At 32.4% G+C, this 72,089-nt stretch overlaps 5 protein-coding genes and 2 pseudogenes across 6 annotated transcripts; 6 read left to right on the top strand and 1 right to left on the bottom strand.

Annotated features, from left to right (window-relative positions):
* Window positions 1–10,997: 10,997 nt before the first annotated feature.
* LOC18588881 (uncharacterized) lies at window positions 10,998–12,033 on the top strand. The gene has a single exon (XM_018128214.2). The coding sequence runs from the start codon at window positions 11,116–11,118 to the stop codon at window positions 11,734–11,736; it is 621 nt and encodes a 206-aa protein (XP_017983703.1). The 5' UTR covers window positions 10,998–11,115; the 3' UTR covers window positions 11,737–12,033.
* An 8,066-nt stretch (window positions 12,034–20,099) lies between these two features.
* On the top strand, window positions 20,100–24,905 carry LOC18588879 (protein NUCLEAR FUSION DEFECTIVE 4-like). The gene is made up of 3 exons (XM_007013576.3): window positions 20,100–20,644; window positions 22,657–23,567; window positions 24,162–24,905. Exons 1-3 carry the CDS (start codon window positions 20,321–20,323, stop codon window positions 24,646–24,648), a joined length of 1,722 nt encoding a protein of 573 aa, XP_007013638.1. The 5' UTR covers window positions 20,100–20,320; the 3' UTR covers window positions 24,649–24,905.
* A 993-nt stretch (window positions 24,906–25,898) lies between these two features.
* Window positions 25,899–27,106, bottom strand: LOC18588878 (uncharacterized). Its single transcript, XM_018126413.2, has one exon. The coding sequence runs from the start codon at window positions 27,023–27,025 to the stop codon at window positions 26,279–26,281; it is 747 nt and encodes a 248-aa protein (XP_017981902.1). The 5' UTR covers window positions 27,026–27,106; the 3' UTR covers window positions 25,899–26,278.
* A 9,228-nt stretch (window positions 27,107–36,334) lies between these two features.
* LOC18588877 (oxoglutarate-dependent flavonoid 7-O-demethylase 1-like) lies at window positions 36,335–39,560 on the top strand. The gene is made up of 4 exons (XM_007013574.3): window positions 36,335–36,697; window positions 37,092–37,339; window positions 38,093–38,417; window positions 39,077–39,560. Exons 1-4 carry the CDS (start codon window positions 36,443–36,445, stop codon window positions 39,317–39,319), a joined length of 1,071 nt encoding a protein of 356 aa, XP_007013636.3. The 5' UTR covers window positions 36,335–36,442; the 3' UTR covers window positions 39,320–39,560.
* Window positions 39,561–50,984: 11,424 nt separating this feature from the next.
* Window positions 50,985–52,624, top strand: LOC18588876 (oxoglutarate-dependent flavonoid 7-O-demethylase 1-like; annotated as a pseudogene). The gene is made up of 3 exons (XR_016028512.1): window positions 50,985–51,308; window positions 51,561–51,808; window positions 52,063–52,624. The product of XR_016028512.1 is annotated as an oxoglutarate-dependent flavonoid 7-O-demethylase 1-like (transcript).
* On the top strand, window positions 52,295–52,751 carry LOC148760676 (oxoglutarate-dependent flavonoid 7-O-demethylase 1 pseudogene; annotated as a pseudogene).
* A 1,965-nt stretch (window positions 52,752–54,716) lies between these two features.
* On the top strand, window positions 54,717–58,057 carry LOC18588875 (calcium uptake protein, mitochondrial-like). Its single transcript, XM_088810150.1, has 7 exons — window positions 54,717–55,110; window positions 55,224–55,291; window positions 55,813–56,036; window positions 56,200–56,388; window positions 56,903–57,170; window positions 57,407–57,703; window positions 57,845–58,057. The coding sequence occupies exons 1-7, from the start codon at window positions 54,717–54,719 to the stop codon at window positions 58,055–58,057; spliced, it is 1,653 nt and encodes a 550-aa protein (XP_088666276.1).
* The last annotated feature ends 14,032 nt before the right edge of the window (window positions 58,058–72,089 follow it).

The following is a 72,089-nucleotide window of genomic DNA, read 5'->3' as shown; positions in this document are numbered from 1 at the left end:
CGGTCATACTATTCGCTCTAAAAGACTATAACCCTGTCTTCTCGCAACAGTTTGATCTTCTGTAACGATTCCAGGCAATTTGTAGGCTTCAAAACCAAAAATGAAATATTAAATTGGAATTCAGCTTGGAAGGGCATGAATATGAAGATGTAAGAAAGGAACCCATAACCGCCCTTGGTAGGGTTGGAACTCAAATGTCAATGGGAGTGGACCACCATATGAATTTTATGAGTTCTTTATAATAGCTGGAAATTGGAATAAAAGTCTCTCTCCGTCATTGTCATGCATTTTGCAGTCACCGTTGGATAGACCCCGTTATTTCCAGCTGATTCCATACACTGAAAAAGTAAACTAATGGTTTGTTGTATGACTGTTACACGTAAAAACAAAACGTGTGTTAGCGGATAAATTGGTAATTTTATTTTATAATTAGGAGAAAGAGAATTCAAATTTACTTTTTAAGTAAGAAATTATGTATGAATTAATAAACCAAATATTTAAATACGAATAAACTGGTATTTCACTTAACAAATTCTCTTTTAGATACCCAACCCATAACAAGATCTCTGTTCATAACCCAAAAAACCATAAGGTCATGCCGTTAGAAATATATGAAAGCAAAAGGTTTTAAAGGTCACTTAAACAGGCTTTCAAAGCTATAAAACCCCCCATATTCTCCTACCCTCCATTAGTTTGCCACACAGAAAAGAGAAATCGACCTCTTAGCTCCCCTCTTTCCGGTTGAAGTTTTGAACCACTCCCATGGCCTCCAAAAATGCATCATCATCAAGCTCCAAGTCACCGACGTCCCGTACATGCCTATGTTCCCCTACCACACACCCAGGATCCTTCAGGTGCAACCTGCACAGGAATTTCAACAAGCCACCCGGTCGGACAAGGGTGGTTCGCGTCTCACCAAATCACTGGGAATTAGCTGTCATAGCCAAAGCAAATTCCATCAAGGCGATTCTGCTCCAAATAATTAAGCCATCCAGCCATGACATGCAAAGGAGGAGGAATTTCCAGCCTAAGCCTTCCAGGTTTTGTTTATTGAATGGCAACAGAAACGGGTTTGGGGTTGCAGTTACCTGATCATATATTGGCGGTTTTGTAGCAAGAATCTGCCCCTTGGTGTCTTTTTCTTTTCTTTTTTTTCACTTCTTTGATAGGTTTAGAAACTTTACCTTGAAGTTACATGTACATATACGAGGGGTTTGTATGTATATAAAGGCTTATAAGTACAGTGAAAAGCAGTGGAAAATTGAGGTTTTCCATCTCTAGTTTAGCATTTTCTACCATGTTCATGGTACTATATTATTCTGCCAAAGTTTTAAAAAAACCAGTGGCAGAGTGACATAAGATTGGAGTGTGATTCATTAATTTATTTTTTGTTACATGTATGTGGTGTTTCAGACTTGATATTTGAGTTTGATTCATTCCCTTTAATTGTTGTTTATCTCTTTGACTTTTAATAAATGAAAAAATAATGGATTGGAAAGGATAGCAGTTTGCATGATCTGGAAACAAAGAATCTTTTTATTTTATATGCAGAAGATTGATAGCTAAAATTATTCAATATCAAGATTAGATAAATGTAATTGGGATGTCTTAATTACTTTAGATTCAACGTTTATGCAAAATATTTAATTTGAGATGTAACCTTTTAAGAGAACACACCTACATATGAAATTCAATGTATCAATAAGACAACATAGTAAGTAGTTAGCGAAATACTACACAACCAATGAATACTTAAATTTATTTGATGAATTACCATCCACACACAGATCGATGCCAACTCAAAATAAAGAACTCTTTTGTGCATTATAAAAGAATGAAAATGTATTGTTTTTCCTTTTTCCATCATGTTTGATTACAATAAAAACAACTGGAAACCTTATAACTAAAGACAAGATCAATCTATATATGTTCAAGTCCTTTAGCAATACTTAATCTTTATTCTTAATAAATCTATTATGAAATCTTGATTCTGAATTTGATGTGGAATAAGCATATACTCTATTGTAATTTCAAAGCATAAGGAAGTGGCATTGTGGCATAAGTATGGGGTTCTCCAACCAGGTAAGAAATCTTGTGGTTCAAGGAGTCAAAAACAAAGCTTGACGTTTGACCGGCAGAATAATGAAAGCATCAAAACGGTTGGCCTTTCTTCCAAACTTGTGGGCTTCCACACCATGTGGAGAAAGGAATAATACAAACCAACAGCTCTTTGTGTTTGAATGTGAAATTTTCAAAGCAGTTACTACTTGTCCAAGGCAACTAATTTCATACCTTTAGGCCAAAGGACCACAAAGCAAGTGGGAGGCCATGGAGCCATTTGCGTGGAAGCACAACCATCCTGCCATATACAAACAAAACACAAGTCATTGCACAAGGAGTTGATATTGTAGGCATTTAGACCATTCCGCTTTAGGTTTTCCTTTTACTTTTTTTAAAGTTTTGGGGATATTTAACTTCTATTATTAATTTATTTATATTGTTGTCTTCATTTTCCAAGTTCTCTTTCTCAATCGAAGAATATATAGTTTTCATGGAAATTTCCCACTTCTTCTAGTCCAATCTAATAATGAAAAATGGAAGGCTTCAGAAGAATCCAAAACTAAAAGGGGTGCTAATATATATATTAACTTTCTCAAAATATCAATATTTTTAATCTTGATTTTTGGATCCATTAAAAAGGGTAATTAATTAGGGAAGTAAGAGTATCGTTATTCTAATATTCTGGCCTCCCAAACTTATTACTCTCTCCTCTAATCCTACAATTACCGTTTGAGAAACTATTTAGTGATGCCGGAGCAAATAAATAAAGGAAATGATCGAGCTTTGAAGTTACGAAAATCAATTTATTCAAATAGCGACACCTTACAAAAAAAATTTTAATTTATAAAGTCAAGTCATATATTCAACGTCTCACTATTTTTTTTCAATTTAATTTAATTAAGTCATTTTCATTCATGTGCGAACAGTTCTTGTAAGTGATGAAAGCCAGAAGCGGAAACAGGTTCATTTTGGTGAAATTAAAAATAAACAAATGAATGATGTAATGGAAGACAATCAAAGGTTGTACCCCCAAATAAAGTTTATTACCAAAGACATCTTAACCAATAAAAATTTCCAACTTAATTAATTTTGTTGATTATAATAGTAATAGCAATAGTAATAGTCTGTGACATAAGAATCTTCCAATTTAGTATACTCTAAACGCGTTTGGCTTAAAATTCTGGTATTTGGAGCAGAATTGAGAGGGAAAGACAATTAAACTAGGAGGAAAAAAGAAGGAGAGAGAGAGTTTGAAATGGTTGACCCAATCTTTTCTTGGCTTTTGGTGTGCATTGAAAGATGTAAAATTGTTAATTGAGATCTTTCTTGAGCGTAGAGGAAATGTGTCCAATGTGGGTGGCTACCTAGTGGTTACTGTGGCCTCATTGGCTCGTGTTGGCCCTTTCCACAACACTTTCTTTAGTTTTTTTTTTATTATTTCATTTGCATCTTCACTCTATTTAATTTTCCTGGGTCAAGGTCATATGCTGCAGCTGCCCAGAGCCTCTCTTTCTATTTCTATTTCAAGCTTTACCAACTACGTTGACATGAAATTGCAGGAAGTGGAGCCCTTTTGTGTCCTAATTCAAACATAGTAATTCGTGAGGTTATATATTAAGTTAAACTCTTCATGTTACTCTTTCTTCTTTCTGTTTTAGAAAAGAAAAAGGAGAATTAAAACTGGTAAAATAGTCATTTGTAATTCCCAACACAAAAATAAAATGTTCCGTAAACTTTTCAATCAAACATATTTTTTTCACATTTTTATGTTAGCTTTGAAAGGTGTGGAAAGAAATGTACCATTTAAATGTCAATTCATCAACAGCACCAATTAAATGGGGGAAACAAAATGAAGGTTACTTTTACAAAACCATTTTAAAAAATAAAACAAATGAAGAAGACCATTTCAATTTTAGGATCTTTCTACATCCATTTCTCTAGATGCAGAAAGAAACTGAAAATGAAAAAGAAAAAGAAAAGTAATTGACTCTTTCATGTTGATTTAACTTTTAATAAATAATTTCATTACATTGCAATCAATTTTCTTATTCAATACAGATATTAAGAGTCTCACACCTGTCGATTTGCTTGGTCTAAATGGAAACAGTGCAACAAAAAATAGGGGTAAACAAAAAATAAACCTAAAAGAGTAAAAAGCCATGAAATATTTATCTTTATATGTAATAATGGAGCCTGTATCACCATCCATAGAGGCCCCCACGGCAAGGGGATGCTTTTTCTCGGATCCTAGCTTGCAATTTCCTTCATCTTTACTCAAGGATGTCCAATTATATCTATGCATTAAGTAGAGCCAAATTTTCGTTTACATAGATACATATAATCCTGAAGTTGCATTTCTTTTTAGGACCTTTCATTTCTTCCTTGACAATTCTTTTTAGGCAGTAATTAAAGTAAGGAAGATACGTACTAAACTATGATTTATCCAATTTCGATGGTCTTACAACAAATCTCAACGTCTCTCCAATTGAAAGAAGAGTTTGTATTAAAAGAAATGATACATTAGTCACATGTACCTTTTTGTTAAGTTACAATTATTGTAAAAGCAATCTATTTTTGTCTAAATCTGAAAATTCGAATTTTTGTATCTTAATCATATTGATACGATTAATACATGAAACACGATAAAATTAAATACAAACATGATTATCTAAACCATATACATAGATATATTTAATAACCGCATAACATATTCATATACGTATTTCAGATGTTAACATAAATTATTATTTATGTCGTATTTATGTTTAGTTTTATCGTGTTTTGTGTCTTAATCATATCGACGATAAAACTAAATATGAACACGATATAAATAATTATTTGTGTTAACATCTGAAACACGTATATGAATATATTTAATAACCGTATAACACGATATAATACAACTAACACATTTATTAAATGTGTCAAGATTTTTTATATGACACACCACAATAATGAATAAACATGCCACAAGATTTTTTATACATGTTAAAATTATGTTAATCATTTAATTGTGTTTATTAATATAAACAAGATTAAATGATTAACATAATTTTTTTCTAACATGATTAACATGTTTAACAAGATTAACTTAAAATATTTATAATTAAATATAATTTTATTATTCAAATTTAAAATCAATAATTATAAAACAATTATAACAAAATAATAATAAGATCAAAGATAATAAAATTTGACATAAATAACATATATAAAATTTATTATCATACTAATAAAATCCATCATTAACATTAAAATGTGTCACTTATAAATATTTAAATACGATAATACGATTAATTAAATATATTTTAAATATGTTAACTGTGTCTAATATGTTTAAGACATAAAACAAGATAAAATTAAATCCAAACTTATTTAACTTCGTATCTTCTCATGTCATGTTACTATATCGTGTTTAAAATTGTTAAATCTACTTTTGCTGTTTCATCTTGTAGCTCAACTTTTCTTCAATTCTGGAACAAGTCTCTTCTATTTTAATAAATGTGAGATTGATGTTGCAATTTATAAAAAGCAAAATGATGAAGAGGCCAAAAATATAATAGTTCCAATAGTTCAAATATGACACAAAATTTTTATTTTAAAATTTTATATTATATTGACATACATGTTAATGTCATTATTTTTGTATTTTCTCTTTAATCTCAAATCATTTTGTTAATTTTTTTGGTTTTTTTTCTCTACAAAAAATTAATTTTGGAACAGATTCATCTTCCTCCACCATTGATCTTGAAAAAAAAAATCTTAAATTTTATATTGTGGAAAATAAAAAGAAAGAGATTGGATATAAATTTGGGATTTTTCCAACAATCTTTTCTTAGGATAGAAGAGGATTCATATCTTCTCTCCACCAAGAAAAAGTAATGATTAGATCATTAAGTTCAATTATTTAAAGTAACAAATGCAAACATTGGGTCATCTTGCAACAAGATAAGAAGAGAAAAAAATCTTACAAATAGATCCCACAATAATGGTGGATTCTCATTCCTTGAACCAGAAGATTGACGCTACGCAGTAATTGCCAAAAGAGTTTGCTAAATTTTTTTTTATACCAATCCAAGTTGTTTAGATGTTAATCATGTTGGAAACACTTATCATTCCATTTTTAAATCATTATATATTACTATTATTTTAAACATGAAGTGACAAGCAATGGCTAGACAATAGAGGAATAGTATAATGATAAAATAATCTTTGAATTATAAATAAATGCTCTCTTAACCTCTTAACTTTTTTATTTGAAGCAATTAAGTTATTGTACTATTATTTTTTCACTGACAGGATAATTACATATAAATAAATAAAATTTAAAAATCAAATGGATTAATTTCCGATGAAACAATAAGTTTTGATCACAAAGACGTAAAAATTTACCATAAGTAACAGACATTCACTTTCTGTAATAGCATAATTGTTTTTTATCTAATCAAATTACTAAAAAAGTATAGGCTTAATTGATCTAAGTAAAAAGGTATGGGCTTAATTAAGTAAGGAATTTTGTATAATTTGAGGATTTATTTTATCATTATACCATAGAACACTGATGTTAATTTTAAATTGTTGCTTATGATTCACTGAAATATAAAAATGTGGCTAACGTCTAGATTAAGTCGTGCAGCCACTGTTTTTCCTTTTCTTTTTGGGAATGAATATGCATAATTATTGCTTAGGGGAAACAAGATAATAGTGACACATTTGGTCAGTCTTTGTAATAAACAGACAGGCTTCCCTGTAACATACAGAGAACCTAACGTTAATGATTGACCCTCTGAGGTTAACATGATGCACATTTTTTGGACATGAAATCTCCCTTGGACCTTCCTTCTACTTCTTTGAATTAACTTAGGTTGGCAACTAGCACTAGCAGGCCCCTCTCTTTGCCTTGTCAATCGTATGATATAAAGACAGAGAGAAAATTCCAATATTAAATCTTATTTGTTATCTTACGGTTCACCAATGGAATAGCAGCGAGCAGGACTTTTCTTGAACATTACCTCTGTTTTCTGTTTACTTATTCACAACTGAACGATGATTATATAACTCGTCTTGGGTTTTTGCAGTTAAGAAGTTGGGATCCAAAAAATATAACTAATTCTCTCTACAAAAATGGAATTAAAATACATATACTTTTTTTAATGAGTTGTATTAGCAGTTTGCAACCTAAAACTTGAAATGGCTCGCCAACAGCTCGGGATAACGTAGTCGATCAGATATTTACTCCAAAAAAATGGCATATATGACAAATGCACGATATTTTTAGTTGATTATGTTTGCTAAATTAATTAATTAATTACTATAATAATAATAATAATAATAATAATGAAGGAGACCAAACTAAATAAAATGTTATAATTATTCTATGCTTTCCAAAAATTATTGATTATTTGTTGTGTGGCTTGCAACATTTGGTCTTGGTTTGGGGCAACCACAAAAAAAAGACATGGCAATCTCTTGTCATTTAATAATTTATTTCTTTGTCTTGAATTAGATTTCTCTTTAAATCATATCTCCTACTTTCGTTTGTTTTATATATTTATACTTTGATACTATGGAGCACAACCAGAGCTTTTAAAAAGGAAAATAGAAAAGAAAACTAGGGAAAAACAACAATTTTGTGGTAAGTTTGTCTAAAAAACAATAACACATGAATTAGTTAGAAAACTTCAAGGACAATATCAAAATACTGTACTTACGACCTTTTCCATTTGAATAAACTCATGTGTTCTAATTAATTAATTAATTAATTACGAATTGGTTAAAGAAGAAAAAGACCTTTCTAAAGAAGCAACACTTGCCGCCACAATAACAATGAAATATTCGTAAACTCAAACAGTGTGCCGAACACGTTTTCGCATGCCCAAGAATTTATTATACATATATAACAACTAGAATTATTTTAAAATTGAATTACTTTGACACGACTTTGTCAAGCCACCCCTGCTGCTTTCCACATGGCGCTACGTGTCATTCAATGTAGTTTTGCGGAAGTGTTGAGAATCTTCTGAGTAGGAAACGAATCAAATGATTGAAAAAGCTTCAAAATACCTTAATTCGGCTTTGGGAAAGTGCTTTCGGTGTGTGTAAGCGGACCGGGGGGGCTTGACTGCCTTTGCTTTTCTACATTCATGAACATAACAATCTAAGACCATGTGTCAGTATATATTTCACTTAAAATGTGTGACTGTGTGCCACAGTTTGAGAGGTTGCTATCTCTCCGCCTCTGAATTGTTATCTCCTAACATTGGCTCAACACCATACCTTAGGATTTGGTCTCTTTTTGCAACTCTTTTGGGCCAACAAAAATGTAAAAATATAATAGTCTCCCTTGCTTCTTTTTCACCAACCCACATTCATCTTTTTACAACCTTTATTACCAAACTTTAATTGATTTAAGTAATATATATTATAAAGGAGAATTAACTTAGTATATAGGTCATATATGTAAAAGAGTTGTATGCATATGGTCTGTATAGACAGTCACGCACAAAACAATTACTTGCACAATAAATAAGTTTAATTTTTAAGATATTTATTTTTATGTCGTTTATTTTACTTGTATTTTAAAAAAGTCTAAAATTATAATTTTTTTATTTAATTTATTTGTATTACAAATGAGTTTAGCATGAATTATTTCTATAAAATAGTTTTTCATGTTTTATTGTAAAATTTAATAGAATTTTTTTGAGATATTTTATTTTTTATATTAAAAAATAATTAAATTCTATCGAAATAACAGAAGATTAAGAGTGGTTAAAGTGTATATAGTTTTATTGTATCACTATAATATGTGTAGTATAAAAGAAAATAAGAATATTAGTAAATGTTTAAAAATATAAAACGGATTTAAATTTTGAAATGTCCCAAAAAAAAGTTATTTGAAGGGAATCCTACTACGCTTAATTCAATTGAACAAACCTCATTAATTTAAATTGTATTGTCTGGAAGCAAAACAGTACTTAATATTCATAAAAAATTGAAATACTACTCAATTTTATTCTTTATCTTTTATGAGTACTTAATATTGTTTTGATTTTAAAAAATTAAGCCTCGTCGTTATTTCCATCAGAGTTGAAGAAAACCTCATCATTTGTAGTAATTTTCAATTTATACTCGAGTGCAATTAGGTAAACATCAAGTTATGTACAGGTTAATCAACTAGTATCAAAGATACCATCATGTAATGTTTTTACATTATCATTGTCAAATATAAAGTATTGATAAAAAAATAATTTCTCATCAATTAAATGTATAACATGATAAACACATAAATATAATAAAAATTACTTTATATATTAATAATTTATACCCAAATTTGGACAAGGAAGAAATGAAAGTAAGAAATTAAGAAAAAGAGAAAATAGAAAAAAGAAAAGAAAAGGAAAGAAGAGAGAAGCGAGAGGAGAGGAAGATGAAGGGCAATGTGCAGCCATCATAATCAAAGACATCATCATCCAATTTCCAACATCATGTCGATGCAATTTTACCAATAGAAAATAAAAAAGAGGGGCTACAGGGCATGGGGGTGAATGGAATGTTAAAAGGGTCGTGTCATAAAGCTGGACTCCATACGTGGCAGCAAAGCTTGTGAGTGTTCCCCAAAGCTGTCAGTTTAACGGATCTATCTTGTCCTTTTCTGTGTAAATATATATTTTTTCTACTCTAAATTGTATCTAGGAGAAGTGGCAGAAGAGTGAGAGAGAGTGAAGAAGCAGAGCCCATAGCTTTTTCCCAAATCCGTTGGTTGGTTATTTGGTTTGGTGGATTCACAACCAAAAACCATGTCCCTTAACCGGCATTAACTAACCACAACCCAACCCCAACCCCCATCCTGTGGTTAGGTCCGACGTCTTCAACGCTGCTGCCACGCTCTTGTGTCACGCTCTTCTGTCACTTTTGCACTTGTATCCTTACACTTTCTCTTTCTTATTTATTTCTCATTTCACGCGCCTCTCTCCATTGCCTTTTCCTTTTCTTTTTTTCTAAAGAAGTAATTGAATCTCTTTATTATTTTGGTTACATTTTGGATTCTTCTTATGTTGGAAGAAAATTCAACTTTGATTCACTTAAACCATGGTCATAGTCCACTTTTTCAAAATTCTTAAAATTCAACACAAATTACTAGTGATTAATTTTTTTTTTCAATTAGAAAGTTAAACAGCTCATCTTTTTTTTTAAAAAAAAAATAGTTGAACAATTCTAAAATTCATTTATGAGTTATGACTTATGGGAATAAATTTGAGATTTTTACTTTTATTTATCTAGCTTCTAGTATACTCAAAATCATTTTATTAATTCATCCATTTCCCATATATAAGAATATGTATAAATTGCCTATAAACTGATTTAATCATAATTAATTAATTGGGTTAGGAGGCTTGAATTTGAACATTTATGTCATTTTATTATCAATACTTCATTGGTCCATTCATTTGAATGCCTTTTAATTCACCTTTGAATGTAGAAAATTACTTGATTGAATCACAATTAATGATACCACCTGTAATATGTTTTTACGTCATGACTTCTCTGGATAAATAGAAAATTACTGTTGAAGATATTTTATATATATATTTTTTTATAGAATAACTTGTACTCATAGCAAATTAAATATTTTTGGCCATTTCAGTTTCTGAAATATCTTTATGCACTAAAAAGTTTCCCCACCTCCTTTGATGTTGGCTCTAATTTACCGAAAGAAAAATACAAATACCATAAAGATAAACAATGGGACAATAAGAAAACATCATTGACGTTCACAGCCGCAAATAATAATAGCGACGACGGCATGAAAAATTAATAAGCAAAACTTTAGGGGCACAACCGCAAATCCCCGGAACTAAATATTCCTGATTTGAAAATATCGCGAAAATTCCAAGCCCCTAACCCCCTCCCCTCATCCTATAAATACATGGCTCGAGTGAAGCTAGGTTTGCCGAACTAAACAGCCAAACACGGCTTTTTAGAAATTGAATAAAAAAAAATTCTCTTATTTCTTCCTCTCCACACTTTCTCTCTCTTTGGCAACAGCGTAAAAAAATGGCGGTATCCTCTAGAAGATCGAGCGGTCCGGTTCTACGATCCCTCTCCCCCTCCGGCCGCTTCAGTTCTCACTACGCTTCACAATCTCCATCTTCTTCTTCTTCAGCTTTCGCTTATTCGAGTTCTAGTTTCTCTTCACGCTCCTCAACTTTCTTTAACCAGCATAGATCTATCTCTCCGCCACGTGTCAATCTCTACAACCACTCTCAGTCGGCGTCGTCCGTGAGATTTTCACTTGATAACCGTCCGATCTCGCCGAACAGGTCCATCACGACCGTCCGTAGAAACACCGAGGCGTTGAAGAATTTACAGAGCAAACAACCGAAGCGAACTTGCATGTGTTCCCCAACCACGCATCCGGGATCGTTCCGTTGCAGTCTTCATAAGGGCTTCAATAGCTCGCATGCGGTGACAAGTTACGCGCCGAGTAACAGGCTCAACGCGCGTAGATCTGCGATGACGAACTCGCTGGTCAGAATCGGAGGAGTAGAAGGTGATCTTGTTAAGAGGGCTTTGTCGGCTTTGATCAGACCTTCCTCTCACCAGCAGCGTCGCCGCGCCGCGTTCCAGCCGAGGCCTAGCCGGCTCTCCTTGATGTCAAAAGCGGAGGATTTGTGAAGATTATCTTTTGCGGTATGTGAAATCTTTTAACGCTTTTTGGTTAAGTCTCCGAGATTTTCCGGTGATTGGAGATCGAGGCTTCGGAGTAACGCCCCGGACGGTGGCGGTGAAGTCAGATTACGCGAAGAGGTTGGAGATCTGAGCGAAGGATTCGGGACGGATATGGTTTTTAGTGTACTCCGGGTGACCGAAACCGTAAAATCTGAGGAACAAATTATCATATACTTTGTTGGTGTAAATACACGCATATTTGCAGGCAATGGCAAATTTGAGGGCTTTTGGACACACAGAAAACACTTTTAAATCTCTTAGAAAAAAACTAATCTAATCTAATCTAAACTAACTCTAATCTAAAAATCTCGAGCCAGATCTCAGCTTTGATTGGTTTAAAATTTGGTTTTGTCTTTGAACACCATTCCATTCCAGCGCACTTCTTTTTCCTTTTCGTAATGCGTTTGGCTTCCCGTTTCCCACTTCAGCCGTTTTAGCCGTTCGTATGGTTTTTTCTCCCTTTGGTTCGTCCCGTTCATCGTTTTCGTATGTCCTGTATTCGTTATTTTCTCTCATTTTTCATCTTCTTTTCCTCCTCTTTATTTTTTTAAAAAACCCTTCTGATTTTCGTTATCTTTTTCCTTTAATTTTTTTAATTGTTTTACTTTACAGTTTATAATTTACAGTTTCATTCTCAATTTTCTTCTTTCTTATCTTGCAGGTATTGGAATTGAACAACTTGTGGGCGGAATTTTCATAACTGGATTTTACTTGGGAGGCACGCAGGCAGAATTAAAATGAATTGGACCTGGAAGATACCCTTTGCGTTGGAGAAGAACAAGAAAGGAAATACGAATGATGAGCTTGAGTCCCTTGGACCCTTATCTAAATTTGATGGAAATTAAGGGAACGTGAAAATGTTAATCATATTAATTGAAATTAAAATGATACTTAAATTAGAAAAAAGAAAGACAGAGGGAGGAAATGATAATATGATCAAGGAAGTAAGTAAAATAGAAATATCTAAATTTAAATGAAGGAATATTTGAAAGGGAGAGTTTACAAAAGTCACTTGACAAGAAATGAAGGAAAAATAGTATGGTTTAAGTATGCTGGAAAATGCTTGAATTTGCAAGTGTCCCTTGGGAGTTGCGAAGGGAGCATAATTACTCTAAGCCCAGGGGTAATAAAAGATTTGATTAGGGTCCTCGATTAAGAAATGAAATTTTGATATCAGCTGTATGGTTGAGAAATATCAGATAACTTGGTTTTCACGCAGACAGAAAGAGGGAAATCCTAATTTCATAATTGAAACTACAAGGAATCCAGCAAGCATTATATTATTAGGCCTCTCTTTTAGGGGCTTTCCCTTAACCACCAAGCTTCAATTATGCCTTTGTCTTGTTTCTTAAAACCCAAGAGACCCCAATTATTTTTCTTCAAATATAGAAAAATGAAATGACAACCATGAGATTATGGCATCCCAATTAAAATTTGTGCATTTGGTGATCAAATCATGACTTTTCCTTATTTTAAAAAAAAAAAACAAATTTGCTTTGTGTCAATCATATTCATACCCCACAAAAGGTTCCTAAATCCCATCAATCATCAACCCATCAGAGAAAATAAAAAGTAAATACTCTTCACACTGTCATTTACAGTGTATATTAATTAATATATTAAACTCCACCACCAAAATCTTATGACAGTCATTTAATTTCCCAAAGTTGGGTCTCTTATGGTTCGGCAAACTCCAAAGATGGATTAAAAAAAATATATACTATGGAATTGGAAACAACATTGGCAAAGAAGGAAAGGGTTTCAAGGAATCGGCTCTTACCTTTAACCAAAGAAAAGAGGTCCCCACTCTCCTCATCGACATTGGCATCACAGTCCCTGGAAAGATAAGGTTTATGAAAGCGAAAGATGTTGATGTAGGGAAGCGAGAAGCTTAGCGCCATTCCTGGGTTTTGTCTTTGTAATTGTCATTGTCATTACTCTCCACTCCACCACTTGAGAATAGAGAGGGTCAAACCTAAACTGGATTCCATTTGCCCACTCTCTCTTGTCTTCAATGCCCAAGATAATACATCTACCTCTCTTTTTTTTTTTTTTTTTTTAAAGTCAATTCTCTATGGAGTTTATCATATCTTAAAGTCTTAAACAAATCATAAAGTCTATTGTTGATTAAGGAAAATCCATAACAAGTTTTCAAACCTAAAATTGATGTTTTTGTTTCCCATGTAAACTTTATCTTATTTCAATTGTAATAGTCGTTTAATCGTTAAATTAGCCTTATCAACACAAAAAAAAGAGAGGGTAATTTAGGTGCTGTTTGGCATCTCTTTCGTTTCCTATTTTCTGTTTTCATTACATAAAGCTTTTTTTTTTTTTGAAAACAAAAACTAAATTTTCAAAATTATTGGAAGAAAGAATTTCTTACTTCCATTATTTTCATAAACAATAATTCTGTCTCTGACACTGTTCATCATAAGTACGTGAATAGAATCCAATTGTCAAAAGTAATATTCATATAGATTTCTTAAAATAAAACTTATAAATACGTTTCAAATAATATTAACTGCAATATAAAATATTATTAAACCAAACAATATTTAATTAAATATTAGATAATTCATAATCAACAAGTAGTTATGCTATAATATTAAAAGGGTAAAGCTATATAAAATAATGACTATAAATTAATTAAAATATAATTTATTTATTATTTTGTTCTTTCTTATTCATAATTAAAGATTTAAATAATAGAAAAAAATTATATAATAATTTAATAAAATAATTACTATTATGTAATTAATACTATGAATTAACGTTTTATATACCGATAGTGTTTAATATTTAATCATTTAAATTTTTATATTTATATTATTTAGTATTTTATATAATTATAAAACTAAGATTATATTGATATTAAAAATATCCTTAAATAACAACATTCTAAAATATTATTAAAAATAATAGAAAATTGTTTGAATATTATTATTTAAATAAAATTTTTTTTATATATTAATTACATTGTTATATAAATTTTAATTCTTAAAATTTTATTTCGTGTATTGAATTTATTATATTTGCTAAAATTTGAAGTTTTTCTATCTTACATGTAACGACATTACTTTTACCATACACATGTTTTATATTTATGTACATTTAGAAACCAAAAATTTTTTAATATAGAAAACAGGAACTTTGATTAAAATATATAAAAATCAAAATCAGTAACTGTTTACTTTATAATTCAATCTCCTTTTACTGAAAAATAAATATTTACTTTTTTTCTAAAAATAACATTTAATTTATGTATTCATTTTTTTTAAAAAAATTTCAGATACAGATAGGTGTAAATGTTGTTGAAATGAATTGATATTTTTGTGTTTTTATAAAATTGAAACAGTGGAAAGTGCATCTCATTTATTGGTATCGTAGATGTGCATAAAATTAGTAGCAACAATTAGGAAAAGAGAAAAGAAAAAGAAGAAAAACCGTATTAAATAGGGAAAAAAACAGAGAGAAGAAACCAACCCTGCCTTTTTCTCTTTAACCCAAATGGGTCCCGGGAACTGAAAGCTTTCAAATCACGAAAGGTTGGGAAACGCGGGGCAGCCCACATGAAAACCAAAGTTGATAAATTGGGTTATAGCTGTGACGGGCGGCAACAAGCATATGGGGTAATGGGACCATATCATATCTACTTTGCAAAGCAAATATTTCAAAGTGACGTCAATTTTATTTTAGCAACATTATCTTTGGCCAGCTGGGACAAGGTCCACATTACCTGTCAGATTCTCACCCAAAGCCAAAAAGAGAGATCAAACTTCCCTGTGATGTAAGCACGTTATCACCCAAATGTTTCCCTTCCTCTTAGTGGGAATCTACTCATCATAACATAACATTGGAAGTGTGTGCCTTGGGCTTGGTCAGATACCTTGGAGATCGGATTCAGGAAAACAATGGCAAGTTCTTGCGCTCATGTGTTAAATTTTTTAGGTGTAGTTTACCAGCTTCAGGTGGGCTCTCACCGGTGTCAGTTAAATTCTGGCAAGTGTTTTGTCATTCTATTTTGAGGGTCACGACATTGACAACCCCCATGTGCATGAACCAGCCACGTGGGATGTTTGATGATGATGATGATAATTTGATTCGGTTTGTTTGTTCCTTTGCTGGAGAGGATAAGGATGGATGGATGAAGTCTCCAAGCTATTAAATTTTCTATGCAATTGTTGTGGCATTGTTCATTGTTCTTGCAAAACAATAACGTCTGAGTTGGCCAGTGGAGTTAAAGTAGTCAGCAATCTTTGTCTCCTTGTGGAGAAATTGGGTTTTTTAGGGTATACCTCTGTTTTCATTTGTTTTAAACTTCTTATCCGATGTGTGAATTATTAGATAAAAAGTGAAGTTGTTCATTTCAGATGACGTTGAAACCTACAAAAAATATTTAAAAGATAGTCCGCTACGCTCTTGCTTTATAGATATTCCTTCAATGGGCCTACTAAGACAAAAATTTACTACAACTGTTTCTATTCCTCTCTCAAAACTAGAAGCGGCGAGAGGGTGATGCCATGGCTCGTTATTGCAAACGGATAAAGTTGCCAGCCTTTCGTGGTGGTACCACTCCAAGACAAGAACCAGATGATTTGCCCATGTTGGGCCTCTTTTGTCTCATGCATTTTCGTTTCTTCTTTTTCCTCTCATTGAATTTTTGGTCTTGTTATCTGCCTAATCTCAAATATGTTAGGTGGCCAAGGTGATTGCGTGTGTGGATTGGTATATATTAGAATTTTGAGTGCACGTAGTTTGTGTGAGCAGGAGCAACTCACATTTTCGACGGCTCCATGGCATTATATTATAGATATATACTCTATATGCAGCTATAATGTTTGTAATAGTTTGTTGTTCAGATTATGTTGCCAAGAGGTTGTACTTGTTTTGGGTCCATAATTCACAACTTTGGTTAAGCCCACAGCAGACACAGTTTTGAACATTTAGGTCATTTGGTGCATTCAAAGTTTTCGTGATTGATTCCTTCTCCTTACCCTGAAAACTGGAACCTTGATCTTTTGATTTGGTGGTAATAAATTAGTACTGTCAACATAAGTGATTCTAGGATATAGTTAGCCCCACGAATATTATCACAACAGAAAATAGAGTCAGAGACGAAAAAGGAGCTTGGATTCAACAAAAGTATATATGGATTGCGTTGTAGCATCTTTCAGGGCAACAAGATATACCCTGCGATCATCAATTACGCCATCAAATTTAAGTTTTCTAACTCTCTACTAAACGGCAAGCTCCAGAGTGCGAACCATCTTTTAATCTTTAAAGTTTAGCTTGCACACATCGAACAAAATACCCCATTCCTCATGAAACGATTAAGCCCATCTCCGGACCTCATCTTTAGTTAAACTAATAGCCTTGCTACGCCAAGATTTCCTAAGGTAGACCATCAATAAGTTTTTCAAGTTTAAGCCCAACTCAAGGAAGGTGGACTTGATTTGATTTGGGAGAGTATATAAATGCTTAGAGGAGGGAAGCAGGATTCGCAGTTATATGGAAATATTGAACAACTTTATAAAGAGTTTCCTTGACCAAAGCACAGAAGAATCAAAGGAAAGAAAAGTGTCTAAGGCTTCTATTCTTCTCTTTAAGGAAAGGTTCTAGCGAGCGTGACCCAAAGGAGTTTCTTTAAGAAAGTCTTAGAATGAATGGCCTTTCTTTTTCTTTTTCTTTAAGAAAGTTTTAGAGTGGCCATTCTTGTTCTTTAAGAAATCTTTAGGGGCAAGCTGTCCTCTCATCTACCTGTAAGATTCTTAAACATACGTACTTTTATGGGCTTCTTCTATCAGAATAAAATCTATCTCCTTGTAATTGGGACCTCATCGAAATGAAGCCCAATGACAGTGAACTGAACTTGGCCTCTACTTTCCAGTGGAGGGGTTGATATCTGCTTTGTTATCACCTCAGACAATCTAAAGAAACTTTAGAAAAAGTTTATTTAGTTCTTTTTTCTCGTAGATTAGATTGTTATATGTTATAATTTTTTAATAAATTATCCTCATATCTTTATTTTAACAGTAAGCCTACATTATCAGTATTTGAAATTCACCAGTTTTGAGAAAAATAAGGTACAATATATACTGTCTTTGAGATAAACGCAAACATATTGTACATTACTTTGCACCATTTTCTTTTAATTCATGTACTAAATTAAATATTTTTATATAATTCGGTTATATTTTTGTAATTAACTTATTTCTAATATTATTGAAAAAAATTTTGATTTCCTCAATGGGTGATAGGAACACTTAGAATAAGCCAATCAAGGAGCAATGCAAGATGTGCTGACATGGTGAGTAAAAAACAATCAAGAATATAAAAAAGAAAAAGCAAAGGAATAGGACAGCAGAATCGATGAACTGCAGAAATGGGGGGGAATGGAGCTGCAGCCTTGAGGCAAGCACCATTTTTTGTTTTCCATGTTCAAATTGATGAAGGGGACTGAAAACACTGATCCGTAATGGGCTACACACAAAAGATGGGCTTTATTGTTAGGTCCATTTCCTATCTATTCTTTTGCTATATCACATTATCTGCACGAGTCTATGTATGTAAACTAAAATATTAAAGAAAAAAAAGTTTTTTTTTTAAATAAATGACAAGTGCAATTAATGAAAATAATAATTGTAATTTATCTTTATTTGTATAATACTCTAATCATTAATACTATTATAAATTAACATAAATGTTACCATTTTTTTAGCAAACAGAAAGGAAATTAACGCTCACTAAAATGATATCTACGTCCTAATGATAGTTGTTTAGTGCTCTATAATTTAGTTAGCAATATTGAACGAAAGAGAATACTAATTTTCAGATTGGAAAAAAAAGAAAAGAAAAAGTGACTGGCATTAATGGATGGCTATGGCTTACCCGTAATGATTAGGGGCTGAAAATTCCCAACAAGGCAACAACGTTGGCAGATTTACGGCCCCATTCCCAACTTTGTTGCTTAGCCTTCGGCATTCGACCCAACCAGTTGGAGCATCGAGGGACATGCAGTGGGGGGACTTGGAGCTGCCTGACCCTCCCATTATTAATCCACAAGGAATGGCATGCCATGTTTGAGCTGAATAACTTGTGTTTTTTTCTCAATTAATACTGGGGACTGGGAGGATACTGATAACTTGTCTTTACACATTCCTTGGCAGATTTGAGGGCTTAAAATCCTCATCTACACTACCACTACAAACCACAAAATTAAGGGAAGCCAACCCAGACTTTCCTGTAAAATCACCTGTTTGTAAAGACAATTTTCTGTCTACATTCCGAAGGACAAATTTCAAGCTATGTTTTTTAATGTACAAAGATGCCATTGTCCTGAGAATTATTGGCGTTAGTGATGATTTTAAGGCTAAGATTCAGCAATGTAAAATACAAGGAACTTGGTTAATCTTCAGTATTGCCCACTTGCTGCTCTATCAATGGTTGACTGTGCAATTTTATTTTTAATTCAAAGTTACCCCATCAACCATTACTTCCCATCATCCACACCTAAACCTTTTGGAAGAACTATCTTGGTTGTTTCCGATGTTGTGCCTATTAAGATAAGATATTCAGATAAGTAACGTAACCCGCAGTCGAATATGTTGGATTCAAGGCTTTGAAGCATTGCAGAAGCAACTGAAATATGGCTTCAAGTTGCAACCGGAAGAACACGCTTCTTTCCTTTCATTTCACGCTACAAAAGCAGCATCAAAACTAAGCTCCAAGCACAGTCCAACCTTCGGCGTTGTCATATCCAAACCTTTGCCTCAAAATTCGTAGGCCTCGTACTCATAAAATGTGTTAGGACATGGCCCAGAGGCAACAACACCATCAAATGATTCACAGTCACCTGATTGATCTGATCTCGATTTGTGCACACTCTTGAATCTTACAGAGAGAGGCTCCACCAAAATCCTTTGTGTCACAAGGGGAAGTATCATGTGACCAAAGAGTGTCACATGTGGGACAGGTACCTTTGTTAAAGGCGGAGGAGGTTACTCCCTTGTCAGTTTACAAAACATTGCCAGCAAGACATATTTCCTCATCCCTCTACTTTAATTTTAAAATATGTCAATTTAAAAATTTTTATTTATAATTTTTTTTTTCAATTGCAAATCAAATAATCTAAGCTTCATGTTAATGTATGATGTCAATTGATTGACAAGCAATTGCTTACATAAAAAAGTATGATAAAAATTTCGTTTTCTTCAGTGTGTCGTTTTTTTCTTGTGGAAATTGATGCTGATGGAAACCACTAGACAGACATCCCGTTTCTTAAAATGGACACCTTTGATTCCTGACTGGGAGAAAGGAAAAGGGGAAAAAAAAAAAGGACCCAAGCTCCAGCTGACATGGAAATATAACATAAAACACAGCTGCGAAGTTGTCAAAACGCCATGTCATCACGTTCTCAGACAAGACCTTAACCCTTCCCCTACTTTCCTTCAAAAGAAGGTCTGGCCTTCTTAAAGCTGACTTCTTCTCAAGACAAAGAACCCACAAAATCTCTGGACTTTCCAACCCATCAATGGTGAACCTGAAGGCAGGGACCAGGCCACCATGGCTTGGTCTTGGGGCTGCCGTTTGGGTGCAGATAGCATCTGGGAATGCATACAACTTCCCTCTGTATTCCCATTCCTTGAAATCTGTTCTAGGTTTTAACCAACGTCAGCTTACTATGCTTGGTGTTGCTAATGATATTGGTGAAAATGTTGGACTTCTCCCCGGAATTGCTTGTAACAGGTTCCCACCTTGGATTGTTCTCATGATTGGTGCTTTTGCTTGCTTTTTGGGGTATGGTGTTCTTTGGCTCGCTGTAAGCCGCACTGTTCTCTATATGCCTTATTGGTTGGTGAGTTTATGGTTACTGAGTTTTAAATATTTGTTCTTTGACTTTGATTGCTTCATAATTTGTGTACTCGGTTCTTGTAGTGATAGATTCTTTCTTGTTCTCTTGAGTGATTGGATTGGTTCTGATCAAGATTAAATCTTTATTCATCTACGCTTTTTCAGCTGGATTTTAATGCATACCTGTTATAATGTCTTAGATCAGATTATTGATTTGTATGTTTTTACACATTAATGTTGTCTGTAAATTAAACTTACTTATGAAGTTAATCATCTGTTTCATTTTATATTTTTGTTGATTCAATTATGTCCTTTTCTGGACTTTCAAAAATATAATACTGTTCATAAATTTGGCTTTTATATATATTTTTTTACCTGTACTAGTAGTAATTCTCTGCTGAAATGATTGGTACAAATTGGTATTGTTGCTTTGAAATATTAGGAAATTTCTTGTTTTCACCCTATTGAAACATTGCGATTATAGTAATTCCATGATGAAAGTTGAGCTTTATCTGGCATTGCTTGATTGTTTTAACTACTTGGAAATTTCGTTGAAGCTTGTTCAAAGTGATGGATTGATACATAGGAGAAGTGGACAATAGCATAAAGATCAAAGGTGATTTCCTAAAATTTTGTTACATTAAGAGAGACAGTAAAGCAAGTTATGACAATGGGGTGAAGGACTGAGGAGATTTTTGGCTGACCAATTATTGAAAAATTCTAATTACAGCAAACTGCAGGCCTCTTAGTTACATTATAGCCCACCTCCCCTGCAAAGCTTAGGTAAAAAACTAATATCTAATGGGTTTTACATGTGGACCTAGAATGGAAGTGCTTGCTCCATACGGATTAGTGAGAATTGCATAAAGGCTCAAGTGTGAAGAAGGCATGGGTGAAGGAATAATAAAAGGTAGTGGGAGAAATTAGAATGACTTCTACCCTTATATCAAGTTAAAGGGATAGTTAGCTGACTAATCATCCTAAAAGTTTAAATAGTATGCGATGGACATATTTGATTCTCGGTATCATTATTACTAGTACTTGCATATATTTGAGCATCTTTGATAGTTGGAATCATTTTGCCATGCTAACTAGTGACTTTATCATCTCATATGCTGCAAAAAAAACTCGATTTAATCCACCCAGGTATTTAGGGTTTACCCAGAAACTTTTCACTTGTTTCTTAGGCTTGTAAAATCAACACTTGTGATGAGCTGCTTATGGTTACATTCACTAAGCTAACTTCATCTGAAGTGATATTTATCCTATGAATTTGCTTTCTATTCATCCATTAGTTTTATACTTATGCATTGATTGTCTTGTCATTCTTTAGTTCAGTACAAGAATGTGGACTGCTATAGCTGGGGTTCTAGACCTTCCAGTCCGAGACTATTTGCCCTATTTTTATCCTAGAATTGTCTAGGGCAACTCAAAATACGCTTGAACACAACCTACTGCGTGCAATTGAAAACATCAAATAAAATGCCATTTTAAGTTGTATATTTTTAATTTAAGTGACATCTATTGAAAAAGATTAACTACTATGTTTGGCTTCTGAGCTGCCGAAGTATTGGCTGACATGAATTTGACTTGAATTTCTATTCAAGGCATTGAACAAAACTCATATTTGATACTTATCAATTCAAATAAGAGTAGGCAATTAGTCTGCCTGAGTAGTTTACAGAGTAGCATGCTGACACCTACACATGCAACTAAAAGAATATGATTAGGGTTTAAAAATTCATTCTTTAGCTGGTTTAGTTGTTACAGTTCCCTTTAATCTTTTTATTTAAGATTAAATTTTTTTTTCAAGAAGACCATCTTAGAACAGGGTATGTACTTTGTTAGTTTGTTTATCAGTACAGTTGTGTGCACAAATATAGCATTTTGGCGATGTCTATGGATATATAAAAGTTCAAGATTAGGTTTATATGTTCTGCTATCTCTTGGGAATTTCTGTAAGATGACTAATCTATAGCCTAATGATGACTAATCTATTTTTCTGTGGTTTTGCAGTTATGGATTGCACTTTGTGTAGCTACTAATAGTAGTGCTTGGTTGAGCACTGCAGTGCTTGTCACCAATATGAGAAATTTCCCTGTCAGTCGAGGCACTGTTGCTGGTATTCTCAAGGGTTATGCTGGGCTTAGTGCTGCAGTATTTACAGAAATTTACAGCACCTTACTTCAAAAATCCTCTTCTAAGCTTTTGATGTTTCTTTCGTTTGGTGTTCCTATTCTCTGCTTTGTTATGATGTACTTTGTTAGGGCATGTACTCCAGCTTCAGGTGAAGACGCTGCGGAGCATGGCCATTTTCGTTTTATCCAAGCAGCTAGTGTGGTCCTTGGCTTGTATGTTTTATCGACCACAATATTGGATCATATGCTGCATTTTAGTGCTGAAATTTCCTCTGTGATTGTTGCTGTAATGGTTGTCCTTCTAATGGCTCCTCTTGCAATTCCTGTAAAGATGACTATAAATCCCACAAGGATTAACAAACCAGTGATACCTGACCAACCAGTTGCATCTTCAGATGAAATGCTTCAAGGGGAAGGCAATGCAGACAAAACAGAACCACTGTTGAAGCCATCTGAATCAGCAACATACCTGGGAAGCTTTCGTGAAGGTGACGAGGCATCAGAGGTGGCAATGCTTCTTGCTGTGGGTGAGGGGGCAGTTAAGAAGAAGAGGAGGCCTAAAAGGGGGGAGGATTTCAGATTTAGTGAAGCTATAATCAAAGCTGATTTCTGGCTTCTTTTCTTGGTTTATTTTTTTGGTGTTGGTTCTGGTGTGACTGTACTCAACAATCTTGCCCAGATAGGGATTGCACAAGGTGTGCAGAACACGACAATATTGTTGTCTCTTTTCAGTTTTTGCAACTTTGTTGGCCGTCTTGGTGGGGGTACTGTTTCGGAACATTTTGTCAGGTCAGTAACATCCAAGGAAGGTGAAAATTTTTGTGATGCATAAGCATTCATTAATGCATATGGTTTAGAGATTTGACTAGTCTATACCAGATACTTGGCTTCTAGGAAGCAAACTCTCTGAGCATAAAGTAAATTAACATGCAGACTTAACTTTAAAACAGAGGCATAAGTGTGCTGAATAAATCAGTTTGTTCTAGAATTTTCTCTATTCATCTGCTATTCTAGCTACTACATTGGAAATAAGCACTTCATTTGTCACTTCACTGCTAAATAAATATGGGGGGCTCACAGAAACAGATTTCACTTATTTTTAAGAGATTTATTTTGAAAATTCTTCTTGATATGATTGAATTGCATCTTTAAGCAGACTACAAAGATATATAGTTCATATTCTTTCAAGAGTTTGTGGTAAACATGATAATTGATGCCAAAAGTCATTTCGGGAATCTTTTTTCTGCACATGCTTGTAACGTTAACCATTAGTGTATGTCGGTTAGTTATATTATATAAGTTCTAAAGTAGCATTCTTTATCTACATATTCTTATTTTCCTACAGTGGTCTGCCACATCACGTGAATTTTCCGTTGTTTGCAGGTCAAAAACAGTTCCGCGCACTATTTGGATGACATGCACTCAAATTGTCATGGTTGTTACATACCTTCTGTTTGCATCAGCTATTGATGGCACCTTATATGCTGCAACTGCATTACTTGGGATATGCTATGGTGTTCAATTCTCCATCATGATCCCCACTGTCTCTGAGCTTTTTGGTTTGAAGCATTTTGGTATATTTTACAATTTCATGTCACTAGGAAATCCGCTTGGAGCATTCCTCTTCTCAGGGCTTCTAGCAGGATATATATATGATACAGAAGCTGCAAAGCAGTATGGACTTAACCTGGTCAATTCAAGTGTTTCATGCGTTGGTCCAAACTGCTTTAGGCTCACTTTCCTGGTTCTTGCTGGCGTCTCTGGTGTGGGCTCAATAGCAAGCATTATCCTAACTAAGAGGATATGGCCTGTTTACCAGATGCTGTATGGTGGGGGTTCTTTTAGGCTGCCCCAAACTTCAAATCACTGAGATGGTTGGGATGGAGTGTGGAAGTTTTAGATCATTTCAGAGTCTTATTTTTGGGAGCACATCTTAGACTAGGTTTATGTACTCTATCATTAAACTTGTAGTTGATGAACTCTAATCAAAGGGGGCCATGTGTTTGGATGCCTGTACACACATCCAAACTTTAATTTTGCACACAGTCCTCGTCATAACTTTAAAATCCATCTACAATTACATTGATGAATAGTTGATAACTTGATATACGAGTGTATTTTAATAAATGATTTTGCAAGTTGTCTGTAACATGATCATGGAGCAGCTAATTCAAGCTGGATATGTAAAGGCAGTCATTAAATACTTTTAAATACAATTAGATAAAATCTCCTCCAACTTGGGTTGTTATGTAGGTTCATAAAAGTTATTGTTCATTATCATCACTGAATTCTAACCCTTGGAGCTGATGCTTTTAATTCTCAGTGACTGTCGCAGAAATCAAAAGATTTCATACACCATAGCTGTCAAGGTGACAGTTCCTAAAAAGTCTGCCCTTCACCTAGTGCAAAAGGCAAATACCCTGAATTCTTTTCAATAGGCTTTACAGCTTGTGCCAAGAATGACAAAAAACTCTGAATCCTTGCAAAACAAGCAAGGTGTAACCCTTAATTTTGCTATTGCTTTTGATCTTGTGCATTTACCAGGCCGGCAGGTGCGGCCCTCTGTTTAAAGCAACAGAAAGTTAGATACCTTTGGTATTGCAGACGAGAATTTAAAGAAAGTAGATGCCGTTGAGTTACAATATTTAGTTAAATTTAATAAAAGAGATCGGTATTCATTGGAGCTTTGAAGACACTAGCAGGCAGGTGTTAAAGAATTCGACTAAGCCATGTCGACCACATTGCAATGGAAGATGAAAATAGCTGTACTGCTTTATAGTGGCTATAAATCTTGTTTCCTACTTATGAAGCTGCTAGTTAATGTCTACACCCCAAAACATTACTCTCAAGCAGCGTACGTTGTGAAGACACCGTAGCGATCACTTTAGATTAGCTAGTTAAAGGAAACCATCCTTTCTATCACTTTAGATCAAGCAAAACCTGTCCCTGATTAATCTTCATTTTCAGACTATAGCGCGCTGAGCATATGAGCTGATGGAACTAAGATAGTCAGTTCAGCAATAGGGTCCCAAGCAATTGGAAATTAAGTTTGGTCTTTTCTCTAACAATTTCTCCTTTTCATTCAACACAAAAGATGCATACATGAACAAGGCAAGAAAGTTCCAGGAAAGCTCGCAGCACACATTCTATAGAATATGGTTTTCAGTACAAGGCATGAAAGTTTGCCGGTATGTAGGATCTTAAACTCAAAGAGCTCCTAACAAACCATAAATCTTAAAGCATATACTATAATTCTTGAAAATTTAGATACATGAACTCAGAAAGAATATAAACCATGGCATGCGTGTTGATGATAGAAAAACTGTCCAACACTATCTGAAGATGCTAATATTGTGGCATCCTAACCTTATATCAAATTCACATGCATAAAAAGCAATTTTCACCAGACAATATAAGGCTTGTCTCACTGATTGGAATAAAACATTTCAATAAACCAATCTCACCTTTCCAGACAAAACTAAGAAAGACATATGGACAAGTCAAGTGGGTTTCATGTCCTGAAACAGGGTTGCCCATAATGTTTGATCGCCATAGTCCCCACCTGCCTTTTCCTTGTTGTAGTCAGCATGAACCTTCGGGCTTGGGGGTCTTACATAATTAAGAGGTCCAGACAGTTTTGGACTCCTATTTGTGAGCATCAACCTCTCTTGCGCCATAGCAATATCAACAGGACCAGATGTTATGGGGCTCCTATAATTAAACACCAACTTCTCCTGCATTTTTCTATCAAGAGGCCCTGATAATTTTAAGCTCCTAGGAGGGACCAGCAACTTGTCTTGTGCTCTGTAATCCAGGGGACCAGATTTTGCTACCTTCCTGGTTCTCAGCACAGGCTGCTCTATCCTCAGCTCCTTCTCACTCTTGCACTTCCTTGTCAATGCTCCTCTCCACTGATCTCTATAACGAACCGGCTCCGGCAGTGGCTTAATCGCGCTATTCTCATGATGAACCAACTTGTTAACATACTTGTTGAAGCACTTTCTTGTTTTGTTGATTGCCAAAATGAGCTTGGACAGGCTATTAGGGGATTCTCCAATTTCCTTCCTAGCAGCCTTGAGAATCTCCAGCCTATGCTTGGCGACTGATATGCCCATGCTCTGAAGAAACTCATGGTTGAAGTATGCCAAGTCCTCCTTTTGGAGCTCATTGCGAGAAAAGGCAAGGCCATACTCATAGATAAGTGAGGGCTCAAGGGCACTTTTCGACAACCAAGAGTACCAGTCCATGGCTGGTGCTTGGCTTATGCCATAGGATGCTCAAAAAAATGGAGCTTTGTAGTGTTATAAGACGGTTGCATGTGAGTGTGTGTGGTCCTAGGGGGTATATGTAACAAGTAGATAAGAAGGTGAAAAGTAAGTAAATGTGGTGGGTGTGTATCTCGCTCATCTCTCTCTCTCTCTCTGTCTGCTCTAATTGAAATTTGGATGGTAGTTGAAATCGAGAGGGACACCAAGCGAAATTGTGGAATGTGACCATAGGAACTTACCCACCTTGTATTTTTATTGTAAGCTTTCCCGTGGGCATTATCATCAACTTTTGTCCTTTTTTTGGTTGCACTACGGGTGCATGTGCTAGTCCATGGCTGTCTGATTTCAGCAATATCTTCAAAAAGAGAAAAGAAAAGGAAGAGTATATCACTTCGGATTTAGGCTTCCAATAGTTTGGATTTTAGTATATGGTTGGCGATAACTCATCTTATCACCCTCATCACGATATGTAAATTTCATTATTATTTGGTAAGTATATACAAGGATATTCGTTTTGAGTCTCAACATTTAGGATTGTCTTGAAAACCTTGTCGAAAAAAGTATGCTACCTACGGCATATTGGTGTTAAGACTATGGCATTGGCTAAAGGGATTAGTGTGGGATGACTTTTCCCCCTTTTGCCATGAAGATGGTAGGGAATGGCTGCTTAAATATGGCCCATAACTATCCATCAACCGCTCTCTGTTAGAAATTAATCTTTGCTATAGCCTATAGCTACCTAATTAGCCTCATTACACTGGTCTGCTTTCGGAAGATCCGTTCCTTCATAATAACTTTAGGCTAAGTAGGGTTTAAATACTCAAAGATATATATTACCATTTTAAGAATTAACCTTTCCTAGCTCAGAACATATTAAAATCTGAAGGGATAAGTTTTTATTTTTTATTGTTTTTGTACTAAGATGGATTCTGTTCCGCAACCTAACGTCTTGAAAGTTCTGGGGTTAGTGGTACCATTCCATAACTTGACTTCAAGTTAGAGGGTGAAAATGAACTGTTAACTACCATTAGTATAAAGCTTAAAAGCTGGAAGGCCGAAGAAAAATGGTGGCATTGAAACGTATTAATTTCTATAACCTACTAAAAAATGCTGTGCCATTAATCATCATATAAAAGTCACAAGAGTGTCACAGTGATCTATATATTTCTCTCTGTATTTGTGGGAAAACATTATGGTAAGTGGGCAGGTATATATGAACTTGGTGAAAGGGCCGAAAAGTCAAAGAATGAGGTTTGAAAATGGAGGCCTTGTGCATATGGAAACCTCACTGGCATTTGTATATACATCAATCCATCAAATCAAAGCCTGGATATTTTGGTTGAAGTCATTTTTTTTTTTGCAGTCATTTGACCGTGTTGCTATCATAAATTCATAATCAGGCAGGTAAGAAGGCACTATTCATAATCAGGATCACAAGGAACTAAAAATGTATAGGGTGGGTAAAGCATATCAGATTTTATGCCTCTATCTTTGTTTTATTATTAACTTTGTAGTGTGCTTTGGGTGCACTGAATCATACTAAAATGTGAAAAGCTAAAGTCATGTGACTTTTTTCCAACATTTCCATGTTCAATTTGGTCTATCCTTATGTAGATGTCAAAATGCATTGGATTCAGCAATGTGAGTGCTCTTCAATGGCCTGTCTTTTTGTGGGAAAGGAAAGTTCGTGCGGACTGCGGAAAGCTGGAAATAGGGAAGCAAAGGAAATTCACCAGGCATTTAAATATAGCATGTATGTTTCCCTTGGCTTTAACACCATTATCTAGAAAATTGCGAAGGATCTGATCACTATTTTCTTTCTCCCTTTTCTGTAGCATCAAAGTCTAAATCTTGTTAACTGAAAGCAAGGTAGTCAAACAAATAAAACAAGAATCCTTTTAATATGGTAATTAGAGAAATAGTCTATAATCTATATGCTATTGGAGGAGCCAAAAGCCATGCAAATCTGATAATATATTATCATAAAAACAAAAAAAAAAAAAAGCCAAAGGTATGCCACTGAACCAATTATCTGACTTAGTATTGTCAAAGTGGTGCCATGCTTTTAAGGGAGATGCATTATTTTGATTTGAGATTGTAAGATCAGTCAATATGTTGAGGATTTAGATATACCTAACATGATCTTGGGAAACTATATGCAACCTGTTTTGTTTTCGTAGGAAAGAGGCATATCTAACTCATTTATGGCTTAACTGTTATCTTTGAATTTAGATAAATTCTTTTCCACACGTACCTTCTTCTAATTCCAAGTTGCAATCTTTACTGAGTCCACCAAAGCGGTTTAAATGCAATCGTAATTATTATAAATTATGTTTCATGTTCATGCATGCTTATTAACTGGTTTCGGATGAGCTGAAGGATATAAGTTTATTTAATAAGCAGCAGTGAAATTTACTCTGATAAATAAATAAAATTTATTTGATAGTGAAGTGAAATGTACTTTTAATTTTGGAATATCTCTTTTAATTGGATTAAATTAATTTCTTTATTAGATGAACAATCAATCATCCAGTATAAGTCAAATGAAAAAAAAAATAAAGAAAAACAATTCATCATTTAACTCATACTATAAAGATATAAGTCATATAATTTTCATCTTATTTATCATATATTCCACAGAAAGTGTATCGTGGATTTTTAAATATAAAAGAAACTCTTTCATTTTATCAACTGTTTTTAAACTGAATGTCTCTTAAAAAATTTTACAAAAATTCTTCGTTTTATGCTTTTATGACTTTATCTTATAAGTTTTTAATTTAGATGCTCAACTTGAGTTTCATCTTGCACAAAATATATTAAAGTCTTCTAATGTATCGATTTCTAATGCAATCAATACTTTTCTTTTTCATTCTTATTTTTTGTCCATAGATTCCTTCTTCAAGCTCTTTCCTATTGTCGTAATGCGCGGGTCCGGGAACCCATCTGCCAGACGTCGGCGAAAATAAATCGGTTTAGGAGTCGCCACCAATCTTTTTTTTATCTAGGTGTGATTGGTCACCTATTAACCAGATTCTAATCGATGAAGTCCTAAATTAATTTTAGATCCATCGAAAGAACGAGAACTAATCCACGTTTTTTAGAGATGGATTCGGGAGTGCGGTTACGCACGGAGAAGGGTTAGCACCTCCGTGACGCCCGTTCCACGAACGGTACCATTTAATCTTAAGTTATCCTATTATAGCCTATTTTTGATTTATTCCCTACTTATTAATTAAATTTTTATTAAACTGATTGCCTGAATCTTTTATTTGGTTTTACGTATACACGTGATGCAAACGTAAAATGATGTCATAACTCGTTTATTTTAAATAATGGGATCGGTGATCTTTTATTGAAAAATTATTCGAAGATTATCCCAACGCTTTGATGAAGTTTCGAAATTCTCCTCACCTAGAGATATCCCCGGAAGAACTCGTCTCTACAAGCTCTTCGGGGAAATCCCATCATCGGAATTCCCGCACCATTTGCAAGATAAATGTGGCGTGCTATGACAGGATAAAATGCTGATGTCTACATGCACGCGTTTATTGAATTAAGTGGTTCATAATTCACTCAACTATGTATTTAATAATTTATTATTTTGTTTATATGTTTATTATTATCTATTTTTTTTCATGGATTATTTATTTATTTTTATATATTTTTGCTTTCTACTTAAATCCATATCCTTTAATTAACATTTTTTTATTAATATTTTACTTGATTATATAGCTTATCAAATAATTAATTAATTTATTTTCTTTAACGATTAAATTAACTTTATTTAGTAATATTTATTTAAACTAATTAACTAATATAAGTTCAAATACAATATTATGTAAATCTATTATTTTTTAATATATATCTCATTTTTTAACAACGATTATTTAACTTAACGGGTATTAGAGTTTAGAGTTCGGACTTATCCCAACGCTTCGGTGAAAATCTGTCTCGAACTTCGCACCCAAAAAACATCCACCCGAAAGAGGCAACTCTTTGCCATTTTTAAAGCAGAATTCTATTATTGGATTAACTCAAATTAACCACTTGATTTTTTTAATACTTTAATTTAATATTATATTGTACATTCTATATATTTCTAAATACCTAGAACATTTTATTTTCTCTTGCCTTTACAACTAATTATAATTTATTCTCATTTTTTAGACCCATTTCTATTATTTATTAATTATTTTATACATATTAAAAAAAACTAAGTACTTTCTAATCTTCCATTTAATTAATTAATAATTTTTTTGCCTTGTTCATTCTCCTATTTTTTGTTATATGTTTATATATATATATTTATACATGCATATCTATTAATTTACTACATCTACTATCTATTGTATTAAAGATTTTCATTTTTAACTTTCATATATTTTATCTTTCATATGCATAAATTTCAAACAACACAAAAAATAATAAAACTATTATAACACTTAAACAAGAAATTAAATAACTACTTTCAATAACTCAAGCCCAAACCATTATTTAATGAATAAGTCCAATACCTATTGGGTTGTAACTAACCCACTGCTCCAAATGAGTTCAAGCTCCACTGGGCTTCAAAGGTCTCCTCCAATTCGGTTTGAGCCCAAAGGGCCTGCTGCAATTGTTTTTTTGGTTTGAGCTTGAATAGTCCAAGTATGCCTTAGCCCAAGGAGGAAATCAAGCTTGCTGCAACAGCCCACTTAATCCTCTTCAATGTGCATCGTTTTTGGCTTCCAAAATTGCTTCAAAATGACGCCGTTTTGGTCTTTTATACCTAGGTATAAAAGCTTCTTTTCTTTTCTCTCTCTTCACTTTCCTCTCTTGCCGCCACTCTTTCTATCTTCTCCTTAAGCTTTTCTTTTTTTCTTCCTCTTTCTTCCTCTCTCTCCCAGCCGTAACACTCCCATCGCCGACGCCTCTCTTTCCTTCCCTACGCCGACTTCTCACCTCTCTCCCTCTTCGTCCTCTTCCTTTTTTTTTTGCTCTATTTTTTGTGTTTGATTGTGACTTTTTTTTTGGGTTAATTGTTGTGTTTTTTTTTTGTTTCAATTTTTTTATGGCTTTTTTTTTGCAGGAGATGAATCGGATCCCTTTGCTTTGCTCTCTCCCCTTCTTTAAAAATAGAGTTGTCCAAAAATCTAGACAATCCGGTAATGGGGTTCTGGCACTAAAGAGTTAGTAGCCAGAGCCCCGTTACTCATGGTGGTTGGGGAAGGGATGGCTGGGCATACGCCCAGCCATACCTCTCTTCTTTTTTTTTTTGTTTTTTTTATTTTTTTATTATTTTATTATTTATTTTATTATTATATATATTTTAGAGGTGTCTACACCTATATCAACGTGATTGTCTTGAATTTTTTTTTTGCATTTTAGTAGCATTAATCTAGTTGTTTTTTTCTCTCAATCAGAAGCAATTTTATTAAGTATCTAAATGATACAAAGTCTGATGAATATGAAAAGATCAGAACAGAACAGCGAAGTAGCACCCCATATAGACACAGATTGAGAAGAAAGCACCCTGTAACGACATAGCACCTTCTATAACAGCATCAATAGCAGCATCAGGTACCCCATACCATCGACATCCAGTTGAATATCTGGGTTCAAAGAGGACCCTATCACCCATAAGCCCCTTAGATTCTGCTGGAAAAAACAAAGGGCCTGGGCTTGAGAGATCCACCTCTGCTTCATCAGAATTAAATTTTGGGTGGGCTGTTCCTGATGGGCCTATATCACTTACCAAATCGGAGAGCTTTTAATAAAAAAATGTGCATTAATTAATATCATAGGATTAACAATAATATACCATAGGAAAATAATAAATTAGTGACACATACTTTTTTTTCTGAAAATCTCAGTGATACATACAAGTAAATAATTTTACCATTTTTATGAAATAATTCATTCATAAGTTATTAACGAAAACAATTAGTTAATCAAAAATAATAATAGAGTAAAAATTAATCAATTATATTAAACCCAAAAACCTAATTTCATAATTAATGAAATTATGAGCCATAATTTTCATACCAAAAATCAATCCAAATCACTTATAAATGTAATTAGGAGTCACAAGTTTCATACCAAAAATAATTACATATTTATTGTTACTTATTGTCTATTTAATGTTATTTTTATCATTTCATTAAAAAGAAGTTTCAATGAAGAAAGTATTTGTGATTAGTGATTATTTTTAGCAAAATATCAAAATTAAAAAAAATTACATTTAACTTATTTGGCTGTTTGTGTAAAGATTTTATGTTTTGATCAGTTTTATGAAGATTATATGTTACTTCTAATCATAAATAACGTAAATTATAGATATCGAGATATAATATGAATACATGAATTTGGTAGAAAGAAAAACACAAGAAAACAAGAAACACAAATCTAAAACTGGTTTACATCCTAAATTCCTAGAATGGTTCCGTGCAGGTGAAAAGATGAAATTCTTTAATCAGGAAAAACCTCTCTTTTATATTTGTTGGCCACCATGTATCCTTAGTGGACAGAGAAGTTATTAAACTTAACTAGTTATGTAAATCTAATAATTATTTAAACTCTTTAATAGTTCAGTAGACTAAAAATTCTAGTTTTATATAGCTAAATTTAAATTTTATTAAGAATATTTAACTTTATTTAAGAGTTCAAGTTTAATAAGAAAATAGATAAATAAAAGTAGTCTATAATTAACTTAATAACAAAGCTATATATTAATTAAGGAAAGTTTATTTTAATAAGGAAACAAAAAAAGTAATAAATATTAAATTTAATAAGAATTTAAGGATAAATTATCAAAGGTTTATATGTCCTTTACTATTTACATTTTTGGAGTTGGTGCTTTCATATATAGTAATTATCTAAGATCTTTTCTCAAATTTCTGGCTTTTCTTACTTCAGCCAAGGGGAAGTGACTTTTTTAAAATAGAACAAAAATCATTTTAGAACATATCAAAAAGAAGAAAAATAAATATGAGGAAAGGTGTATTAGATTGTAGATAAAATCTAATCCAATGTGAAAAATGAAAAACTCTCATAGATGGAAGTTGACAAGTCTTATTTGGTCCAAATGAACATGCGCTTATTAATTAATAATTAAAATTGGCCTTCCCTACCCAAGGGTTAGCATTCAATCAAAAATACCAATAAATAGGGCTTCCCTGCCGCATGGTACACTCCTAGTGAATGTGTCACGTGGTGCTTGCGCACGCCGTACGCGACAAAAGAACGAGCAAGGAGCAGAGAAGTGCTCAATCACGGAATTATATTGTACTCACATCGCATGGATGTCTAAATCTTAGAACGTGAATGATTTGATGTGTTGGGAAAAACGCCTCCAATCTTGTTCACCAGCTAATATTATTTATTCCCTTCATTTGAGGTTACCATGCTCGAGGTGACAAATATTTACACTCTTTGGATTCCATAATTAATTAAGTTATAATATTTAAATAAAATTTTAAATTATTTAAAAATATTTAAATAGATTTTTATTTTTTATTACATTTAATTAAATTTTCATATTTTTATTTTAAATTAAATAAATTTTTATAATTAATAATTAATTAATTATTATTAATAAAATATTACTTGTTATTTTATATTTACATAACATTGACATGACATTGACGTGAATTATAAAAAATATTATATGATCGTATTATTATTTTAAATCAATCTATCATGTCATCATCAATTATAATATATCAACATGTCATATTGTAATCAATTATAATATTTTAATATATCACATCAACGTCATATGATATTTTGATAAAATTATTTATTAATTATAAGAATTTATTTGACTTAAAATAAAAAATATAAAAATTTATTTGACTTAAACTAAATATATAAAAACTTAATTGAACACAATAAAAATATAAAAACTTATTTAAATTTTTTTGAATTATATCATGCTCATTTCAAAATTTAAATTGGAATCCAAAATTAAATTTCAAAGTCTAATCATGAATATGTCTTCTTACATATCACAAGTTCATATCCTTCTATTTTATATTTATTAGAAATTACTATTCAAATCTCAAAAGATTTGGATAAACTTTTTGATTTATTGGAAGATATTGCTTGATATTCAAGTTTATTTGATAGACAAGAAAAGAAGATATTTTGGGCAAGAATTTTAAGAGGAAAGAGTTTATTGGTGGGCAAGTTAGTGAGCTTGTAAATAGAGTTGTAGGTTTAATTCTTTTAAATCTGCGAAATTTCTTTAAAGGAGTGTTTTTTTTTAAAATTATTACAAAGTCATGAAGACACTAGAAGAAGTATATATATATTTTTAATTCGTTTAAAGTTGTGATTATTGAGGAGTATTTTTTTTTTTAATTTTCATTCAAAGTCATCAAACCTCATTAGGGGAGCATCTAGGTTTTTAAAGTTGTGCAACTTTATTGATGGAGTTTTTCTTTTTTTACTTGTGAAACTTCATTAGAGGATTATGTTTTTTTTAAAAAATCATTTTAAAATTGTGTAGTCTTATTTAAAAAATAAGAAGAATTTTTTCTTAATTTATTTGTTCCTACCAAAATGAATATTTACGTTTTTACATAATTTCTGATTCTAAAAAATTTGCAAAGAAGGATAGTTTATAGACCATTATTTTTTATTATAATAATAATAAGAACACAATAAAAAATCTTCTTTTTTCCTAAGCGAATGAAATCTTTTAGAAAACATCCGTCAAGGTACAGACTTTCTATTTAGCCTTTTACTACAACTTTACGACCAAATTCTCACAGAATAGATACCAATTGGTTGGAAAGTTGACGAAAAAAATCTTTAACGTCTTTAAATTAAAATCATGAAAATTTTTACCGAAGGATAATTTTTGTGGATAAAAGATCTTTCCCAATCATTTACCGACAGAAGTGTTCCGTTTGTATTTTTGCATGATTTCCAGCCATTATAAAAGAGGTTCCAACAAATAAAACCTTAAAGGAATCGGTTGAACAGGAATTTTTGTGAGGTAAATTGCAAATGATGGGACAGTGGCGAAAACAAATTTGTTTTTGACCAAGTCAGAGCTCTTTAGCTAGGATAGCTATATTGTCTCTCTCTATTTTTTGCTGCGTGTTTCATTTTGCCACATACTCTGTATACTTTTTGGCGAGCAGCCAGACGCAAATGCTGATTCATCATAATCACAAAAACAACTTTTTAGCTTTTATATATGGTGGCAAAAAGTTAAAAACACATCAATGCGTAGTCAAGCTTAAAAGCTTTTGGCGGACCATGAACAAAATGTGAAAGCTAAAAGTAGCGTCAAATATGTCATGCTCTTGAATATATATGTAGGCTCAGGCACACGCATTAACATAAAGAATTTGTTCATCTTCAAATTTGTGAGAAACCAACTAAAGAGGAGTGTCTACTTTCTAAGCTATGGAACCACAGTTAACAAAGCTTGGTGGTTCTCTCTTGGTGCCTTGTGTCCAACAGCTTTCAAAGGAGCCACTAGTGAAAGTTCCACCTCAATACGTGCGCACTGATGAAGACCCTTCCTTCATATCCAACAGTAGTTCTTGTTTGGCCCAAGTGCCTGTCATTGACATGCAAAAACTACATTATTCCAAGGATCTCAAGGATACGGAGCTGGAGCAATTGCACCATGCATGCAAACATTGGGGTTTCTTCCAGGTACTAATTTAGTTAAATATTCCCCTTTATCTAGCGGCTTGAATATTTATGTTCAGGCCCTATCTGTAAATGATACAATTCCATTATAGATAGCAGTTAATTTGCAATGTCTCGATTCCAAATATAACTGCACGTTAACTCTTAAATTAAATTTTATTAATCATACTCTTGTTTGATATGAGATGAATCTTTATATATATAATTATGTTTTTCATTTAAATTTTTATATCTTCATCAAGATCGCACAAATTGATGATAATAATAAAGTTGATTAATAAAAATACCTCAACGATATATTAAAATTCCTTCATTATGAGGGATGTCTCAAACCGAGATTTGATTGAACGTTGTGAAATTTTGTGTTTGAACAAATATAGATGGAAACTTGTTGCAGTTAATCAATCATGGAGTGAGCACTGCACTGGTGGAAAAAGTGAAGCTGGAGATTGAAGGGTTCTTCAATCTAACAATGGAAGAGAAGAAGAAATTTTGGCAAACACCGGAGGATATTGAGGGATTCGGGCAGGCATTTGTTGTCTCAGAGGAGCAAAAGCTTAATTGGGGAGACATGTTTTATATGATCACCCTCCCAACACATTTGAGAAAGCCACATTTATTCCCTAAGCTCCCTCTCCCACTCAGGTTCTCTCTCTCTCAATAATTGTTTGGTAAAAGGTACTTCTAGGACATATTAATAGTTTGTACCTTCGTAATGGAACAATAAAAGACACGTACAATTGGGGCTAGTTGATAATTTAAGAATTTGAATATTTCCATTTAAAAGTTGTTATCTCGAATAAAAAAAAGTTGTTACCGTTGAGTGATATTATTTTATATCGGTTAAATTTTGAATTTTTTATGATCTTATATATTTAAGTGAAGCCTCTTTATCTATTGTCAATTAATTTTGAATTGAATATTTAATATGATGTTAGAGTCCATATTCATTATGTTTGTATTGCTTATTGCCTCTTATGAGTTTGTCCACGTAGTAGATCTATTTGTCTCACTTGTTAGTAGTGGACCTTAGGGGGAGTATTAAGTGGTGTTATCTCAAATAAGTCCTTTTTTTTTTTTGAAAAGTTGTGTTTATATATCTTAAAGGAGAGTAGGCTCTCTCCATGCACAAAATATCTCAGATTTTGGGTTGCTATAACTCACAGATTAGGTAATTATCTCAAATAAGTTAAATCTTGTATTTTTTTTGTGATTTTATATTCAATTTAGACCTTTTTCTTTTATTGTTAATTGATTTTAAGTTAAATACTCAATTATAAGTTATAAAGTAAAGCAATATAAAATAAACTTTCTTTTAATCCGTAGCTAAGACTTGATATAAAGCCTTGGATTTTCTTTGATCATGATAAGGTATCTCTTTCTAATACTTGATTGCAGGGAAGCCTTGGAAGCTTATTCAACAGAATTGAAAAATCTTGCCATCAACATGCTTGACCTTATGGCAAAGGCTCTAAAGATGGACCCTAATGACATGAGAATTCTGTTTGACGAAGGGCATCAAGGGATGAGGATGAACTATTATCCTCCATGTCCACAGCCAGAGCATGCAATTGGCATCAACTCTCATTCTGATGCTGTTGGCCTAACCATTCTACTTCAAATCAATGAGATGGAAGGCCTCCAAATAAGAAAAGATGGGGCTTGGATTCCTATTAAACCTCTCCCAAATGCTTTTGTGATCAATATTGGAGACATTCTAGAGGTAATTATAAGCTAAAGTCTATAAACTCAAATTCTCGTATGTGGAAGATAGCATACAAAAAATAATTTAAACATCATAATTTATTTATTTGAGCTATTGAAATTATCCAGAGTTGAACCCAAAACTAGGACAAATGGTAAGTTCTTCCTCTTCGCTTTCCAAAATTTTTTTTGAAAAGTGACTTTATTGGTCTCGACAACTAGTGTGTCATTCTAAACGTCCAGCTTGTTTAGCAGGAGATTTTCCATGGTATAATAACCAGGTTCGGGCATGAGAAACTTGTACAATGGGTAGTATTCATTTTTTACTCGTTTTTATTTTTGAAAGAAAAATATAAAAAGCATATTTAAATATAAAAGCAAAGAATAATTAAAAATTATAATCTTTATATATTTTTTAAGTAATGAATTAAACAAATGATTTAATCTACTATCACACATAACAATTATTTTTAAAATTATATATTATATTTTCCATAAAATATATTATATTTATTTATTTTATCATCTTGAGCAAAGAGTATATGCATTTTGCTTTTAACAATTTTTGGTCTCCATAAAAGAATACCAAATTCTAGAACACAACTTAGACGCAAAACTTTGAACCCTGAACAGATTGCACCCAAACTTTTGTGGTTGGATCCCATTTCTGTTTTGCAGATTGTTTCCAATGGGATTTACCGTAGCATTGAGCATCGTGCCACAGTGAACTCAAGGAAAGAAAGGATGTCCATCGCTACGTTTTACAGCCCCAAACTGGAAGGAGATATGGGTACAGCACCAAGCCTTATCACACCACAAACTCCAGCGTTGTTCCGGAGAATAGGTGTTGTTGACTACTTCAGGGGACTATTTTCTCGTGAGCTTCGTGGGAAATCTTATATTGATGTCTTAAGGGTATAAACCCAGGAAATTAAAACTGATTGAGTCCCAGGTCTTGAAGGAATGAAGTCAATTAAGTTTAGCTCCAGTGGTAATTTAGGATGAGACGTAATTAGATAGAAATAAATTCGAGCCACTAGGCTCTCCCTTTCGAAAGCCCAGGCACGGCTGTAATTCCTTTTTTCTTTCTTTGTTGCCTTTCTTCAAATTGTAATCCCATATATTTTCACTAAGAAAAATCAAAACCTGATACGACGAGAAACGAGATTGAGATAAACCCCAAAGCAGCTCGTTTTGTGGTTTTCAAGCAATCTGATATACTTTGGCAGCAAAAGACTTCAACACAATCTTTAGCAGCTGATAGGGTAAGACCAATAAACTTGTTGATTTGATTCAATTAGAATGGTTAGAATCCAAAGCATTATTGGAATTGAAAGGAATATAATTTCTTGATTAATAGGAGCTACAAACTGAAAATGTGTAAAGTGTAGAATACATCATTTTCTTATATATGTCAGAAAAACAGAGAAACCGTAATAATTTTCACTACAAGAAAAGTGTGTTATAATGAGGACTTTCGCGAGGGCTGCGTGCTGACCCTCACTATAAGTCCTTTTCTACTGAAGACCACTAAATAGCTTTCGTAGGAAGTAGTTTTTACTGTGGGCTCAAATTTGACACTCTCAAAATGGTCATGTTAATTGTCCCTTTAGTTGAAGAGATGAATGCATCTTTAAGGTCTTAGTTAAATGACTTTTACTACTTTCATTTCTTATTTTGAGGGGAGTCAAATTGTCTCTTACTAAATTGGATTTATTACACTCAATGACATTGTGGATTTTGTGAGGGCCATGACAGTCCTCACAATGCAGGGTTTAGTAAATTTTTTCATTACATAAAACTTGAAAATGTAATTAACTGTAAAGAAAAATAACTAAATATAAAAGTATAAATAGAGAAAATAGTTCTTCAATAAATTAGTGAGCATCTGGTTTGGCCCTTTCTACTAAACGAGAGTGAATTTCTAAGGATATAGTGAGAGCCTTTTATTTGCCTCACTACATTTGTTTTAAGTAAATAAAAGAAAATACTAACGTTGTTACACAAAATTTTTTATACTATCTATAAAATCCAATCTCTTGGATTGTCTTCTTCAACTCAAAAAAGAATTTAGGGTTTTTTTTGGTTGTCAATCGACTCTGCTAGCTCTGCCGATAGTTGCCGCAGCCATTGCTGTTTTATTGTGGTGTTTCTTTCCTCCATAAAAAATTAATCCAAATCGAAAGAATTTGTAAGGTTATTCACCCATTCTTCATGTTTGAATTTATTATCAAAATAAAAGGATTTATAGTGAATTTTGCTTAATTTGAAACGAGTTCTCTAATGCTTTCAGATTGTGTCATGGTTGAAGATTAATTTTTACAAAAGAAATTTAATAGAAGTGGGGGTCAATTCTATGGACTTGGGTGAATGGGTTGCCCAAATTCTTTGTAAAGAGAATGTTTTACCATCTATGTATTTGAGTTTGCCCTTGGGCGCTAGCCAAGCTTCATTGAAAATTTATTAACCATTAGTGGAGCGTTTCAAGACGAAATTGGCGGGATGGAACTCTAAACTACTATTACTCGGAGGTCGTGTTACTTTGTTGAAATCGGTGTTGAGCAATTTATCTATTTTCTTCATGTCATTATTCAAAATGCCTCAAGGATTAAGCACGAATTGGATAAGATTCAAAGAAAATTCCACTTGCCTGAAAATAGACAAATGGTGGTGTTCACTATGTTCAATGTGACAGAGTTTGCAATTATAGAGAATTAAGTGGTTTTGGGTTAATTGATCTAGAAATATGAAATAAGGCCTTGCTTACTAAATGGTTGTGGCGGTTTGGTAATGAACAAGATAGTTTATAGAGAGAAATCTTGATAACAAAGAATGGCTATAATCCATGTGCTTTGTTACTTAAAGTAGGTGTCACTAATAAATGCTCAAACCTTTGGAAAAATATTGTATCTCCATTTATGCCTACTAACAAAATTTTTTTTGTAGGTTTTAGTTAACATTAGCATTATTGTAAGTGAAGAAAATCAATCTCTTTATGGCATGATGAATGGGTGGATTGTTTGATTCTCAAAAGGGAGTTTCCAAGAATTTTTGCCTTAGGAGTCGAGAAGGATGGCAAATTATGTGATTATTGTGTTTAGCCCAATAGAGTTTGGTAACGGAAGATTGAGCTAGGATGTTAATTATTTAGTTGAAAATTTCAACAATGGGCGGGATTTTGGTGCTATCTTTGATAGCATACTTTAAATGAAAGTTTACAAGGTGATTTGGAAAGCTACGCCTAATGGTATGTGTCATAACGTGCGGGTCCGAGAACCCGATCGCCAGACGCGAATGTGAAAACTCACTAAAAAAATAAACTAGGAGTCGCCACCAATCTTTTTTACTAGGTGCGATTGGCCACCTATTAACTAGATTCTAATCGATGAAAACTTAAATTAATTTTAAGTCCACCGAAAAGAACCTTAAACTGGTCTACGATTTTCTAGATCTAGGCTCGGGAGTACGGTTACGCCCGGGGAAGGATTAGCACCCTCGGGACGCCCGTTCCATAAATGGTACCATTCTTAGATTATCCTATTAGGCTTTAATTTTTAAATTAGCTATATTTTCTTAGTTATTATTCACTTATATTTATCTCCTATTTGACCTAAAATGGGATGCAAATGCGAGGCAAGATGCATGGCGTGAAAAAAATACCGGACGAATAACTTTTTATCGAGGATATTTTCTCGAATCCGCCCATCATACTGGTGGGACTCGGGGTATTCTCTCACCTAGGGAATTATCCGAGAAATTCACATTCGAAAATTTGACGAATAATTCCCATCATCGGAGTTATCGTACGTTTTTCTTTAAAAATAATGTTTTCGTGCATAATGAACCTAATTCGGGTGAAAGCCTTTTATTAAAGATGTCTCTCGAGCCCTCCCATCATACTGGTGGGACCCGGAGACACCTTTTCACCTAAGGAACTTTTCGAGGAATACCCGTCTTCGCAAGATCCTCGAAAAATCCCATCATCGGGGTTTAAACTCGAAAATAGAAATATTTATATGCAATGATATGTATGATGCAATATATATATATGCTATGCTAATGCAATTATCTATATATTTTTTTAGTTATTAATTATTATTTTTATTTTATTTTATTTTTTATTATCATATTTTCTATTTCATTTCTAATTATTATTTTTTATACTTTACATTTTTTATTTTAAGTTACTCTTATATTTTCCTTTTATAATTAGATAAATTGTTTATGATTCCATGTTACTTTAATGACACAAATTTTACATTTTTTTATTTTATTTTATATTTTTATATTTTTGTATATATATATATTTTATATTTTTATATTTTTATTATTATTATATTTTTTCGTAAACAATCTTTTATCCAAGCCTAAAACCTAAAACCTTATTTTATATATCTATATTTAATTCTTTTTTTTTCTTATCTTTGTCTTCGTATTTTTTTTATAATATTTATTAATTCATAGCTTGTGCCACTTGATATTTAATGCTTAGTTTTAAATTAGTTGTTGTTTTAGATTTTTTATTATTATTTTTTATTATATATTTTTTTATCATTTATTATTATTTAATTTTTATTTATATTGCATTTTTTATAAATTTATTATTTTATTGTATATTTGAATTATTTTTTTATTTATTATTTTTATCCTCTTTTTTTAATCTATTGTTATTTATTTGTTATTTTTATTAAGTAATTAATTTTTTTGTATAGTCGAATTCTTTATTTATTAAAAATTTCGAGATCTCGAAATCGAGGCCTTCCCATCGTACTGGTGGAGCCTTAATTCGGATTTCGAACCTAGGGAAAATTAGCCCGAGATTACGACTTCTCGCGTCCCCGACCAATCATCCCATTATCGGTACTATCTAAATAATAAGTCATTATTTTGATTAGTGACCTTGAATTAAACTAAAAGCAAGCCTTTTTAAAATTTAGAGACCTAAATTAGAATTAATACTAAAAATAAATGGCCCAATAAATATAATAGGCAAATAACCCAAAAACTAAATTAATTAAAATTAAATGGCCCAATGAACAATAAACCAATAATACAATAGCAATCAAAACAGTAAGGTCCAAAAGAGTCCATACCGAATTTGGACTATTGAAGCCCAACGTCCAAGGAAACCAATGACTCCTCTTGGGTTTGGGTCGGCCCACTTTAGCAGTCTCCTTCAAAGATCAAAACTCTGTCGTTTCGAACGCCTGGGAAGGGTTTTTTTCTATTTTTTTTGAATTCTCCCAAAACTACGCCGTTTTACCACAAAGCCTTAAGTATAAAACCATTCTTTTCCTCCTCTCTTCTTCATTTCCTTCACCGTTTTCTCTCTCTAGAAACAAATCTTTCTACCTTCTCTCTAAGATCTCACCAGCTAAATGGCGGCAACCCAAGCAACAAATCCGGCGCCGGCTTCTCTGTCTCCCTCTACCCACGCTAACCGACGGCAACCGAAGCACCAGATCCGACGTCGGCTTCTCTCTCTCTCTACCCACGTTAACCGGCGGCAACCCAAGCACCAGATCCAACGCCGGCTTTTCTCTCTCTCTCTCTCTCTCTCTCTACCCACGCTAACCGGCGGTAACCCAAGCACCAGATCCAGCGCTTGTCGGGCTTCCTCTCTCTCACTCTTCTCCTCTCTACCCACGCTAACCGGTGGCAACCCAAGCACCAGATCCAGCGCCTGTCGGGCTTCCTCTCTCTCACTCTTCTCCTGCCGACGCAAACCCGAGCCCCTTTTCACTCTCTCTCTCTCTACCGATCCGCTTTCCCCTCCTTTCATTACGCATTTTTTGATTTTTTGGTATCTTTTTTTGATGTATCTTTCTTGGTTTTTTTTTTTGTGTGGATTGTTGTGGCTGCTAGAGACTTAGGAATTTTTGGTTGTGCTTGTTTTCTTTTGCTTGCAGGATCCCCCCTTTTCGATTGCTATAGTGCCCCCTCCCCTTTATACTCGGTTCTTGGGCATTGGGGGGGCACGTTCCACTATCCTGCCAAACGTGAATTTTTCGCGTCTGGCAGGGTGAGGGGACGCACCTTGCCAGTCGTACCTCTCTCCCTCCTTTTTTCATTTCTTTTTTATTTTTTAATTTTTATTATTTTATTATTTATTTTTTTTAATTCATTTTTTTGTTTATGATTTTAGTGTCTACAGCTGCCCCTCTTTGCACATTTCGGAAATTCGAAATAGTGCAAAGACGTAGACACTGTGTTTGACTAAATTCTTTAATTCTCTTACCAAGTTTTTTTTTCTTTTTATTATATATATTATATATATTATTTTTATTTTTTAATTTTTATTATTTATTTATTTTTAATTCATTTTTTTTGTTTATGATTTTAGTGTCTACAGTATGTATTCATTAAAATCATTTTGTAAACTTACTTCAAATTTACAATGTGATAATGGAAAATTATGGGGAAAGGTTTCGTTGGATTATGCCCCATACAGGTGGTGGTCTTTATGTGGAAATTAATGTGGAAGAAGGTTGTGATTAAGACGAAGCTTGCAAAAGTGGTTACTTGGTGATGATTAGATGTTGTGTGTAATATGTAATCAGGGTCGAGAAACAATAAAACATCTATTTTTTACATGCATCAAATCTTGCAAGAAAAGGAATTTATGGTGTACAGAGTGGTATCTCAATTAGGTTTTACCAAATAATCCATAGTTTTTTCTTGTTTTGGAGGTTAGTTTGTTTCTATAAAGGACAACAACAAAATGTTAGATTGCTAGCCTTCTTTACAATTACATGCTCGTTGTGGTTATTTCGTAATGATATAGTGTTCAAAGACAAAGTTCGGGATGTTTACCAAGTATATGATCTTATTAAGTTACGTATTGTCGTGCGGGTGAAAGCTAAGTGGCCTAATATGATTGATTCAACAGAGAAAATATTTTGATGTCCATCTAATGTGCAAAATATACAAGAAGAGAAAACTATAGGCCCGGAATAAGTGTGGGTGGCTCCACCGATAGATTGGCTGAAATTAAATGTTGATGGAGCCTCTTCTGGAAGCAATGGTGAGGCTGGAATTAGAGAAATTTTGCGAGATAACAATGTGGTAATTAAAGCTTTGTTCTGAAAGTCAATTGATTTAGGAGATTTTAATTTAGTAGAATTATTGGCAATTAGAGAAGCTTTTTTGATATATCCAAGTGACAAAAGGCTCCACATGTCTGGTTTGTGAATTGAAATTGACTCGAGCAAATAACTCTAAAGATACTCCTTGAAAAATAAGGAAATGGCTAGTGTATATGGAGAGTTTGAAGATTGGTCTCGTAGTGGAAAATAACTCATGGTGAGTACAAAGAGCTATGGAGTTAAGTAGAATGTTCCCTTAAAATGCTAAGTGGTTCGAGCTTTGATATACACTTATGTGTATTGGGGGATATCTTTACCAAAAGTGGGATGCATTGTGTGTACCGCTGCATAATTGCGACTTTGAATGATATTGGCAGTTTAGAGGCATTCAGAAAGGCAAATTTCAAATGAAGATTAAATAGTTGAGTTTATAGAGTGGACTCCACCTAAGGTAGAGTTCTATATTTTGATTAGCAGTGCCGTGCTAGGTGGTTGTTTGGACGGTGGGGATTTGTTTGAATTGGATACAAATTTCTAAAGTCTGAACAAAGATGAAATTCTTGTGCAAATTAATGTTGAAGGGGTGAAACTCTAGTGGCTGAATGCTAATAAAAAGTAATTGTTGTTGTTATTGTTAGTGCTTGTTTGACTCAATTTTTTTAATTTATTTATCTCTTAAAAGTAGAAGTCAGGTTAAATAAGATTTTGAAAAACTTTTAAAAGAAAAAAATAATTTTTTTTTTTAAAAATAAAGTCTAAAAAAAAGAACTTTTAGAAAAGCTTCATAAAGGAGCTTTCTCTTTTTTTTTTTTTTTAAACATGTTAGTTTTTCATGAAAATTTTTATCTTTATTCCAAAAATGTTCTCATTTATTAAAAATAATCTGAATATCATTCTTTTAAAAAATACTCTCTTCTCTCTTAATCGATCTCCCTCTCCTCTCCCTCTCTTTGCAAATCACTCATCTCCAACGCAAATTTCGATCTCCCTCTCTTCTACTTTTCTTTACAAAGACTACTAAAACAAAAAGAACAAAACACTCCGTAACAAAATAGCTTTTATGGTAATTTTAACCAAAATTAGAGTTTATATAAATTGTTTTGCTAAACAGTTTATCTATGAAAAATGACTTATAAAGTAAATTTATCAAATATTTTTAATTTAATTTTAAAAGCTATTAATTTCATAAGAGTTTCATAATAGTTTTTAAGTTAAAAAAAAGCTACACCAAAATGGCTCAAATTGTGATTTCAGCAAGTGGATTGGTGCGTTCTTGGACATGTAGTTGTTCTAAATTGGATAACATAATAGAGTGGATAGACTTCTGTGTCGCATGTTGATATATCTAGATAAATCCAAAATCTAGATATTATTAGTTGCTGTGAGATTTGCTTTTCTTCTTTTATTACATATCTAAGCAAAAAGCCAAACAGCTATGCTTAGCTGCTAGCCTTTCTAATAAAATAAACTTATCTTTAAAAAAAAAAAGATTATTATCTTATATATGACCAATAAAATTTTTAAATTTTGTAAAATTTTTTTTAAATTTTGTTAATAAATTTATCCAATTGACGCACACTATGAAAATATGAATTTAACAACAAAAATTTTATATAATTTTACAAGGTGTGCAAATAATTGTTCTTCACAAAAATATTTGCAACAATTTCTTTACATATTTTGCTGCAGAATATAGTTTGCAACATCTTTTGCAACACAAGACTTTTCTATTACGAAAATGTTTATACAACAATATATAAATTGTTGCAAGATGCAGCAAATAGTAGTATTATGTTGTCGGATTTACCACGTAAATGCACATATCGTTAACAAGTAATATAATAATAAAGAAAGCATTGAATTTCACAAAAAATTGTACCAACTTTGCTAGGGTTCGAATCCCCCCTCCCCCAATTATAAAAAAAAAAATTATCACAACCTAATTTGTTTAAACAACCAAAATAAAGTGATTAACTAAAAGAAAAACTAAAAAAAACTAAATAATAGCTAAACTGAATGTAAAATTTGATGATAGATCTTAACTAGAAAAATTAATCAATAAATAAGCTTAGGATTATAATATCTCTCAACACTTCATCTGAATTTTATCTCTCTCTTAACTTACTAAATGGATTGAATTACTAACCTAGAGTTTTCAAATTATTTATAAGTCTCTTATGATGTTCTTATAAAAATATTTATCTTAACCAATTCACTATATTCTTATGAGAATTGCATTAAAGACAAACTCATTAAGCTCAAATTCTAATCTTGGCTATATAAGATATATAGGTACATTCATATCCTATATGCAAATCAAATTACCCAATCTACTTAATAAATTTGAACTTATACTATTCCATCCATGATCTACAGTAAAGTCCCTTTTCCAAGTTGTATTTAAGTTTTCAAATCAATCTAATTGGTATTAAGCAATCAGAAGTATTAAACATAACATTGGAATAAACAAAACTTATTCCATTGATCATAAGCAAGAGAGAAATTAAAAATTCAAACTACATGTTAAGTTCAATTACAGTCCTAAATAGAAAAATTTAGTTCATGCTAAATGAAAAAACTTAATCCAAAGAAATTTAACCATAGTAATAATTCAAGAAAAACAAAGAAGAAAAGAAAATAATAGAAAAATAAAGATTTACTGGATCTTCAATCTTCAATCTTTAACAATCTTTTTTTCTTGCCTTTTTATAGCCTCCTAAAAAACCTAATTTTTGTAAAGTTCGGAAGAGCCTTTTCCAGAGATATCGATGCGGTGCTGTGGCCTCACTTTCCTGACACTATGGTGCCGCACTTGTATATATATATATATATTTTGCATTTCATCCTTCTGATGCTGCAACCTCACTTCTTCTAGCATTGCAGTGCCACACCTACTGTCTCCATTATGCACTCTACTACACTCATTCAACTTGGGACACCATTTTCTCCTCAATTTGGGCTGAACTGGGTAAAGTGGTAAAATGAAAGTTATAGTTTTATCTCTTAGCTTTCTAATGGCCGAAGAATCACATCAATTGAATATCTAGAATAAGAATTATGTTCAAAATACTTAAACATATACGAGAGAAGTACTGGCCATTCATACACTCTTCTTCAACAATTGAAGCCTTTTTATTTGTATACCTACGAAAGTATAAAACTAAATCAATACTAAACTAAAAGTAATTTAACATAAAATTAAAATAAAACAACTTAGATTAAAACAACTCAACATGATTTAAATTAAACTAAGAAAAACAATTAAAAACACTTAATTCTGAACCTAAATATCAAGAACTTAGTTAATTTAATACTTAAAATGTGACTATGAAATAGAGTTATCATGTTGCAAAAGTAATTGCAACAATTTCTGTTAATTTTTTATAGCAAAATCTAGTTTATAATAACCTATTGCAACATAATACATTTTATGTTGCCAAAAGGATAAAGTTTGCAATATTGTTAAAATTAACAAATGAATTTTTATTATTAAAATTAAAATTTCACTTTTCAAAAAAAACTAAAACTAAAATTTCTTGTAGGAATATTTGCATGTATTAATTATGTTGATTATTAATTTTTTAATTATACATTTATAATGGGTGTATAAAATAATAGATTTCATAAAATTTGTTTTGATTATTTTAACTTCATAGTTTGTTTTGTTCAAATTAAATTCAACTAAATTCTATATAAATTTAACATATAAATATTTGGTTTTTCGAGATTGCTTGGGTTAAGTTATAGAATTCTTTGATATGTAAATTCATTTTTTTCTCTGATCATATTATTGACACATTTTGTATTCCTTCACAACTAACGGTGAACAAAACCAAATTAGATAAATTCTCTACCAAAATCAAATACGATTTGGGTTAAATGGTTTGGTCTAATTGGTTTATTGGATCAATTGATCCAAAATATTTGATCTAGTTCGTTTTTTGGTTAGTTCTTGATTTTGAAATTTTTAGACCAATCTACTCAAAAAACCAAATTAATTTTTTATAATATATGATATATATTAATATATATAATATTTTTTTATATATATTAAGAAGAATTGATAATAAACTTAATTAATATTATACTTAAACATATATTAGTTTATTATATGTACACATACAAATCATAATCATAGCAATTTAATTTTAGTTATATATATTTATTTATAAATCTGTATTAATATGAAATTACAAGTTATATATTTTAAATGATATAACTTATATGTTAATATTATAATCGATGATAGTAATATCTTACATATTAATATGTTATAATTATTACACTTTAGTAATGTTTCATAATATAAAATGTTATGAATATATATATAATTGTATAAACATTATATATATATATGTATTATTATAACTTATAATAAATTTTATTTATATGATTACACTTAATAACTTTATTAATTATCACCATAGTTTTTATAACATATTGTTTATAATTAGTTATTATTTATACAAATTTTGATATAAAAATTAAAATATTATAATATATAAATTGTGTCATTAATTTCATATATATTATATTATATATATACCTATACTTAATTCATATATAATTTATATATATTATAATTTGTTAAAAATATGATAAAATTTTAATCTATTGGTCTAAAACCAAACCAATTAAACTAATTTTGTATTTGATCAATTTGGTCGTTTTTTATATTTAATCGATTTTGATCTATTTTTTAGAAATATTTAGTTTATTTAATCTTTAAGTATGACGGACCAAATTATTTAAGCCATCCATTTGCTCACCCCTATTAACAACTACTCCACTATCTTTAACAGACCATCAGTATTTGTAAATCGAGTAGGATGTCTACTTCATGCAAAATATAATCATTTAAAAGGTGAAATACTGAAATAGTGCAATACAATCATTAACCGCTTTGAACCCATATACACGAATGAGAGGAAGGAAATATAGAATTTAGCATAAGAGTGTTTTTCTTTTTTTTTTGTTTTTCTAACGAAGGGAAAGGTCAGGCTAGATCTTTCGTCTACACATCTTTAATCTGTGGTATATTTTACTACAATATTGACACGGTCAAATTATACAAAACAATCAAATCTTTAAAATATTAGGTGTTTGATTTGCAGAAAGGCTTAAAAATCCAAAGCCTCGTACCGTGAACGTAAATATTGGTGAATGAGGACAGCACGGCATAAAGATGAGGATAGGCGGAGGCTAGTATGGCCCCCGCCCCCCTTCAAAGGTTTCAAATTTTGCAATTTCTCTTTGAGTTTTTCATAAATTTTATAGTTTTGTCTTTATTTTTTAAAAATTTTAAAATTTTACTTTTATAAATATTAAAAATATTAGTTTTATCCCTACGAACTAGAAATCTTGACTCCACTGCTGAGGGTAGGTATGATATAATTTGACCCATGAACATAAAGAAATTAACAAGTAAAAAATTAAAAAGGCTACACTGCAGTCTTTAAATAAGCTCGGGGCCTAGGCACTCAGGCATAGGCACCCGTTCTCATTTTATTTCTTTGAACTTTTTGAGAACCCAAATATACTCTAGGGAGAGGAGTTTGTACATTTTCAAAGCTATGGACTTAGGGGTAGCAAAGCTAGGGTGCTCTCTCTTGGTGCTGCCTTGTGTTCAAGAGCTAGCAAAGGGGCCATTAGTAAAATTCCCACCTCGATAGGTGCGCACTGATGAAGAGCCTCCCATCTTATCTGTCACCAATTCGTTGCCACAAGTCCCTGTTATAGATCTGCAAAAGTTCTTTTCTGAAGAATTTAAGGATCTCGAGCTGGAACAGTTGCAACGGGCATGCAAAGAATGGGGTTTCTTCCAGGTACTTTAGTTGTTTTCTCCTATTATCTGCAGCTTGAAATTTCCGTGTAGGCTTAGTAAATGTCACCAATAACACTTTTCAGAAAAAAAATGTCACTATTAACATATATGGATTTGTACCATGCTTTGGGATAAAAGATCCAGTGCTTAAATAGTTAACGAAGGTTTAAGTCATCAAGTAGTAAGAAAAATGTAGACAAAGATTTGGCAGGACTGCGTGAAATTTCGGGTTTGAAATATGGAACTGTTGCAGTTAATCAACCATGGAGGGAGCACTTTATTGGTGGAAAAAGTGAAGTTGGAGATGCAAGAGTTCTTCAATCTCCCAATGGAAGAGAAGAAGAAGTTTTGGCAAAAACCAGATGACATCGAGGGGTTTGGACAGGCCTTTGTTGTTTGTGAACAGCAGAAGCTTAACTGGGGAGACATGTTCTACATGATCACCCTCCCAACTTATTTGAGGAAACCTCATCTATTCCCTAAGCTCCCACTTTCGCTAAGGTTCTGTCTCTTAATCTCTTGCAATAATTGAAGTGATGTGAAAGATACTTCTCTGGAATTAATACCTATTGCTAGATTTTAGTCTTGATATATTGTTGCTACATGCTAAAAAAACAATAAGTCCCCTTCCCAAAATAAAAGGGGAAAAAACAATGTAAGAAATAACTTCTATATATTTCTTTTAATCCCACAGCTAAGACTACAAAATAAGAGCCTGAATTCTCATTTAACCATGACAAAATAATTGATTGTAGGGAAAACTTTGAAGCATATTCAGCAGAACTGAAAAACCTTGCCATGAAAGTACTTGACCTCGTGGCAAAAGCTCTAGCGATGGATCCTAATGACATGAAAATTCTGTTTGAAGAAGGGCATCAAGCGATGAGGATGAACTATGATCCCCCATGTCCATAGCCGGAGCTTGCAATTGGCCTCAACTCTCACTCTGATGCTGTTGGCCTCACCATTCTACTCCAAATCAATGAGATGGAGGGCCTCCAGATAAGGAAAAATGGGACATGGATTTCTGTTAAACCCCTTCCAAATGCTTTTGTGATCAATATCGGAGACATCATGGAGGTAATTGATGTCTATCATTTTCTACAACTCTAATTGGGGAGTTTTGGTAAATGAAAATAGATTTGCTTCTCAAATGAATAGTTATGTTGTTTTGCAGATTGTTTCCGATGGGATTTACCGCAGCGTTGAGCACCGTGCGACCGTTAATTCAGTCAAAGAAAGGCTTTCAATTGCTAAATTTTACAGCCCGAAATTGGATGGAGATATGGGACCAGCACCAAGCCTTGTTACTCCACAAACTCCAGCAGTGTTCAGGAGAATCGGGGTTGCTGACTACTTCAAGGGTTATTTCTCCCGCAAGCTACGTGGAAAAGCTTATGTGGATGTCTTGAGGGTTCAATATGAGGAAATAAATAGAAACTAAAAATTGAATCTGAGTCCCATATATATCAATTAAACACTAGAGAACTACTATATGATAGAATAAACGTCCTAGACATTAGTGTTCATTCTAGAATAATTATATATTTGCTGATCAGGTGGGTTCCAATGGCGGGCCAAGGCCGGGGTTCAACCACGTATTCATAGAGGCTAGGCTTGACCAAACTGGGCTGGCCCGAAACTAAAATATATATAACACTGACCATGCCCAGCCGTTGCTTTTCTTCACTGCAAATGAGCAAGGTCCAATGTAATTATTTAATTAAACAAAATACAGTCTTTTCGAATGTAAATATCAAACCAGACACAATAATCAAGCAAGATACACTCGAAAAATAGAGAAAAATGACAAAGAATGAGCTCATCAATCAACGCAAAGCAATGTGTCGCCATTTTCAAGCGATCACATATGTGGCATCAAACAGAAGGATCAAAATACTTTTAGCAGCTACTTGGTATTTTGCATTTAAACACCGATAAGTGTTTTTTTTGTGTTCTATTTCATTCAAGTAAAATGGCTTGAATCTAAACCTTTTGGAATTGAAAATTGAAAATAAACAATTTTGGTTTAGAGCAGGGGAGCTATAAACCTATAATTTGTTAAAAATTGAAAATGTCATTTCGTTTTGGAGCTACAAATTGAAGATGGCTATTGTATTGGTGCTACAAGCGGCTTATAGAACAATGTTTATGGACATGTATATTGATTTAACTTTATACACACGGAATTTTGGAGACGTTGACCGAGGGGATGAGAAGCTTGAAATTTTTATTATCAAAACAAAGTAATTTTTTTATAAAAAAATGTAATTTTAGGCAATGAAATCATGTTTGGTTAATTATAATTTCTCATAAATGTTATATTCGACTACCATCTCAAATTAATTTAATTGAGACTTTTAAGTTCAGTTTTTTTATTTTTTAATCAATTCAGGTTTGATTGGGTTCAAATTTAATTTTTTTCAAATGAGTTTTTAAGTTTGGATTTATTTTGGGACTTTTATTTATATTGATAAGCTCGTTTGTGCTGTTGAAAAACTCCATTGTTATAATTATACTATTTATTAAGTACTACAAATCATATTGTTCTCACAATTTTATTAATCAAAAACTCCATTGTCATAATTATATTATCTATTAAGTACTACAAATCATATTGTTCTCACAATTTCATTAAATTTCCTAGTTAATGTTTGATCATTAATTCAAATTAGAAAACAAAACGATGTAAGGTCTAAAAATTTATTTAAAACCTCATGCTTAGTTTTTGACAACAATGTTCCCTCCACTATTCTCCTTGTTAGGATGCCCTTATGAAAATAGGATTCTGGAGACAAAAAATTGACGATGATATGTCATGTTTGAGTCTGGTTTCCTTACCCCGCGCGAGACAAAATGGATAAGCTTGTTGTGGTGCCCAAGAAAATTAAATTCCCTTTCTCCTTTTTCTCATTGTTTCAAATTCAAAAACAAAATGAAAATGCTCGAATCTACCACCAAGGTTAAAAAACATTTGTTAATCGGAGACAAAATTAATAAGCTTGTTGTGGCGCCCAAGAAAATTAAATTTCCTTCTGTTTTTTTTTTTTTTGTTGTCGTTTTAAATTCAAAAGCTAAATGAGAATGAATGAATTTTCCTCCCATGTAACACTAAGCTGTTGTTTGGTGAGTAAGATAATTGGAACTGAAAAAAAAGGAGGGTGGTTTAGGAGACTGAACCATCAAGGCGTCAACCAGCTTTTGAAAAGGCCGTTATAAAGTATTCTAAATCAAGCTCTAAAAGACCGCCATTTTTTTCGTTCAAAATCAACCGTACTTAACGAACCATCATCCGAATTTTCTATAAATTCCATCCTTTTCCCAACCCAGCAAACGTTTTCAAGGTTTCCTCATCAGCTAAAACGAAATCAAATTAAGCACCAAAGCGTACAATAAGACAAACCGTATTATGTTCTCCTTGCCATCTCTAAGGAAATCCTCACTACTAATCAAACCAATGCGTTCAAATCAACGGTCGAATACTACTGTTCGTCCAGTGTTTAACCAACCACAAGGCTCTGGTTCATCTCCATTGGGCTTGGTGAAACCTTCCTTCGGTGGGTCTGGCTCTCGTGACAACAAGAGTGGAGAGCAACTGTTGCTGTTCTTACTGAGATCAGTCTCTTCTGGGGTTTTGATTGTTGGGTCTAGTTTGGGCTTTAGCTACTTTGCCCATTCTTCTTTTGATAGGAATTCTTTGGCTTCTTTTGCCGATGCTCCGAAAGAGGCGACATGGGCAACGAATGGTGATGATCGGTTTGAACATGCGATTCTCCAGAAGAAACCCAAGTTTCTCGTTGGAGGTAATCATGGGAAATTGGTGAAGTAGCAACTTTCAATCATTTGTTATACATTTTTACTTTTTCTTCATTAAATGCTGGAATGCGATTATATTTTTTTTCCTCTAATGTTTCAGAAGCATACAGGAGAAGAGTTTTCTTCAACTATGAGAAACGCATACGACTGCAGAGTCCTCCTGAAAAGGTAGGAACTATGCAGTAATCCCTGACCAAATTGTCGTAACATCACTACATTTTAGAGCAAAAGACATTGTATTTTAGCGAATAATATGCAGGGTAAGTCTGTATGGATGTTGAGGTAGGCAAGTAATTAGAGATAATTGCATAGGATAATTATAATTAGCTTTGAATTTATTATATAGTGTTATCTAATGGATGTGAACTTTCATGTCCATCCTTAAGTTCGAGAGGGACAAGCCCCTTTTTTATACTCATAACAAAGTTATGGCACTTTGACCATAAGGGATTCTTAACATAATTGAGTTCTAATTCTTGATAAAAAAAAAAAAGAATAAAAAGCTAGACATTAACTTTGCAGTACCTTCCCTTGAATTAATCAATGAACATTAAATTAAGTTCTAGCTCCTTCTCCATCCCGGTATTGGGTATAACATTGTGTAGCTTTCACCATTTCATTTCATTCCATTTTCATTTTGTTTTATTTTTGGAAAAATCCTTAAGCTATGGACTATCTCTATCAATCAGGTTTTCAATTACTTTGCATCACATAGAACCCCTGCAGGAGACGTTCTTATGACACCAGCAGACCTGATGCGGGCACTAGTTCCTGTGTTTCCTCCATCGGAATCAAACCGTGTTCGAGAGGGTTTTCTAAGAGGGGAACGCGTCCCTGGCGAGTTATGTTGTCCCCCTTCACAATTTTTCATGCTTTTTGATACCAACAATGATGGACTCATATCTTTTCCAGAGTAAGTTTCCATTGTCTCTTCAAGCTTGACACTAATTTGCCTAAATATGAAATTTCGTCAATTACATGAACCTGTTTTGAATAACTCCAAACCACTATCCAATGAAGCTGTTGAACGTTAAAAATTAAGATCCTGAAGCAATCTTCGTTGTCAACACTTGCAGGTACATCTTTTTTATCACACTTCTTAGCATTCCTGAATCAAGCTTCTCTGTGGCTTTTAAGATGTTCGACCATAAAAATGATGGGTGGGTAACCAAGTACCAAAAAAACGAAAAGTTCGATATTGTTATCTCTGGATGCAAATACTCTTATCATTCAACAATGCTTTTGCCTTTCTTACTTCATCATTTTGTTGATTTTCTTCCCCATCATTATATTTATAAAATATTATTCAGAAAGTTCTTGAAAAGTTTTATTTCTTATATTCTTTACTAAATTGCTATAGTAGGATTTAACTTATGATTTTTTTCATTTGAGCTCATTATTACTAAAAAGAGTTACATAATGAAAATTTTGTGTGGTATTATTTTTGCCATTAACTCTTATAGTCAGGGTATCCTTCAATGGCTAAAAGCAGGGCCTTCTTCCATGATGGCTTTCTAGGTTTCATCATCCTTCAATAATTCTGCTAGACTGCTACATGTTACTAATAGGTAAATAATTTTTTTCACAAATAGGATGGACGTAGATGGAATTACTCAATAAGTCATTGCCATCAATTAAACAACAAAATAATTAATTGGTTTTAGGGTTCCAAAGACAAGATTAAGGAACTTAGCCATATTTCTGTCATATTAGTTTTTCGGCTTCTTGTTCTTATTGATTTTTACTGCTTATTTCTTTTATCCCAATTGGTTTTACTTAACTGATTATATGTGCACTTCAACAAAAAAATCACAATATTTCCATTATTAACAGAGAAATAGATAAGGAAGAATTCAAGAAAGTGATGGCTTTGATGCGAGCACAAAATAGACAAGGGGCTTGCCACAGGGATGGACGAAGACTTGGCCTCAAAGGCACTCAGCCTGTAGAGAATGGGGGATTGGTGGAGTACTTTTTTGGAAGAGATGGCAAGACATGTCTAAAACATGACACATTTGTCCAATTTTTACGGGATTTACATGATGAAGTATGTGATTCATTGTTGCTTTGATCTTTCTCAAAAGTTAAATCCTATTCTCATTGGTTTCATCAGTAATCAACATTTGATCAGATATCCTCCCAGAACTGTATTTCTGTAGTTTTGCCTTGTTTTGTACCTTAATAGGGAAAAAGTTGCAAATATAATCAATATCTTAATTGACTTTTTCTCTTCAGTTTGACTTATACTTGGTAGAAACTAACTTATATCTTTGAATTTTGTAGATCTTGAAGTTGGAGTTTGCCCATTACGACTACAAAATACATGGTACAATATCAGCTAAAGATTTTGCATTGTCATTGGTTGCCTCTGCTGAAATTAGCCACATAAACGAGCTGCTTGATCGCGTTGATAAACTTGACAACGAATCACATCTTAGAGACTTGCGGATTACATTTGAAGAATTCAAAAATTTTGCGGAGTTACGGAAAAGATTGCAATCATTTTCTCTAGCCATTTTCAGTTATGGAAAAGTGAATGGGGTGTTAACGAAAAAGGATTTCCAACGAGCTGCATCTCAGGTACGTGCTCTTAACTGTCTTCCCGTCTTTATGCATGCATGTGTCTAGCAAGCTATAGTACCTTCTTTAAGTTCCTAATTATTAGTATAATTTTTACCTCTTTTGTCAATGCTAAGTGTTCGTGCTATTTGAATGTTGAAGGTATGTGGAATAGCAATTACGGATAGTGTGGTTGACATAATATTCCACGTGTTTGATGCAAATCGTGATGGAAATTTAAGCTCAGATGAGTTTGTGAGAGTTGTACAGAGACGGGAAAGGAGCAACTCACAACCTCGAGCAGACACCAAGGGATTGATATCTTGCTGGCTAAGTTGTGCAACAAATTGCTCCACTTCGAAGCTGCTTCTTTAATTAGATGATCATCCTAGAATTGATCTATGGAAATGGAAATGTTCAACACTCAATTAGAAGGTGTGGAGTCAATTACTTAATCAGACGCAGGCCTGTTTTCTACGATGTACATACTTCTTCCTTGTGAAAATCAAAATCACTTGTTATCTAGTGAATGTAAATTGGTCACAATTATTTAATGCATTGTCAAGCATCCATTACCTCACGCATATATATCACATAAATAAAAAAAAAATTCCATTTGCTCTTTTTCTGCCTTCATAAATGAAGTGCATCTACGTGGATAACTTACAACTCTTGCGAATTTAAAATTTTAAGAAAGAAGGAGCCGTTGCCTGAAAAGTCAAGGTCGACGACGGCGGCATCGAGGAAGGGAGAGAGGGATGAGAGAAAGGGGTTGGACGCTTGAGTTAGTGGCAGAAGAAGAGGAAAGCAAAAATGAAGAAAGAAAAAAGTTTTTATTGTTAGGATTAGACTATAGTTAAAATCTAAAAATCTTCTCAAAATACTTCAAAAAGACATTTTAGTACTTTTTATTTTAAAATGATGTTTTTAGTTCCTTAATTGTTAACACTGTTACTCAATAGTTATAAAATATTTATATAATATTTGGTATAATTTTTTTTAATAATTGACTAACGGTGTTAACAGTCAAGAGTTGAGAAGATTTTTGAATTTTACTTTCAAAAACAACATAATTTTGGTAAATGAGAAATAGAAAAAAAGAAAAAGTAATGTGTGTCGAGTCCACCCAAGCCCAACTCTGATCAGCTTTCGACCATGCAGATTTGGATTAAATCTAATAATAATTGAAATATTTTCTAGGTTTTTGTTTTATCTTTTAATTTTTATTTTATTTACGTAAAATTTGACATGAATTAAATTTATGAAATTACTTTTAAAGGTAAGAATAAAAATAAAATAATAAATTTAATAAGCTCTTACCAACAATATTGGGATCCTAAAATTATTTTTAAGTGCATTAATTCTAATTAATTGTACAGTTATAAGATAAAAAACCAGTAATTAAAATTGAAAATAATTTACAAAACTAAATCATTAAAATTAAGAAAATTTCAATGGTTGTAATTGATATGAAATAGTAATTTCAGTATATCTGATTTTATTTCATTATTATGAATTATCATAATTAAAAAAATATTATTATATTAACATTGACATATCTTAAAATATAAAAAAATTAAATCTTTCCAAAATTAAAAATTACTTAAATAAAAAAATTTTACTCTAACAAGCCATGAGAAAAAATATAAAAAATGTTATCACTTTAAAGTAATTATCTTTAACTTATTTTTCCTACTATTATTTATAGTGTTTTTAAAATTAAAATTACTCCTTTTTATTATTTTTACAATTATTTATAATATTTTTTAATTTGAAATTATTTTTATCATAAATATTTGAAAAAAAAATCCTACGCGGACCGGGCACCACTCTAGTAATGATTAATAATGAGGATTAAAATATGTCTACGTGGTTAAGATTATTGCTAAGCTGACTAAATTCGGGGGCTTAAGATAATATAAAGATTTAAGCACTAAGGACTAGAGATGTACATGATTCGGTTTAAGCTTGATTGACCTTTCTAAAATCGATCACTTCATTTATATTACATTTATTATTAAAATATTAAAAAAATTATATTAATAATTTTAATATATTAGAATTGGAATTAAAATAATTATTTATTACAATAAAAATATACCTAAATGGATCCAGGTCTAAAAATCATGCTCTGATCCAATTTAAGTCAAGGCAAGCTTACAAGCCTGAATGAGAAAGTCAATCCTTAAATATATAAATATATATATATATATATATATATATGCCTAAAGTGAATTAATTACATACATATACCTAAAGTGAATTAATCGCGTAACTTATTTTTATTACCAATTAACATTACAATATACTAAATATACTAAAGAAAAAGAAAATCAAGACCTATTCCATCAATAGGCAAGTGCATATCGGTGATAATACAATTAAAGCACATTTGGTTCGTGGAATAGAAATGAATAGAATAGAATAGTTATTATGTGAGAATAGAATAAGGTGAGAATAGAATAAGTATTACGTAATTTGGTATGATGAATGGAATAGAGTATGAATAATTATTATAACTTATTACAGTGTTTGGTTGGTAGCAAAAACTTTGGAATAAGAAAAGAATGAAAAATAAAAAGAAAAAAATACCCTTTATTATATATAATTATTTATTTTTATTTTATTTTTTTAATATTAATAATTGATAATTAATTAAAATATTAATAATTAATAATTTAAATATCAATATTTTAGTATAATTTAATATTATTATGATTAAAATATTAATATTTTTATTTTTTATTTATACTCATTAAAAATTTAATATATTAATAATTTAATAAATAAAACATTAATAGTTTAAAATATTAATATTTTAATCATATTAATATTAATAATGTTTAAATTATATATAAAATATTAATATTTTAAATTTTACAAAAAAAATTTTCTTTTTTATTCTATTTTTTCCCTTTGTCCTTTTTTCTTCATCATGGGTTGGTCGTCGAAAAGGCGACCAGTGTAATAAAATGTTGATCTGGCACACCATGTGGTCAGATTTGGCCACTACTGTGCCAGATCAGTGCTTCCCCGCTGCTGGATCTGGCCGTGAAGTGCCAGATCCAACCGTGGGATCTGGTCGGGAAGCACCAGATCCTATGCTTCCCATGACCAGATTTGGCTGTTGAGTGCCAGATCTGACTGGATCTTGGTTGACTTTTGTCCGAAAGGACTAGATCGACGCTTTTCGACCATATTCGATAGTGAAACCTTCGTCGTTGCCGCCGTTGCTGCCGTTGCCACCAACATCATCTCTGATGTTAAGTGATAGTTAGAGAGAGAATGAGAGAGGAAAGAACATGAGAAGAGAGAGAAAGAAGAAGCGAAAATGAGAAGAAAAAATATTTATAGGTCTACGGTTGTATTTTTAAATTATAAGAGGTATTTTAGTCTTATCACATTTTAGAGTTATTCCTTAAGTCATTGAATAACAAAACTCATGAAGAAGCTCGGATGTAGTTATACCTGAGTTTTACCCCATTTTAAAGAATAGTTATTACTAGATAATAGCTATTCCTTGTGGCATTGCTGTACCAAATGGAGATAGAGCAAAAACATGGGAATAATTAGGGAATAACTTAGCTATTCCTTGTACCAAACATGCAGTTAGAATTTCCCTCACTTGGAAATGATTTATTTATCAGTTGACGCCAAGTTAAAGGTCTCTTTATGGATTATTCATCACATCCGAACCAAGAAACACGGCAGCCAGCCCAAGCTAACTCTTTGTTTTTATATGATTACAACAACAAATCATTTATTTTTATAAAGAAAGAAGAAGTAATAAAATCTTTCTCGTTTCCTTGGCAAAAAAAAAAAAAAAAAAAAGAGCGCAAATTACCAACATAAACTATTATCAAGCTCTAACCCCTCATAAAATTATGTAATTAATACTATTCGATAACATCTGCTAGCTAGAAACGAACTACCCATAATTATACCTTAATATATTTTATTACGTAACCACTAAATAAATTTTGATAAAATACTTAACTAATTTTCCTGTAAAAAATATACTTTTATGTTTATGAAAGTCAATAATAATAATAATAATAGAAGTAAAAAGATTGATGGATATGTCAAGTCAAAATCTTCTCTAATCGTGCAAAGCCAGAGGAATACAATGGCAATAAAATTAGGTCCCATGCATTAGCAATTTAGAAAAAGAAGCTGTTGGTGTTGGACCAAACTCTGGAGATGATAATGTTAATTATTATTTTCCACTTCCTCGTAACTTGGTTGAAAGCTACATTAATGGGGCATAACTCTCACTTTAGTTGTGGAATACTATTATGTAATTTGACAACAATCATGGAGTGGGGGGAAATACACACAATAATGTTCATAGATATACCCTTTCAATTTCTCATAAAAAAAATCTCTTCGAATTATTGGGCACACTAGAACATCACATTATTCTTGATCAACAATTATGAATGGTTAAAAGTAACAATAAATATTAAAATAATAGATGACATTATTAATTGAGTAGGCTTTGATTTCAAATTTCAAGGGTTTACTATTGCAATTTCATAAAATAAAAAAAGTGATAAACTAATTTGTCATCGTGGTAGTCATCCTATCCTAAAATGAAATTTAGCTGGTGATACATGTACACAAAGGATACCAAGGGAATTTACTTAATTTTAAGGATAGCCTCGGCATTTGGTAGAAAAGATTGGAAGTTGAATTTTTTGGACGCATTTAAGGATGTTGGATGAATTTTAGGTTGAGTTTTTGTTTGGGCTCTCATCATGGTTTTTTTTTTTTGAATATAAGTTTACGCTTTATATTTTTTGTTTATTTGATGTGTTAATTTAATTTTTTTATAAGTTCATTTATCCCTGTATTATGCTTATTTCAGGAATTCATCATTTGTAAATTTTTTTCAAGTTGGTTTGATATTAACTAAATTTTAATTTGAGATAAATTATAATAGTAGATTGTGTTTGTCCATTTTATTTGTAGTTGTAGTTAGCATTTATGACTCAATTGCTCAAAGTACTATAAAAAGTGAAAAATAAAACTGCAACGAATTGCGGTCCAAATATTAGGTAAATTATACAATTCAAACAAATTCAGATGGTTGAAAACAAAACAAAAGCTTTGATGACAAAAAAAAAAAAAGAGTTAGCATATTTGTTGGCATTGCCATTACCACACAGTACTTATCAAATCTATAAGACGATCCTTCCAATTTAAAATCAATTGGTATTAGATTGAGTGGTCTTTATTATATTTTTGTGTCCAAAATATCCCAAACTTAACTGTTGTGAAATTTTTTTATCATCAATTTTTTTTGAAAGGCATGCATTTTTTATCACCACTTTAATATTCTTTTTTATATGTAAGAACAATAAACTTATGTTATCATCATTTTTTTTTTTGAAAAGCATGCATTTTTTATCACCACTTTAATATTCTTTTTTATATGTAAGAACAATAAACTTATCACATGACTTAAATATCACATGTAGGCATAGCAAACCTATCACCAAGGAGACAATAAACAGAGACAATTCTTTCTTTAATACTATGTTCAATTTTTAGGATAACCAAATAACATAAAATCAATCACTACTTTAATACTCTCATTTACGTGTAGAGCAATGGATCTAACATATGGTATAACTTCAAGTGTAGGGAAGAGGGGTCTACTTTGGAGCATATGAACTAGGCATATAGCGACTAATGAATTAGGGTAACTCTTGCTCTAAGATCATGTTTAATTTTTAAAACATATATTCAAACCAAAATTAATTACTTAGATGGAGTGGCCTTATTATTTTTATGTGTTCAAGATATCCCAAGTGACTGACTTTCAGATAATTTTTTATTCTGATTGGATAATTGTAGTATTCTATTAAAAAGAATTGTAATATTGTAGTAAAAAGAATTATGGGGAAATTAATACTTTCATTTTTTTGGGTATTTAGTTGACACTTGGTTGTTGTATACATCTTGATCAAGGATTAAAGTAGAGAGAGAGAGAAAGAAAGGGATGGACCTTAGGAACAATTGGAGTTGGAAAGATAAACCATTCACGGATTTTGTGGATAATTTGAGTGTCAGGGTCCCTTGGAATGCAATAAGAGAGGTCCTTAACTTGTATGGTTGTGTGATGGATGTATATATCCAAAACCAATGTGGTCGAAGGAGGTTTAGGGATAATTTTTGCTTTTATCAGATTTAAGGAGGAAGCAGAAATAAATAAAGCCATCATGCAAGGAAATGACAGTGTTATTGATGGGAGGAAAACAAGGTTGAAGAAGGCAAGCTTTGGCTAGATTGATAGGTTCACAAATCGTGAGTGTGAAAGACGACCTTTGCAACTAAATGGAAGGTTAGAAATTGGAAGAGTACCCGCTAGCAGTCGGGATCACGAGACTTACAATGAGGTGTTGAAAAGGACAATTGATCATCAACATGTCGTAACGTGCGGGTCTCAGAACTCGACTGCTAGACGTAAGAAATTAAGGAAGTCGCCTGTCACGATCTAGAACTCCCCTCGAGCCTGTGACAACCGTCGCGGTGCCCCGATGGGCACTCATATCTCGAAATGCCAACCGGAATCCCGTAAGGCTTAATATCAGTTTCTCTTTTCCCCGGTGAGTAACCGTTGCCAAATATTATGTTCTAAAGGATTTTGAGCTATTTCCAACTTAAAACAGATAAATTAAAAATTTTTGTCTCACAGGGGCATTTTGGTCATTTTTCACTGAAAAATTTGAAACCAGTTAAAAATGTAGTAAACAAGTACCAATCGCATAATTCACAATTAAAAATAAGTTTAGGTATCTAAAACCTTTATTTAAAATGAAATTATAATTATTTGAATATAATAAGAAGATAAAACAAAATATTCAATAAAATATTTTATTTTCTTATAAACAGTAATTTTAGAGTTTTACGTAAATACTTTTTGTAACTTGAATGCAAAATAAATTCATTCATACTGTAACGCAATAAACTAGAGTATTTAAATTAATTTAAATTTACAACATCGAGTGGGCCCACAATAACCAGAATTAAAGAAACTGTGAACCTACAATGTGGAGGACGTTAATCCAATGGAAATCTCCGATGGATCCAGCTATCTACAGCTTACTCTGAACCTGAATTGGGTGGAAAGGAGGGTGGTGAGATTATAAAATCCTAGTGAGTAAACAAACATCATTTAAATTAGCTAAAGCCGAGTAAAAGGAGACAATTAAGATATCCCATCACAATACGTATTTCACAATTTGAAAATTCATCCCAACCCATGCAAACGGTTATATTTCATTTAATTTCTCATTTAGGCTTATGACTTCTATAAACATTTGACTCATGCAATCAAATAGTACTCGACGACACCTTGATCAGAGGCGTACACTTGAGCCCGCCAAGGTTGTTAAAATTTCGTATACACGTAAAACATATTTTTAGTTTGAAAAACACCGCCATTCCTTGGTGTTAGCGGAGTTCATCATCACGAGGTGGTTCGGCGTGACGTGAACTCTGTCCATACCTCAGGAGATACCCTACGTGCCTCTCCGACCGAGGTACATATATATATATCCGGATTCTGTACCCCTCTAATAGGCTTGTCAATAAATTCGCCCACTGCAGCAAGCTAAACCCATCATACAATAAAATTCAATAACATGATATGAAGATTATTGTAATTCACAACCTTTCAAGGCTAAATACATATCTCATACATTTCAACACAAATATCAATTCAGCCATTCATGCAAATATTGTCATAAGCCATTCGATTTCAAATCATAAATTTACAATATAACAAGTGGTCTCCAATCACTCTATTTTTCAAAATCATTATTCGATTTCAAGACAATTTATAAAATCCTTTCATGTAAATACATTTTGTTTGTAAAACACAAAGATTTACCATTTAAACTCCTTTTTATAAAATTTCACCAAAACCGAATAAAAACATACTTTAGATAATAAAAATGATGGTAAGGTTACTCACCTCATAATAGTTGGATTTCTACGTCGCTATTGCTTCATATACACGTACAATTACTCTTAATTGCCAATCATATACTTTGCTCAATACGCTTCCACATTAACTTTCCTAGTACAATTTAAATCCACTATATTTAGTGCATTAATTCCACTTCCCTTCCTCTCATTCTATTATAAATCCACTCACCTAATTCATATCTTAATATAATTTTACTATAATTAATTGTATCCTTTACTCACGTAATTCTTTAGATTATTAACATCGGTAACTTATTTACAGTATTAAGTGCCTATTTCAACTTTCTGAGCAACTTAAATTTACTTCATATTACCAACTAACCAATGCATAATTAAATAAAATAAGCTAGCCTCCATATAGTCCAATTTCAAAATAAATCATGGTGAAAAGTAAAGAAATTTTACCCAATTAAGCTAGGTTGGCCCAAATCTCTACCTTCTTTTTTTTTTGAATTTTTCTTCCTTTGTTATTTTTGGACTCTTATTCATGGACTTCTCCCATTTCTTTTTAATTAGACCATGTCCATTTTTCCTTTATTGGACCATGTCCATTTTTCTTGCTTGTTGGGCCATGCCCATTTTCCTTGTTATTTTCTTTACCTTTCTTTTCTTTTCTTTTCTTTTCCACCGTCCAGCAGCCTTGTTGTCTTCCTTTTTCTTCTCTTCACATGCACAAACCGTCCCACTTTCTTCCTCTTTCTCCCTCTCAACATCGGTCACCCTTTCTTGCCTTTCAACTTTTAATTTTTCAGCAGCTAAGGCTGCTTATTTTTGCTTCAAAATCAGCAGCTATGCTACTCTGTTTTTCCTTAAAATTTCAGCAGCTAAGCTGCACATTTCTCTTAAAAAAATTTGCAACCAAAACAACCACAATTAACCATCAAAACAGCATCTCAAAAGTTAAATTTTCTGCTGCAAAATTCTGCAACTTTTGGCCTCCAAAACCGCAGAAAAATGGCACTTTTCAACCTTCAAAACCAGCAGAAAAATGGCTCTTTTCAACCTCCAAAACCAGCCCTTAAATGGCTCTCTTTTCCTTCTTGAATGGTAGCAAAATCAGCCCCTCAACTCAGCTCTCTTTTCCTTTTGTTTTCCTTTCTCATGCACGATTTTCTTTTTGTTTTTCTTTCTTCTTCCTTTGCTCTTTTATTTCTCCTTTACTCTCCCTCAACCGACCTCTCTTCTTCTTTGTCTCTTTACTTAGCTTACTCAATGGTATATATATATATATATTATTTTATGCCTTCATGAATCTTCCACAATATTCCATCATGGCCGGCCACATCAAAATTTTTCTTCCTTCACTTTTTTGCTCCACATGGCCGCCCCCCCCTCCAATTCACCAAGAGTCTTTGACTCTTTTATTGACCACATGGGCGGCTGCCCATGTTGGTCCTCAAATATTTTTTTTATATTATTATTATTTTACTCTATGTTCATTTTATTTTTCTCATTAATTTCACTACATATCCTTCAAATCTTTATATGTTAAATTCGATCCTTTTAATACGTCTAAAAATTTCAATTTTCATCTAACTTCCTTTCTCGATGCGTGTACCACCGAAATATACAAATTGCACCTCAACGCGGTATTACCACAATATTTAAATATTTACTTATCCGCGTTGATTCGACTTAACCAAACACGCGTATTTCACTTTTGTCGCTTATTTCTACAAAAATTCACTTGTATTTCTTCTCCCCCACTTGGATCAACCATATGATCATTTTTCATGACTAATTTCGACATCCTGCTAAATATTAATATTTTAATATTATTTTATTCTAAAAATTTTGTCTTGTCTCTTTGGTACCTAAAATACCTTATTATGCCTCACTTGACTTCTGAATCACCTTTTATCTCACAAATTCTCCTCCGATAAAATTTATTATTATTTTATTATTATTTTCTCGCGTGTGGATCATTTTATTCTAAACTACTCCTTTCATCTTCCATCACATTTAAACATTTTAATTGGCCTCGATTAGCATCCGATAATCTTTATTTATCACCATATCAAAGTATGGGACATTTCATGTCACGACCCGGTACTCCCCTCGAGCCCGTGACAACCGTCGCGGTGTCCCGGTAAACACTTATTGCTCGAAATGTCAACCCGAAACCCCGCAAGGCTTTACTATAAGTTTCTCTGTTCCCTTGTGAGCAACCATTGTCAAATATCGTGTTCTAAAAGATTTTAAGCTGTTTCCAACTTTAAACAAATAAAATATTAATTTTTCGTCTCACAAGGGTATTTTGGTCATTTTTCTCAAAATTTTAAAACTGGCTAAAACGTAATATACAAGTACAAAACACACAATTCATATTCAAAATGAGTTTAAAAGTCTAAAATCTTCATTTAAAACGAAATTATGGTTATTTGAATATAATAAGAAAATAAAAGAAATATTAAGTAAAATATTCTATTTTCTTATAAAACAATATTTATAGAGTTATACGTGAATAATTTTTATAGCGTAAAAGCTAAATAAATTTATACATACTTAAATACAGTAAGCCAAAATATTTAATTTAATTTACAATAACAAGAGTGCCCCCGAATAAACAAAAGTAAAGAGGACTGTGAACCTACGGTTTGAAAAATGTAGATCTCACTGTAGTCCTCGATGAGATCAGCTATCTACAGTCTATGCTGAACCTGAAATGGGTGAAAATGAGGGTGGTGAGATTATAAAATCCCAATGAGTAAACAGACATCATCATAAACATCTAGAGTTGAGTACATGGAGACAATAAAGTAAATCATCATAAACTGGGTTATACAATTTGAACACATCTCGTTCAAAATACGTAAAAAGGCTTATGAATCTCATAAAAATCTAGGCTTGTGCCATGAATCCATTCTCGGGGACACCTTGGCCGAGGCATCCTACCGAGACCGCCAAGGCTATTAAAATTCACATTTCACATAAATCTTGTTTTTGTTTTGAAAACATAGCCGTTCCTTGGCGTTGGCTGAGTTCTCCCTCACGTGGTGGTTTAGCGTGAAGTGAACCCTAAACTTTACCTCAGGAGATACCCTACGCGCCTCTCTGTTCGAGGTAAGAATATAATGGGGTTTACCGTGCCCCTCTAAAAGGCTGGTCCATAGAAACCCCCTACTGCAGTGATTAATTAATATATAATTCACCATATAATAAAACTCAATAACATGATATGGCAATTTTGTAATTCGTAGTTTTTCAAGGTAACCAAACAATTCGCATTTCAATATAATTGCCAACTAGCCAATCATGCTCGATTTATCATAAGCCAATTAATTTAATCAATCAAATTGCCACAATTAACAGTCTCCGTGTACTCTAATTTTCAAAATCACTATTAATTTCAAAACAATTTATAATTTAATTTCATTGAAACTCATTTATTCATAAAACATGAAAATTTATCTTTTTAAAATTCCTTTTTCCATAGAATTCATAAAAGCATCTAAAAACCACCCTAGATAATTAAAATGACAGTAAGTTTACTCACAATGTCTAGAATGCAGACTTTCGAAGCACTCTGTCTACTAGTCCTCGGATGCAATGTCCTTGCCTTTATCGGAGGACTCACCACCTTGACACAGTACAAAATCGAGAGTTTCACCAAGTTGGTACTAAATCAAAATTAAACTAATTTAGACTACCAATGCATGATATGGAATGCAAAAATGCACTGGTAACTATCTAAACCCGATATTGGCCTAATTCGTCTTATCACCCGATTGAATTCCTAACGGGTCCGTTTAAACTCCAATTTAATTCTTTTCAGTTTCTATACCTCAATTGCACCCAAATTAACTTAATGTCCCTCAGTGTGGTGCAAATTATCAGTCTCAACAGCAAATTACGAAAATACCCCTAGTGGGTAAAAATTCATATTTTTGCTCCGAAAATTCTCATTATTTTTCTAGGCTCATAATTCATTATTCCTTAACCAATTCTCCTAGAATAAAATCAAACTCATCCTCACTCACCACATGGTAAATTCAGCCATTAATGGTTGGGGGAGAAAATAAATTCTTTTCTTGTTGTTTTGTTTCTAAATATGCTAAACTAACTAAAAACACTAACATAAATTAAAATCAAATAAATCCAACAACTTTCTCTCTCCTAACCCATTTTTCCAGAATTGAATTCATCATGAAAACATGTTATTTAATTATGGAAAATAAAGAGAAATGCTTGGGAATAAGAAAACTCAAGCTTAATAGAAAAAATCTCACCTTTTTCACTTAATTTCCTTGAAAATTCACACTTTTTCTTTGATTTTCTCTCTCTAGGGTTTTGTTTTTGTTTTCTCTCTCTTCTTGCTGGTTTGGCCGGCCATGGGGTGGAAGATGGGCTGATTTTGTGCTTTTTAAAAAGGAAAAATAATAAATTAATAGAGGCATGACACATGGCATCATGTCATTGGCCCGTTTTTAAAATTTTAAAAATTTAAACATTTTATCTCCACCACATGTTTAATCAAGGGTCAAAGATGAAGACAAAGGAAGACCATGTGCTAGAAAAAATATCCTGGTGGTGGAAAATTACAATTTTGCCCTTGAGGTGGCAAAATTATCATTTTACCCATATACTCCAAATTATACCGAAATTAAAATTTTTCACTTCTAAACCTCAAACCATACTTCAATAAGTCAAATTATACTCCAATAAGTCAAATGGGGCCAAAAAAATTCTTTTCTAAAATTCCCATTTTGTCCCCAAGTGGCAAATGACCATTTTGCCCCTAGTTAGTGAAAATTCTGATTTGAGTCCAAATTGATCCTCAAACTCCAAATTACCATTTTAAGTCATCCATGAACTGTGAAACTCTTAATCTCACCTTAAAATTCCTATTTGATCTAGTTCGAGGATTAAATAAACTTTGTTGTACCTCTAGGTACAATACCGACTTTTGTAAATTTTTCAGGACTCTCCTAGCATGCAATCATGCTATCATCACATGTAAGTCACGAATAGTATTTTATAAGGTCGAGCTTTACATTTCATCGCCACCAATATTTTTTATCTAGGTACCTATTAAATTGGTTTTATTCGATGAAATCTTAAATTGATTTTAAATCCATCGAAAGAATGATAAACTGGTCTACATATTTTATCTAGAGTTGGATTCGGGAGTACAGTTACGCATAGGGAAGGATTAGCATCCCCTATGTGCCCGTTCTACAAACGGTACCATTTAATTATATATTATCTTAACCCATTACTTTTATTCTTATGTTTCTTTAATTATTATTTATTTATTTTATCTTTTATTCTATTAATAAATTAAAATATTTTATTTAGTTTTACGAGTGTGACGTGCGTATGATGCGATTATGAAATGTATGGCAAAAATCTGAGTAATGCCAAAAGAAACCTTTTATCGAGGATATTTTTTGAATTTGCCCATCATACTGGTGGGATATGAGAATATTCTCTCACCTAAGGAATTATTAGGGAAACTCGCCTTCGCAAGTTTAACGAGTAAATCTTATCATCGGGGTAGTCGTTTGCGAGTAAAAATAATGTTTTTCAAGAAAGTAAATGTCACGACTCGAAACTCTCATCGAGCCCGTGACAACCGTCGCGAAGCCTCGATAGACATTCTTCACCCCGAATGCCGATCGAAACCTCGCAAGGCTCTGGTATCAGCTTTCGCACTTCCCCGGTGAGCAATAGTTATCAAATATCGTAATTCGAAGGATTACGAGTCATTTCCAAATCAGAACATAACATATTATTTTCTGGCTCATAGGGGCATTTTCGTCATTTTTTGTCAAAAATCTCAAAACTTGCTAAAAATGTAGTAGGTAAGCAGAAAATATATATTTAGTGATTTAAAAACAAATTAAGTATCTAAAACGTTCATTTGAAGTGAAAATTTGACCATTTGAATATAACAAAAATATTCAATAAAATAAACTATTTTCTTGTAAAATAATTTTTATAAAGCTATCGGTAAATAATTCTTATAACGTAAAAGTTAATTATATTCATATATACTATAAAGCAAATAACCAAAACAGAAAATTACTTTTATAGCGACACGTGGGCCCACATCTAACCAAAATGTATCGGAAGTTGAAAACCTACAACTTTTGCCGATTCAAGTTCAAATGAAGGTCATTGTCAAAGTTAGCTAACAATGGAATTTCTCGAGCCTGAAATGTGAGGAAATGAGGGTGGTGAGATTATAAAATCCCAGTGAGTAAACAGACACCATCTAAACTATCTAAAGGCGAGTAAATTGAGACGAATTAAAATAAGTCATCATATTGTAATTTCATTACCTTTCAACTCATTTCAACCAAATAAACAACTAGGCTTATGATTTCCTGAAAAGCTTGGCTCGTGCAAAAAAAATCATTCTTATACTCAGTTATCAGCGATACCTTGATCGAGGGTTATCCCAATCGAG

The sequence above is a fragment of the Theobroma cacao genome, chromosome 9 (genome assembly GCF_053813885.1).
Source record: "Theobroma cacao isolate CCN51 chromosome 9, ASM5381388v1, whole genome shotgun sequence".
In the NCBI taxonomy this organism is placed as follows: domain Eukaryota; kingdom Viridiplantae; phylum Streptophyta; class Magnoliopsida; order Malvales; family Malvaceae; genus Theobroma; species Theobroma cacao.
The sequence above is the reverse complement of the archived record's forward strand: the minus strand, read 5'-3'. Positions and strand labels throughout refer to the sequence as shown.

Bases quoted from the DNA above. Each gene is read 5' to 3' on its own strand.
- LOC18588879 (XM_007013576.3), top strand. From the start codon at position 20,321: ATGGTGAACCTGAAGGCAGGGACCAGGCCACCATGGCTTGGTCTTGGG. The intron at 20,645-22,656 runs GTGAGTTTATGG...GTGGTTTTGCAG, and splicing joins TCTATATGCCTTATTGGTTG to TTATGGATTGCACTTTGTGT. The intron at 23,568-24,161 runs GTCAGTAACATC...CGTTGTTTGCAG, and splicing joins GTTTCGGAACATTTTGTCAG to GTCAAAAACAGTTCCGCGCA.
- LOC18588881 (XM_018128214.2), top strand. From the start codon at position 11,116: ATGGCGGTATCCTCTAGAAGATCGAGCGGTCCGGTTCTACGATCCCTC.
- LOC18588877 (XM_007013574.3), top strand. From the start codon at position 36,443: ATGGAACCACAGTTAACAAAGCTTGGTGGTTCTCTCTTGGTGCCTTGT. The intron at 37,340-38,092 runs GTTCTCTCTCTC...ACTTGATTGCAG, and splicing joins AAGCTCCCTCTCCCACTCAG to GGAAGCCTTGGAAGCTTATT. The intron at 38,418-39,076 runs GTAATTATAAGC...TCTGTTTTGCAG, and splicing joins ATATTGGAGACATTCTAGAG to ATTGTTTCCAATGGGATTTA.
- LOC18588875 (XM_088810150.1), top strand. From the start codon at position 54,717: ATGTTCTCCTTGCCATCTCTAAGGAAATCCTCACTACTAATCAAACCA. The intron at 55,292-55,812 runs GTAGGAACTATG...TCTATCAATCAG, and splicing joins TGCAGAGTCCTCCTGAAAAG to GTTTTCAATTACTTTGCATC. The intron at 56,389-56,902 runs TGTTGATTTTCT...TGGTTTTACTTA, and splicing joins CCTTTCTTACTTCATCATTT to ACTGATTATATGTGCACTTC.
- LOC18588878 (XM_018126413.2), bottom strand. From the start codon at position 27,025: ATGGACTGGTACTCTTGGTTGTCGAAAAGTGCCCTTGAGCCCTCACTT.